This window comes from Callospermophilus lateralis, chromosome 3 (genome assembly GCF_048772815.1).
Source record: "Callospermophilus lateralis isolate mCalLat2 chromosome 3, mCalLat2.hap1, whole genome shotgun sequence".
Lineage (NCBI taxonomy): Eukaryota > Metazoa > Chordata > Mammalia > Rodentia > Sciuridae > Callospermophilus > Callospermophilus lateralis.
The window spans coordinates 47,444,732-47,516,820 of NC_135307.1; the positions used below are offsets into that span (position 1 = coordinate 47,444,732).

A 72,089-nucleotide genomic window follows, 5' to 3' on the forward strand; every position below is an offset into this window, starting at 1 on the left:
AATTTATAAATACACAAACGAATAAAAGAAGGGAATAAAGAAAATAACTTTTATACTTAAATGTAGGACTTAAAGTATACCTTAGAGTAAGTTGTTAAACGTCCTATCCACCATTGTAAAACCTGTAGCCTTTTAAACTAAGGTTTTAAAACTAGTAATATATACAAAGCTTAGCATCATTTACATTTCTGTAAAATTAAATAATGTTTCACTAAAGGAATGAGTCTAGTAATAGGTGTTTGTGAGAAGGGCATAAATATAGATTTATAATAAATTAGAGTAATATATACATTTCCATTTATTTTCAGTAAATAAATAGAAGTTAAAATAGCTTAAGTATTTTTTGTCTGAGTGGTATCATAGAAAGGAGGAAGTAATCAAAATATTTTGCATTTAAGTGTTTTATTTAAAAATACTTATGGAATGTCATGTGTTCCTCCAGACTGAGCTGTATCACCCTTGCCATCTGCATCAGTACTGTTCAAAGAACACCAATGTTCAGAATTTATTTATTATTGTACCTGTATTATTTATTATTATCCCTTAATTTTTTACACTCACTAATGGGTATATTATAATTAGGGATTCCAGTTTCCAAGGCATACTCTTTAAAAAATAGAATTTATAGAATTTATTGTGATGCACATAGCTTTTATTAGACTGGTCCAAACAATTTTTTCAAGAAATCCAAAGATTTCTGGCTTAGGTAGTTTTAGTCTTATCTAAACTTCTATTTCATTCTAAAAGTAGACCTGTTTTCCCATATAAATTTGGGTAAAATCTGGTAAGATGTCAGGGGAATTATGATTAGGCCAGGAAATGCCATCGATGCCTTGTACCACTTTGACCTATGTTCCATTGGCTAGAACTCAGTTCCCAGATTCCCACACTACAAAAAGGAATCTGGGAAGTATAGTCTTCCCCTGTGCCCAAAGAAAGAAAATAGTACTGATAAGCTCCTGACAGATCTCAACCAAAGCAATCTTTAGTGAATGATTGGTGGTCATTTGCTTTTCTTCTCAATTTCTTAGGCATAAGTAAGTGTCTTGACATCTCTGGTCTGCATCTGCATGGCAGACTGAATTGTTCATTAGCACTTGGGGAAAACAATTAAAATACCCTTCTAGATTTTAAAAACATTTTAACTGATCTGGATATTAGGGGAGCAGTTTTAATTAGCCTCTGGTGGCATAGAAAAGGCTGTGAATTGCTACTTACCTATGAACAATGGCCCTTAAACTTATTCCTATCTACCCAAGTGTCAAATCTAAACATATAACAAATATAAATTTGTATAGTAAATTCCCAGAAAATAAAACTGAAAGGTTCTATTCTAGATACTGTGGGATTTCAATGATGCTAATTATAATTCTAAGTAAGCTTATAAAGATGTGGAGTTCACCATAATTACTAAAGCAATAAAAATATCTGTTCATTGAAAAAAAATCTGAGAAAATGCTCTCAGTAAACTATTTGAGTAGAATATGATTCTCTGGGTTATTAAATGTGTATCTATCTATTTTAACAAAGCATTATATTTTTTATCCCCTAGTTCAAAAGTAGGAGGAGAAGTATGAGTCTTCAGTGTGAATTTTGACATCAAGTAGCATTGGAGATGACTATTCTTTTATTACACTCTTGGAGAGTTTGCATTATATTGTGGAACTAGAAAATGAAGCCATAGTTAATTTGGGTAGCTAGTCCAGCCACATGGATAGAAGCAATTCACCTGCACTTATGAAATGGATTGGTAGTGAGAATCTATTTGCTGCTGAGACCAAATAGATTTTTCATGATATTGTTATGCTAAGTTGAACATCACACCTTTTATGTTCTCTCCATTTGGCCTTGAATAAACATCAGCACAATAATAATCTAAATGGTTTGCAAGTGGTCATGAGCAGTTGCCCATCTGCTTTGGACAGAATTATACAAATCAATTACATGGACATAAAAGCCAAACAAATGTAGGCAAATCAACAGCAGAAATGAAATGGATGAACTTTTAAGTTTTTATTCATCATATATAACCCCTTCAGTGACCAAGATGGGTAAATTACACTCATTAACCTTAAAAAATTAGATGATTTGTACATAATAGGTTTGAAACAATACTTTTCTATCCTGGTTATAATGAGTATTTTTGTCAATGATACAACATAGTTTAATGAAGGTCTTCAAAGGGGGTTGTTTTCATATGGTTTGTTCCTTCCTAGGGAGATTATTCCATGAAATCAGCTTGTATTTGTTTTCCATTCTTTAACTCCAACTAAAAATTCTAATTTCTCAGTAATGTTTCCGTAAAAGTGAGCACTGCGACAGGAGTGAAATTAGAAAACATTTATTTTTTAAGAAATCAGTTTTGAACCTATAGACAGGGGGCTTCCTTGTGAGAAACTAAAGGAAATGCTAAGTTTTCCATGGGGCATTTGTCAAGAAAATCTTATTAAATTATATATTCCTGCCCTCAAAAACCTATGAATGAAGAAAACTTGCATGTTGGGATAAAAGTAAGCACATTCTGAAACGTTTAATTTTTCAGAGGGTGTTCCTATTCCATGAAGGTGATACTTAGTAAGATTACTGTTCTAACCGTGCAACTGGGAGATCATTGCTGGGAAGCCCTAAGGGATGGGTTTCTGATTTCAGTTCTCTGTTTCCATTAAGTTGAGACATTTCAATATCACTATGTGTTGGTTGTTTCCTCCCCTGTCAAAGAAACCTCCAATTTATAGAATCTAGGCTGAAAATCCCAGTGGCCATCCTCTCAGAATGGTTTGGAAGAAGGCATTTGCTACCAGTTCTCCAAACTGATAACAACCATGAAGAAATGGTCTTGTACTTCATAAACAGTCTTATATCAGCAGGGAAAGTGATTTGATTGCTTGATTGATTAAAATGAAATAGGCTGTGTACATTGTTTGGGAGCCGTGTATAAACTATGGATTTTGTTTGAACCATTAAGGCAGGGAAGCTGCTTTTCTGGGAATTCCTGGGTGAAATTCCCCAGTTTGAGAAAGCCCAGATCATGCTGGCACCCTGCCTTAGCTCACAGCCCCAGGTTCAAACAAAATCCACAGACACTGGTAACCACAGGTGGGGTATCACATCAGTTGTGACCAGCCCAGACAAAAGATTCTTTTGAGTCCCTTTCCTGTTCTGCAAATCTACTATATACAATGACCACAGAAAAGTGATTTCCTTTTCATACCTACCTTTTGTTACTGTTTTTCCTTTGCTTCATGCTTTTATTTGAGTACTCACTCTTAAGAGCTTTGTTCTTCCATATTTTCCTACTCTTCTCCTTATATTCTCATATTCTCTTGGGATATAAATCTATCATACTCTAAGCCTAACATTTTTAGCTTGTTCTGACACTGTGTTTGGGTAATCTTTCTAATTTCCATTTGCGCTAAGAGTGTGTGTGTGTGTGTGTGTGTGTGTGTGTGTGTGTTTCTCCCAGCACTTGCACACATCTTGATTTCTTAATCACTCAAGGTTGTTGCTTACCATTGTTGTGTTTTCAAAGCTCTTCATACATCAGGATTAATCCAAAGGACTTAAGCTTGGCACTGGGGGAGTTAAAACACTTGAGGAGTAGTGTAAGTTCTTAATTAATACAGAAAGAAGAATCATTTATAATTTATTTAAAAATATCCAATGCTGATCCAAATAATATTTTGGAGTAAATGGGTATGTAGTGAACAGTCTTCCATGGTTCCTCATTCACTGATTCTTCCTGCTGGTGTGAGGGCTGTTCAAAATAGCACTTCACTTTTTGGTTTATTTATTAAGATCCTGCACTCAACTATAAGAAATTAGCCTCCTAGAGGTGAATCACTTCCTACACTGCAAAGAAGAAATGTGTTCCTATAGCAAAGAGGAAAATTCTGCATACATTCCTGAAGCAGACAATAAAGAAAAGATCAAATAGGTTTATTGCATATCCCATTCCAAGTGTGAAATAGGGCAGCTGGATGTTTAAGTAATGTGCACTGAGTGTCTAAAAGGGTGATCTCCTTACTTCCCATTAGACAAGGGGTATGTCCGAGATGGGAGCATGATGGGGTTTTTGGTGAACTTTTAAACTCAAAGCTCTCAAATAATTGAAAAATGAAATAGCTCAAAGAAGAAAAGTGTTTTCCCCCCACGCAGGATATTCTAGACACTAATAGCATAACTGCACTGGAAGAGACAATGAGAGAGCTCTAGTCAAGCCCTGTGTCAGGTATGCTAAAATCACCCTGCTGCAAGTCAAAGTCTTTGCTTTCATTATCTGCAGAATGCACTAGCAGGAGGATTTTTTTTCCTTTCTCTGTTTTTACTTTGTGTACCAGCTGCTGGTTTGTTGAATTGGAGTTTTCAGTCTTCCCCCTTTCATTTCCAGGTAACTAATGCCAGTTAGATGCTAGGTCTCTCAGCAAAAAATGTATTCCTCAATAATGGCCACCTCAGGGACAAAGATGTTCTGGTTTACTGTTGAGCTGCCTGAGTGATGCTGCAAGCCTTAAATAGGCCAGACCAGAACTGAAAGAATTACTGAATTTTGCTTATGCTTTCCTCCCACTTCTTCAATCTTTTTATTTGCTACATTGTCAATAGTAACTAGAGAGACATAAAAATATCCATTCACACTAGGAAGAGAAAAGCTTACTCAGAGGGCTAGGGTTGTAGCTCAGTGGTAGAGTACTTGCCTCGTATGTGTGAGTTCCTGGGTTAAATCCCCTGTCCTTGGGGGAAAAGAAGACTCACACCATGCCCCATCGAAAGGGTATTTATAACTTTTACTTTTCTACCACTTTGCTCAACTAAGAAATTTTTTTTAACCAGTGAAAGATTTGTTAAATAAACATTATTTGAGGGATTGACTCCTAATCCCTATTTCTCGTAACACTTCAATGGTTATATAAGAAACAGATTGAGCACTGAGGTATGATGGATATGCAGCCCCTATCCTCTTGACTTGTTACCTGGCTGGCCTTCCTGTTGAGACAAGGTGCACTCTCCCCCACGCCCTCCCTATAAAATCTCATCAGTCCAGTGTTCCATCCCCTGGAGTTTGTGGTAGTTGATTGGCCAGTTAATGAGGTAAGTGGGAAAGTCAGTCAACCATGCATATTCATCCAAGATTTCTACCAGGTAAAAAGGAGGCTGGTTTCAGGAAGATGTTTCTCATGCTTATCAAATCTCAATCTGTGGGTGACCATTGGCTGCCCAACTACCTGTGTCTTTGAAAGGGTATGAGGGCAAAGTTATTGGCTCTCTCTTTGAAGCCTCTATATTCCAGATTTGGGGATGAAAGTTTCTTTTGGTTAGGGGAGACCTACTGTTTCCTATAGTAAGGAATGCTACCCTGCCAGGCAGCGAAACCTACTAAATGCAGCTGATTTTCAGAGGATTTGGATGCTGATGAAGCCTTGCCACCAACATCAGAGACCAGGGTAGGTAAGAAGGGTTGAGTTAAATAAGATAATAGGGTTAGGGTTAGGGTTAGGTGGACTTCTTTTCTGTCTATTAGTATCTCAGCAAGAAGGCCATCTTTGAATTTTGTGGTTCAATAGAAAATATTTGTAGTTGTATTTGATATGCTAAAAAAAAATCAGAGTTGACAATCTTTGTATTTCTTTATCCAAGAGGTCAATTGCTTTTGGGCTCTGATCAGAAGGGTAATTCTCCATAATTTTATTTTGCCAAGTCTCCCCTGTGTCTAGCTGGTCACTTTTCCTCCTTTAGTCTGCTTCTATTTAAGTTCACTTCAGCCTTTCTGCTACCCACTGCTGCCTAACTTAGCCCAATTATAAATATATTTTATGTTTATTATAGAGGCAGGAATATGGGCTTCTGAGAGGGTAAAGTCAGGCTAACCAACCCTCTCTCTTACAAAGGGTGAACTCCTCCCCTTCTGAGTCTCAAGTCCCTCATCTTCAGGTAGGGATAACAATACAATAACGTTTTGCTTATTGTAAGGATTAAATGAGATAATATATGAGAAATTCTTTATAATTTGATTTGAATAAGTACTCAGAATTATTAGTTCCAACCAGCTCTTTATTCCTTTTTCTCCATTTTTTTCCTGCTTACCCAGGAATTCATAAAATTGAAATTAACAAAATAGAAATTCACTTTAAAAACTACATTTAACTAGAATAGCTTTTTTGTAGGGGTAGGATGGTGCTGGGATCAAACTCATGGTAGGCAGGCAATCTACCACTTAGCTATATCTCCCACTCTAAGAAGTACATTTACACAGACTATAATAAAGTATTTTAAAATAAATACTTTGTAGCTTCTTCACAAGGACCATTTTCTGAAATTTTTGCTTTGCATCTCAAAGGTTAAGACCCTGTTTGTAATAACTTCTATTTAAAAATTTTATTTATTTTTAAATTTATTTATTTATTCTAATTTGTTATATATGACAGCAGAATGTATTTTAATTCATAGTACACATACAGAGCACAACTTTTTTATGTCTCTGGTTGTACACAAAGTAGAGTCACACCATTTGTTTCTTTGTACATTTACTTAGGGTAATGCTGTCCATCTCATTCCACCATCTTTCTTAGGCCCGTGCCCCTTCCCTTCCTCTCCCTCCCCTTTGCTTTATCTAAAGTTTCTTCATTCCTCCCGTGCCCCCCATCCCCATTATGGATCAGCATCCTCATATCAAAGAAAACTCTCTGCATTTGGTTTTGTGGGATTGGCTAACTTCACTTAGCATAATATTCTCCAACTCCATCCATTTACCTGCAAATGCCATAGTTTTATTTTCTTTTAATGCTGAGTAATATTCCATTGTGTGTGTATGTGCATATGTATATGTACATACACACACACACACACACACATATACATATATGTGTGTGTGTGTATATATATCACAGTTTCTTTATCCATTCATCTATTCAAGGGCATCTAGGTTGGTTCCACAATTTAGCTATTGCGAATTGTGCTGCTATAAACATTGATGTGGCTGTGTTTCTGTAGTATGCTGTTTTTAAGTCCTTTGGGTATAAATTGAGGAGTGAGATAGCTGGGTCAAATGGTTCTATTCCAAGTTTTCCAAGGAATCTTTATGCTGCTTTCCATATTGATTGTGCCAATTTGCAGTACCTCCAGCAATGTATGAGTGGGTCTTTACCCCCACATCCTCACCTACACTTGTTGTTTGTATTCTTATAGCTTCCATTCTGACTGGAGTATGATGAAATCTTAGAGTAGTTTTGATTTGCATTTCTTTAATTGCTAGAGATGTTGCACATTTTTCATATATTTGTTGATTGAGTGTATATCATCTTCTGAGAAGTGTCTGTTCCATTCCTTGGTCCATTTATTGATTGGGTTATTTGTGGGGGATTTTTGGTGTTAAAATTTTTGAGTTCTTTATATATCCTAGAGATTAGTGCTCTATCTGATGTGCATGTGGTAAAAATTTGCTACCATTCTGTAGGCTCACTATTTACCTCACTGATTGTTTCTTTTACTGAGAAGAAGCTTTTTAGATTGAATCCATTTAATTTGTTGATTCTTGATTTTATTTCTTACACTATAGGAATCTTATTAAGGAAGTTGAAACCTAATCTGACATGATGGAGGTTTGGGCCTACTTTTTTTTCTATTAGGCACAGGATCTCTGGTTTAATTCCTAGGTCCTTGATCCACTTTGAATTTTGTGCACAGTGAGAGAATAGGGATTTAATTTCATTTTGTTGCATATGGATTTCCAGTTTTCCCAGCACCATTTGTTGAAGAGGCTATCTTTTTTTTCTTTAATTTTTATTGTTGGTTTTTAAAACATTACATAGTTCTTGACATATCATATTTCACACTTTGATTCAAATGGGTTATGAACTCCCATTTTTACCCCATATACAGATTGCAGCATCACATCAGTTACACATCCACTGTTTTACATATTGCCATACTAGTGTCTGTTGTATTCTGCTGCCTTTCCTATCCTCTACTATCCCCCATCTCCTCCCCTCCCATCTTCTCTCTCTACCCCATCTACTGTAATTAATTCATTTATCCCCCTTTTTTTGTTTTTTTTTTTGTTTTTTCTTTTTTTCCCCTTTCCCCTCACTTCCTCTTGTATGTAATTTTGTATAACCATGAGGGTCCCCTTCCATTTCCATGCAATTTCCCTTCTCTTTCCTTTTCCCTCCCACCTCTCACCCCGAAGAGGCTATTTTTTCTCCATTATATGTTTTTGGAGCCTTTAATATGAGATAACTGTAATTATGTGAATTTGTCTCTGTGTCTTCTATTCTGTACCATTGGTCTACAGGTCTACTTTGGTGCTCATACTATGCTATTTTTGTTACTATTGCTCTATAGTATAGTTTAAGGTCTGATATTGTGATGCCCCCTGCTTCACTCTTCTTTGTAAGAACTGCTTTGGCTATTCTGGGTCTCTTATTTTTCCAGATGAATTTCATGATTGCCTTTTCTATTTCTATAAGGAATGTCATTGGGATTTTGATTGGGATTGCATTAACTCTGTATAGTGCTTTTGTAGTATGGTCATTTTGACAATATTAATTCTGCCTATCCAAGAACAAGGGAGATCTTTCCATCTTCTAAGGTCTTCTTTAATTTCTCTCTTTAGCATTCAGTAATTTTCATTGTAGAGGTCTTTCACCTCTTTTTAAGTTGATTCCCAAGTATTTTTTTTTAACGCTATTGTAAATGGGTGGTTTTTCTAGTTTCTCTTTCAGAGGATTTGTTGCTAATGTACAGAAATGCTTTGATTTATAGGTGTTGATTTTATATCCTGCTACTTTGCTTAATTTGTTTGTTAGTTCTAGAAGTTTCCTGGTGGAGTTTTTGGATTCTCTAGGTATAGAATCATGTTGTCAGCAAATAGTGATAGTTTGAGTTCTTCTTTTTCTATATGTATCCCTTTAATTTCTTTTGTCTATCTAATTGCTCTGGATAGTTTCAAGAACTATGTTAAACAGAAGTGGTGAAAGAGGGCATCACTGTCTTGTTCTAGTTTTTAGAGGGAATGCTTTCAATTTTTCTCCACTTAGAATAATGTAATCTCTTAATCAAAGTCATATACCAAAGCATAGTAATGTATCTTCTACACTGTAGATGGAAGCCAAAGTGGTTTTTCTAATGTGTAGTCTAATGGAGTCATCCCTCTGCTCCTCCCACTGACCCCTTAACCCCATCTGCCAAGCCTTTTGGACCTAGTCACTTCCTGCCTATCAAGGGTCTGCCTCATACTCTTCCCTCCTCAATGCCCAGCACAGTACTCCTCACATAGCTACTAAACAGTGACAATAAGTTGAATGAATAAAAGAAGAACAAAGGTTGGGTACATTTTCTATTGGTTTTATTGAACTGTAGAATTCAACCAGATGGACTTCTTGCTGCTGCTGCAGAGAAAAGCTCATTTATTAATTTTAAGTCTAATATATATCTGTATTTGGATGCTCTCAAACAAAGGACATAAAATTGAGAAATTCTATGTAGCAGAAAGATCAGTAGAGTAGACAGAAGGAAATAGGAGGATGAAAGGGGAAGGGGATGTACTGTGGACTAAACTAGAACAAATTATAGTCCATGATTTTATAATTATGTCAAAATGAATTGCATTGTCATGTATAACTAAAGGTCATTGTGTCCTGGATAACTAAAAAGAACCAATAACTATAAAGATAGATAAGTGAAAAAAATCAATCAACATGTTTAGATATTTTTAACATAGTTTTGCCCCCACCCCCATTGGAATTCTGTTTTGTGACCCATGTGTACATGGTGCTTTTTGGAAGACAAACTTCTATAGTTCATAGCAAATGTAAGCATTGAATGGAAATCAATTACAATAACTTGCATGTGTATTGGATGTGTAAAAACAGTGCAAGAGAAAAGTGCTTACATTTCTCCAAGTATTTTCACAAAAATACTTCCAATTTTTCAATATAAGAAATACATTGAAAAATAGAATTCTTTAACCCCACATGAAATCTTGCTTTTATGCTGAAACTACTCACAAAGAGGTGATTTTCCAGAGAAGAGAGACAAAAGATAAACAGAGTAAGTAACTTATGTAGTTTGTTGGAAGAAGCTGAGTAGTAGAAGGGAAAAAGGTAGAGCAGTTGAGAGGAATCTGAACCCTGGAAGCGGGAGGGGATGCAGGATATACCCTGGTCAGGGTAGAATTCACTAGAGAGCTGCCAGACTTAGAAAAACAAAGCAAACCCCAAATAACAGAGCACCTGGTTACAAGTGAATTTCAGATAAGCAGCAAATAGTCTTAATGTTTGTTGTTTATCTGAAATTCATATTTAACTGATGTTCATTCAGTATTTTATCTGGCAGCCCAACAAAGTGTGATTTGAGTCAAGTTATAAATGGATGTGAGACAGTAATCTAGGACAGTGGAGGCTGGTGCATTACAGGTGGTCAGGCCAGTATGGCTGGGGCCTTGGGGTGGAGAGAAGACTGTCAGAGAAGGAAGGGGGTCCCTGGGGGAAGAAGGATCATGTAGGGCTCTGTAGGCTTTGGAAGGACTTTTTTTTTCTTGAGTGAACTGAGAATCCATTGTAGGGGTTTCAGCAAAGAAGTGACGTGAACTGACTTTAAAGGATCACTCTGACTGCTGTGTTAAAAATTGAGAGTGAAATGGCAGCAGCAGAAGCAGGGGCTCCATGGGGTGGCCGGGTTGTGGCTATCCAAACCAGAGTGGAAGAAGGGAAGTCATGAGAAGGGGTTAGATTTCAAATATATTTTGAAATTAGAGATAATATTTTTTTTGACAGAATTGAATGTTGGATATGAAAGATAGAAGTTAAAGGTTGGTCCCAATGTTTTTTGGCTTTAGAGCCCAGAAAGAAGAGAGCTGCCTACCACTGAGATAAGAAAGGAGAAAGGAGCAGGTCAGATAAAAACATCAAGAGTTAAGTTTTGGAAATGCTGAGTTTGCATGACTCAAGACCTGTAAGGGGGCCTGGGGATGTAGCTCAAGCGGTGGCGCGCTTGCCTGGCATGCGTGCGGCCCAGGTTCGATCCTCAGCACCACATACAGACAAAGATGTTGTGTCCACCGAAAATTAAAAAATAAATATTAAAAAAAAATTCTCTCTCTCGCTCTTTCTCTCTCTCCCGCTCTGGCTCTCTCTCTAAAAAAAAAAAAAAGACCTGTAAGGGAAACTTTTCACTGGGTCAGGGGATGGAGGAGTGTGGTCTGAGCAGGAGACATAAATTTTGTGCTCACTGAAACCTCCATACCTCCATTTAAATCAGTGGAACTGATGAAAGGAAATAGTTTGTCATGATTCTCTTAAGAAAATGTTTGCTCCTCACTTCTAGTTTTAGTTAGAAAACATCACTTTCTTTGAACCTGTTTCTTTGTTTAGATCACCCATCCATCACTTTTGAAAAATAGGGATAGAGTCTAATGGATTTAAAGCATTTCTTTCTTTTTTTACTCCCCAGAAATCCAGGAATATGAAGAGTCATTTTTCCTACATAAGTTCCCTTCTAGTGAGTTTTTTTTTTCTCCTCAAATTTGCCTTTGAGGGTCCAACTCTAGGTAATTTTGTTCTTTTTTATATTTTACTTTTGGCTCTTTCAGAATATTTTCAGAACCCCCAAATGAGATTTAAATCACATGAGTACCCAGACCAAGGCTTTGTATACTGAGTTTAGATGGCATCCATAAGAATTTTTAATAGGGGAAAGTGATAGGAATATTAGGAAAAGAAACATTTGTACTTAATTTTAAAAAATTTTTTATTTTATTTTTCAGTTGTAGTTGGACACAATACCATTATTTTATTTATTTATTGTTACATGGTACTGAGGATTGAACCCAGGGCCTCGCATGTGCTAGGCAAGTGCTCTACCACTGAGCCACAACCCCAGCCCAACATTTGAATTTTAAAATCAAAGTCCCCTAAATTTCAGGGACCTAAAGGCTGGGGCTAGATTGGAGAAGGCCACATCTAAAAGAAGACATCATATTCGAATTTATCAAGGAGTGATATTCAGATTTAGTTTTAAAAAATAGCCTTTTACTATGATCTACATACTGTGGGGTCAGGCTCCAAATTCCTCAATAGGACACCCATAGCACAAGAGTTAATAACTAGAATCAACAAATGGGACTTACTCAAACTAAAAAGTTTTTTCTCAGCAAAAGAAACAATAAGAGAGGTAAATAGGGAGCCTACATCCTGGGAACAAATCTTTACTCCTCACACTTCAGATAGAGCCCTAATATCCAGAGTATACAAAGAACTCAAAAAATTAGACAACAAGATAACAAATAACCCAATCAACAAATGGGCCAAGGACCTGAACAGACACTTCTCAGAGGAGGACATACAATCAATCAACAAGTACATGAAAAAATGCTTACCATCTCTAGCAGTCAGAGAAATGCAAATCAAAACCACCCTAAGATACCATCTCACTCCAGTAAGATTGGCAGCCATTATGAAGTCAAACAACAAGAAGTTCTGGCGAGGATGTGGGGAAAAGGGTACACTTGTTCATTGTTGGTGGGACTGCAAATTGGTGCAGCCAATCTGGAAAGCAGTATGGAGATTTCTTGGAAAGCTGGGAATGGAACCACCATTTGACCCAGCTATTCCCCTTCTCGGTCTATTCCCTATAGACCTAAAAAGAGCATGCTACAGGGACACTGCTACATCGATGTTCATAGCAGCACAATTCACAATAGCAAGACCGTGGAACCAACCTAGATGCCCTTCAATAGGCGAATGGATAAAAAAAAAATGTGGCATTTATACACAATGGAGTATTACTCTGCATTAAAAAAATGACAAAATCATAGAATTTGGAGGGAAATGGATGGCATTAGAGCAGATTATGCTAAGTGAAGCCAGCCAATCCCTAAAAAACAAATGCCAAATGTCTTCTTTGATATAAGGAGAGTAACTAAGAACAGAGTAGGGTCGAAGAGCATGAGAAGAAGATTAACATTAAACAGGGATGTGAGGTGGGAGGGAAAGGGAGAGAGAAGGGAAATTGCATGTAAATGGAAGGAGACCCTCAGGGTTATACAAAATTACATACAAGAGGAAGTGAGGGGAAAGGGAAAAATAATACAAGGGGGAGATATGAACTGCAGTAGAGGGGGTAGAGAGAGAAGAGGGGAGGGGAGGGGAGGGGGGATAGTAAAGCATAGGAAAGGCAGCAGAATACAACAGACACTAGTATGGCAATATATAAATCAATGGAAGTGTAACTGATGTGATTCTGCAATCTGTATACGGGGTAAAAATGGGAGTTCATAACCCACTTGAATCAAAGTGTGAAATATGATATATCAAGAACTATGTAATGTTTTGAACAACCAACAATAAAAAAAAAATGCCAGACCCCCAGTTCTAAAAGCATCATTGAATACCTGCTGAAAATATAATGTTTACTTATCAAATAAAGAGAGTCAGTTTACCCACAATGCAAAAAAAAATAGCCTTTTACAGTGTAAAATAATTTTTAATTATGTGAAACTTTGTTAAGTTGCTCTAAAATCATTGGGTGAGAAATAAAGTAATTTTGTTTTAATCCTGATTTATTAACTACTTGGACATGAAGCCTTGGGCAAAATCTTTTAACTTTTGAAATATTCCAGTTCTCACATCTAAATATTGAGGATTCCATATAGCTTTATGCCCCTGGCCTCAGAGTAAGAATGAAATATAGTCCAGCTAATGTGAGAAAGCACTTTGAAAACATAAAGAACCCTACAAATTCAAGGGATTATTTCCCTATTGTAAGCAGTATCATTTAATCCAAGACTTACTTCTATTCTAGTCATTTATATAAAACACAGAATTTGACTCATTGGCAAAAATATAAAGCAGAGTAAGACCTATCTTTTTTTTTTTTTTCTTGAGAGAAAAAGGTATTATTTCAGTAATGTTTCCTTGATGAATAAGAGTTTAGTGAGGTCAGCTGAAGATGGTGGAAGGATGGAGTTCCCGACTGCTCCAGGGTGTGAAACCAAGAAAGCAGACAGGCATCTTCTCCACAAGGTGGGTGAAAAAAAATAAAGGGGAGCGGGGGACTTTAAAGGTGAACATTCAAAGCAGACCAGGGACAGAGGAGGTTGGATATAATAAAATAAGGGGAAAAAATCCCCAGTGGCAAAGCTGCTGCTGAAGCCAGGTCAAAAGCACCAGCCAGAGAGGTTCCTCCAGGAGCACAGTAGAGGGATAAGAGAATTAAGAGAACCTGAATTTTTGGGAGGCCCAAGGTGTGTCTGGGTATGGCGCATTTAGAGACCAAGGACATTGCCCAACAAACTGGAAAGATACACTGCACAATATCCATGTGCAGGGAAAGAAACTCCCATAGGCAGGAACAATTTTGCAGCCATGCCTCAGAGGCTGCCCTCTGAGGAATCCAATTTCATGCAAACCTGAGTTTGGCCCAAAATACAGGCTGAGTAAACACACACTGCACCACATAAAGTGTGCTTAAGTGACCAGAAGAAAATCAAATGTGGAATGAGGTTTATACAGGGGACAACTTGTCAGGGAAACCTACCAGCTCTACCCCTCCCCTTCCAATCAGACTGCTTGCAGGACTGGGTGGGAGACAGCATTTGGTCAGGAACTCAGAAGGGCAGGGGCAGGAGAAATTGTTTGGAGACTGAACCCAAGACCAGGAAATGTGGGATCTACAAGTGATATAGGGGATTAAGAATTGACTTCCCTACCACATGAGTGGAACCCAGGGGAGCTCCTTGGGGTAAGACCTTCCAAAGTGGACCAGCAAATACTGAGTGCTAGAAGTGTGCCGATTTTAAATCTCCAGACCTATTGGCATTCAGCAAAGAGCCTGGAGCCCACTTAAACCTAAACCTTGCCTCCAGGAATTCCGCATACAAAATAACCTTTCTCATTCCAACAATCCAGAGGGTGAAGCACCATACTCCAGATGACCCCACCTAAAACTGCTAAAAAGAGAAGCTGAGAATATTTTGAACACCAAAGGAAAGAATTCTTTAACATTTTATCAAGATTTTTTAAATTCGTTTTCTCTATTTAATTGTGACCTTGATGGTACATGGACATTTATATAGTTTCATTTTTTTCCCCTCATTTCTAGAATTTTTGAAGACAGTTATTTTATATGGATTAGGGTTTTTTGAACTAAGATATTTGATTAGTATATTTTAATTTTGTTTTGTATTCTTTTATTTTTATAATTAAAAATAATTTTTATTTTATATGTATTTTTTTCTTCTGTTTTCCTTTGATTCTCTCTTTTCTTCTGCTAATAGCCATTGTCTATTGTTATTTCTTTCACTCTTCCTTTAATCTTTTACCTGTCTTGTCTCCTCCTCCCTCAATACCATCACATCCTATATCACTTCTGTTCTCTCCCTGTCCACCATTTGAAATTGTAAAACCTTTTGCAAACTTGCTGTTATTATTATAGGCAGTAACTGATCATAACATTTCTGTTTATTGTGATAATTAACCTTGTAGATGTTATAGTAGGAACTATTTGGTTTAATGCTGTATTTTGCTTTCATTGGTTATTGATATTACTTGTCTTCCCCTAAGCAGTGAGGTACATGAAACCTTTAGGGACACTATGAGTCTACAGGGTTAAAAACTATACTGCCTTAGACTCATACTGTTAGATACAGAAACACAAACAACATGAAAAAGCAAGGGACAAATCGCTCCAAGCAAACTAAAATACTCTAATAATAGAACCCATCCACACCACAGTAGAAGAAATGTCAGAGAAGGAGTTTAGAATGTACATAGTTAAACTGATCTGTGAAGTAAAGGATGGTATAAGGAATGAAACCAAACAGAAAATACAGGAAGTGAAAGATCACTTCAAAAAAGAGGGAGTCTGAAACAACAACAACAACAAAAACAAAATCCAAGTAGAAATCCTCAAAATGAAGGAAACAGTAAACCAAATTAAAAATTCAATGGAAAACAACAGACTAGACACCAACAGACTAGACAACTTGGAAGGCAGAACCTCAGGCAATGAAGACAAAATATATATCTTGAAAATAGAGTTGATCACAGAGATAAGATGTAAAGAAACCATGAACAGAATTTCCAAGAAGTATGGGATAACATCAAATGAATAAACATGAGACTTATTGGGCTAGATGAAGGCATGGAGGTACAAACCAAAAAAAAAAAAAAAAAAAAATACACAATCTTTTCAATGAAATAATATCAGGAAATTTCCCAAATCTAAAGAATGAAATGGAAAAGCAAATACAAGAGGCTTCCAGGAATCCAAATGTACAAAATTCAAACAGACCTACATCAAGGCACATTATAATGCAAATGCCTAGTATGCAGAATAAAGATAGAATTTTAAAGGCTATGAGAGAAATATATCAGATTACACATGGGGGAAACCAATTTGGATCTCAGCTGATTTCTATTTTCAACCCAGACCCTCAAAGCTAGGAGGTTGTGAAATATCATATGCCAAACTCTGAAAGAAAATGGATGCCAACAAAGAATCCTATATCAAGGAAAACTAAGCTTCAGATTTGAAGATGAAATAAAAACTTTCCATGATAAACAAAAATTCAAAAAATTAGTAACTAGACAGCCTGCACTACAGAATATTCTCAACAAAATATTTCATGAAGATGAAATGAAAAAAAAAAGTGAAAACCAGTGAAAGGAGGAACTAAACTAAAGGAATAATTAATCAAAGGAGAAACTAATTCATATTAAAAACTGAAAATAAAAAAAATGACTGGGAATACAAATCATATCAATAATAATCTTGAACACCAATGGCCTTAAACTCATCAATCAAAAGATATAGACTAGCAGATTGAATTAAAAAATAAGAATCAACAATATGCTGTCTCTAAGAGACTCATATCATAGGCAAAGACATCCACAGACTGAAGGTGAAAGGTTGGGAAAAAACATATCACTCACATGGATCACATAAACAAGTAGGAGTTTCTATCCTTGTATCAGATAAAGTGGACTTTAAGCTGAAGTTAATCAGAAGAGACAAAGAAGGACATTTCATACTTCTTAAGGGAATTATACATCAACAAGATATAAAATCATAAATATTTATGTCCCAAACAATGAGGCATCTACATGCATCAAACAAATCCTTTTCAATTTCTTTCTTTTTGGGGGGCATATTAGGGATTGAATTCAGGGGCATTCAACCACTGAGCCACACCTGCAGCCCTTTTTTGTATTTTATTTGGAGACAGGGTGTGAGTTGCTTAGCATTTTGCTAAATTGCTAAGGCTGGTTTTGAACTTGAGATCCTCCTGTCTCAGCCTTCTGAACCGCTGGGATTACAGGTGTGCACCACTGTGCCCTACTACCCTTTCTCAATTTCATGAATCAAATAGACCACAATACAATAATGCCGCATGAATTTAACAGACCTCTCTCATTACTGGGTAGATCTCCAAACAAAAACTAAACAAAGAAACTATATAATTAAATAACATAATAATTTAGAATTAACAGACATATATAGAATATTTCATCTGTCAATGAGTGAATACACTTTCTTCTCTGCAGTACACACAGAGATCCATGTCTAAAATAGACCATTTCTTCTGCTACAAAGTAAATCTTAGCAAATACAAAAAAATAGATAATACCCTGCATTCTATCACATCATAATGGAATAAAATTAGAAATCAATGATAGAATAAAAAGTAGAAGCTACTCTAACACCTGGAGACTAAATAATATGCTGTGAATGACCATTTGCACAGCAGAAGAAATCAGGGATGAAATTAAAAAAATACTTAGAAGTAAAATGAGAATAGTGACACAACATATCAAAATGACAAATGACATTATGAAGGCAGTGCTCAGAGAAAAAAGTTCATTACATTGAGCTCATTTATGAAAAGAATAGAAAGTCAATGAATAAATGATCTAACATTACATCTCAAATCCCTAGAAAAAGAAGAAAAAATCAACACCAAAAGCAGAAGACAGGAAATAATTAAAATCAGAGCTGAAGTCAATCAAATTGAAACAAAAGAAACAATTCAAAAACTTGACAAAACAAAAATTGGTTCTTTGAAAAAAATGAAATTGATAAATCCTCAACCATGCTAATGAAGAGAAAGAGAAAACTCAAATTACTAAAATGTGGGATGAAAAAGGAAATATTATGATGGACACTACTGAAATAGAGAAGATAATTGGAAACTATTTTGAAAATTTATACTCCAATAAAATAAAAAATCCTGAAGACATTGACAAATTTCTAGAGACATATGCCATACCCACGCTGAATCAAGAAGATGTAGACAATTTACACAGATCAGTTTCAAACAATGAAAAGAAGATGCCATCAAGAGCCTACCAACTAAGAAAAGCCCAGGACCACATGGATTTTCAGCTGAGTTCTACAAGATCTTAAAAGAAGAATTAACACCAAAACTTCTCAAATTATTCCCTCCAAAGGAGGGAACTCTCCCAAATACATTCTATGAAGCTAATATCACTCTGTTACCAAAACCAAACAAAGACACATCAAGGAAAGAAAGTTTAAGACTGATATCCCTGATGAACATAGATGCAAAAATTCTCAATAAAATTCTGGCAAATTGCATACAAAAACATATTTAAAAGAGTGCACCACAATCAAGTGGGTTCATCCCAGAGATGTAAGGTTAGTTCAATATACAGAAATCAATAATGGTGATTCATCACATCAATAGACTTAAAGACAAGAATCATATGATTATCTCAATAGATGCAGAAGAAGCATTTGACAAAATATGGCACCTCTTCATGCTCAAAACACTAGAAAAACTAGGGATAGTAGGAACAAACCTCAACATTGGAAAAGCTATATATGCTAAACCCAAAGCCAAAATCATTCTAAATGGAGAAAAATTGAAAGCATTCCCTCTAAGAACTGGAATAAGACAAAGATGCCCTCTTTAACCAGTTTTATTCAACATCATCTTGGAAACTGTAGCCAGAGTAATTAGACATAAGAAAGAAATATAAGGGTTACAATACGAAAAGAAGAACTCAAAGCTATCACTATTTGGTGATGACATGATTCTATATTTGGAAGACCCAAAAGATTTTTTTTTAAGAGAGAATTTTTTTAATATTTTATTTTTAGTTTTTGGCAGACACAACATCTTTGTGGTGCTGAGGCTCGAACCTGGGCCGCATGCATGGCAGGCGAGCACGCTACCCCTTGAGCCACATCCCCAGCCGCAGACCCAAAAGATTTCACCACAAAATTTCTAGAACTCATAAGTGAATTAAGTAAAGTAGCAGGATATAAAATTAACACCCATAAATCAAATATGTTCCCTTGCATCAGTGATGAAGCCACTGAAAGAGAATTTAGGAAAACTTGGGAATACATCTAACAAAGAAGTGAAAAGACCTCTACAATGAAAACTACAGAATATTAAAGAAAGAAATTGAAGAAGACTTTACAAGATGGAAAGATCTCTCATGCTCTTAGATAAGCAGAATTAACATTGTCAAAATTTCCATACTCAAAAGCATTATACAAATTTTAATGCAATTCCTATTAAAATTCCAGTGACATTCTTCATAAGAAATAGAAAATGCTATAATGAAATTCATTTGGAAAAATAAGAGGCCTAGAATAACCAAAGCAATCCTTAGCAAGAAGAGTGAAGCAGGAGGCATCACAATGCCAGACCTTAAATTATACTACAGAGGTATAGTAACAAAAACAGCATGGTATTGGCACCAAAACAGATACATAGACCAATGCTACAGAATGGAAGACACAGAGACAAACCCACATAAATACAGTTATCTCATACTAGACAATGGTGCCAAAAACTTACATTGGAGAAAAGAAAGTCTCTTCAACATATAGTGCTGGGAAAACTGGAAATCCATATAGATAGGGGTCTAGTTTCATTTTGCTACATATGGATTTCCAGTATGTATATATTCTTCTTTATGTAATTTCATTCTTCTTTAAGAATGAAATGTGGTATATATACACAATGGAATAATTCTGAGCCTTAAAGAAGAATGAAATTTTCCCATATAATGGGATAGAACTGGAGAATATTTTGCTAAGTGAAATAAGCCAATCCCAAAGAACCAGAGGCCAAATATTTTCTCTGATATACAGATGCTAATTCACAATAAGAGGGGGGTGAGAATAGAGGTACTTTGGAATAGACAGAGGAGAGTTAAGGGAGAGGAGTGGTTATGGGGGTAGGAATGATAGTAGAATTAACCAGACATTATTACCCTATGTGCATATATGACTACATGACCTGTATAATTTTATATCATGTACAACCAGAAGAACAAAAAGTTATACTCCATTTATGTATAATGTGTCAAAATGAATTCTATTCTCATGCATAATTAATTAGAACAAATAAAGTATTAAAGAAGGAGTTTAGCTATTAAGTGATATCTAATTTCTTTTTCTTTTTTAAACATATAGAGCACATTTTCATATATCTGGTTGTACACAAAGTGTATTCATACCATTCATGTCCTCATATATGTACTTAGGGAAATGATGCCCATCTAATTCCACCATCTCTTTTACACCCCTTGCCTCCTCCCTTCCCCTCCCTCCCCTTTGCCCTATATAGAGTTGTCTAATCTAATTTCTAACTTGAAGTTTCAGGTTTGTAATTATTTTGCTGAAAGTAAGAACCTATCAGAAAGATTTGTGGTTTATGGGCGAATAGGCATACTAAACTTTTCTCCCTGTTACAGATAACTAGTATATTCAGATGGAAACATTAAAAACAAAATTAGTTGGTTAGTTTATTTAACACAAATATTTTAACTTCCTATTCATCAATGTATGTTTACCTGTGAGCTTTACACAATGCTTCTTCTTCATCAGTTTATTTGTACTTATTATTTGGCATGTGGAAGCTCAAAAATTTTAATTGAACTAAATTAGTCTATACTAACTAAACATGAACATTTAATTCCCCTTGCTATTGATATGTTTACAAAAGAGCATTTGATGCAATTTCTGGACAATAAAAGTCTAATAAAGAAAGAAACTTTGCTGCTTCTGTTGTCCTCCATTGTTTTATTTGGATATGATCACCACGAAGTAGACTAAAGAAGATAGAACAGAAACATGGCAAGAAAAGAACATAGATGCTCTCCTTGTTTAAGCCAGTTGAGTAGTTTTTCTATAATTTGTATACAAAAATTGTGTAATAGAAATACAAACCCTAGTAATGTTTAGCTTTTCTAGTTATTTTTATTTATGTGTTCTCTTGAACATGTTAGTTATACTTCTTAAGCATTTCCAGATCCCCCTAGATTTCTCAAAGTGAAGCAGCTGGAGCTATTGTCAGTGCTACAGAGGAGACATACACTAATTAAGACTTATGAGAAAAGAGATTTCATGCTGTATGCATCAATTTATATTAGTCCCCTTATCCTGTGTTTTGCTTTCTGTAGTTTCAATTACCAATAGTCAATTATAGTCCAAAAATATTTAGTGGAAAATTCCAGAAAAATCCATTCATGTTCTAAACTACATTCTACTTTGTGTGATGAAAACTCAGATTGTTCTGTTCAAATGGAATGTGAACCATCTCTTTGTCCAGAGTATCCACACTGTATGTGCTACCCATCTGATAGTCACTTAGTATAGGACTCTTGTTTTTCAAATTGTTGTCATATTGCAGTGATTATGTTCAATTAACTCTTATATAGCCTAACCCTAGGTCATCTCATTTCATCTCACGTAGGCATTGTATCATCTCACATCATTACAAGAAGGTTGAGTACAGTAAATTTTTTTAAATTATTAATGGATCTTTTGTTTTACTTATTTATATGTAACCCAGGGCCTAACACGTCAGACAAGCACTCTACCACTGAGCCACAACTCCAGCTCCCAGTACAATTTTTAAGAAAGAACCACATTCACATAACTTTTATTACACTATATTGTTATAATTATTCTATTATTGTTATTAATCTCTTCCTGTGCCTAGTTTATAAATTAAATTTTATTGTAGATATCTATGAATAGGGAGAAAAACCGTGTATACGGACTCTAATAATATCTAAGGTTTCAGGCATCCACCGGGGGTCTTGGAACTATACCTCTTGGATAAGGGGTTACTACTGTATACCCAGCCCTAGCATAGTACTTATTATTCACTATATATTGAGTAAATAAATTAATTTTCCATAATCTCTTTTTTTAAATCACAAAAGTACATTGGGCTGATGGCACTAGACAAGAGACTAAGGTTAACAGATGCATTTTAATGCTCCTTTTTCCAGATTTTACTTTAAAAAGGCAAGTAAAGGTCAGAGGCCATGACCTTTTAAGCATCGGTCATATAATTTTTTACTACAGAATTGCTTATTGGCATGAGAATTCATCTACTACTTGTCTTCTTGAGACAGAAAAATGAGATCAGGATTCTTAGAACAAGAGGGGAAAGGTTCCAAATAGCTGCTATTTAATTGGATGTCACATGAAGATTGGGGTTCTTGAGCAACATAGTGACTTTCCGGTATAATTCTCCAGCTATCAAGGTCTAAATGTTTAAGTCAACTGAGATGATAAGTCAAACTAATAGAATTGAAACTGTTAAGAAGTTAACATACATTTTATGCTTGGTTATAATTTTCTACCTACCACTTGGTAGATCTGGTTTTATCTGTAATAAGTAAATAACTTGTTAATCTACATCCCTTTTCAAAAATTACATTCTTGTAAATCTCTTAGGCAGCTCATTTTCCAAAGTTGGAAACTATGTGTTTGAAAAGCCACCCACTCAATAGTGCTTCCACAGGCAGGTCCAAAACATGGAGTAGAAAAATCTTTGGTATCTCTTATTTGGAAAATGAATGAATAAACTATGGTTTATCCATAAATTGAAATATTAAAGGCAGTTAAAATAGAGAAAGTAGATCTACATAAATCAATATAGTTAAAACAAAAACTGTTCAGTGAAAAGTAGCAACTTTCAAACATGACATAATTAATAGTACATGTTAAAAAACAGTAAGCCTATGAATCTCAGGAGTGATTGCTTCTGGAAGTGGAGAGTGAATGGGTAGAGAGAAGGTTTTATCTATGACTGTACTTGGCCTAGGTCTTAAAAATAAAAGCCTGAAACAAATAAGGCAAATATTGACATGTTAATTCTGTGTTGTGGGACATGGTTGTCTGATATATTATTTTCTGTTCTTATCTCTCTATTTGAAGTAGGTTTTGTTGCTATTATTTATGTTTGTTAGTTTTTGTAGGACTAGAGCTTGAACCCAGAGAAGCTCTACCTCTGAGCTACATCACCAGCTTTTTATTTTTTGAGACAGGGTCTTGCTAAGTTGCCCAGTCTGACCTTGAACTTGCAATGCTTTTGCTTTAGCCACCTGAGTTGCTGTGATTACAGGCAAGCAGCACTTTCAGGGCTTAGTTCATTTTTAAAATGGTTTCCCAATGTCATAGTTCTAGAAGATTAAAACCTATTAATTTAGCCCCCTCTGTTTGATACTCTAAAATTATATCAATATTTAATATTCTACTTTTAGGATAATTTTGAAAAAATTCCATAGTGATTTATAGATTAAAGACCATCATAGAAAGGCCATTTGATGCTGGGTGTGGTGGTGGTCGCCAGTAATCTCAAAAATTCAGGTAAATTGAGGAAGGAGGATCTCTAGTTCAAAGCCAGCCTCAACAGATTAGTGAGGCACTTAGCAACTCAGAGAGACCTTGTTTCTAAATAAATAAAACATAAAAAGGGCTGGGGATGCTGGAAATGCGACTCAATGGTTAAGCCCCCTTGGTCCAGTCCTTGGTACAAAAAAAAAAAAAAAAAGAAAGGAAGGCCGTTTGAAGACAAGAAAGTGGTACTTTCAATAAATTGAATTTCTCAGACAGTGCTGTGCTTATTAAAAGTTACAAGTTTTAAGAATTAGCAAGAACATTTTGAAGCACTTTTATCCTACAGGGATGGGTTGTTTTAGAAAGTGTCCCTTTTTAAAACAAACAACAACAACAAAAACCACTTTTTTTTAAAAGGCAGTTTTAGATTCATAGGAAAATTTAGAAGGTAAAGAGATTTTTCTGAAACATCCCCCTCATCCTATTAATGAGTTGCCTCCTCTACTACCAACACCCTCTACTTGGTAGTTGGTACTTAGCTGATGAATTTGTGGATATGTCATTATCACCCAGGGTGCATATTTTATATAAGAGTTTACTCTTGATGTACATTCTCTGGGTTTGGACAAATGTGTACTAATGTGTATAGTCTCTGTCATATCTGTAGTATCATAGAGAGTGTTTTCATTGCTCTAAAACTTCTCTATTCTTCCTATTCACCACAGCTTTTTCCACTCACCACCCAACCTGGCAACCACTGATCTTTTTACTGTCTCCACAATTTTGTCTTTTCCAGAATGTCACAATGTTGGAATTGTATGGTTCCCGATTGGCTTCTTTCACTTACTAATATGCACTTAAGTTTCCTCCATGTTTCTTCTTGGCTTAATAGTTGTTTTTTTTTTTTTTTTCCATACTGGGAAAGCAGTTTGCTAGCTTTTTAAGTGTTTCCTTTTTTTTTTTTAAGTAGAAGAATGTAAACATTTTGCAATCTGAGAATTTTATCACATTTTTATTCATTCCTCTCAATTAAGATTAGTCTGTGTGAGGAAGCAATCTCATATATGTTTAAATTTCTTGGAACCATATTTAAGAAAATAAATATTTAAAAATGATTTATCTGCTTTAAATACATAATGGATTTTTTAATCCTGATACTATTTAAAATTTTAAGTTTAGACATTTGAATTTTACAAAGATCTTCATTATATAATATAGAGAACATATGATCTTTATATTCTATGACAATATAAAATGTATATGCATATATTTAATGGATATTTGATGGATATTTATTTTATTTATTCATATGCGGTGCTGAGAATTGAACCCAGGACGTCATACATGCTAGGCAAGTGCTCTACCACTTAAGTACAACCCCAACTCTACATGTATATATTTTAACTATAAATATACTAGGAAAAATTATTATCACTCTTTACCATCAATAAATCTTAAAATTTATTAATTTTAAGCCATTTTTAGTAATTCATAGATGTTTAGAGATAGTTCTTAAAGTTTAGAAATTTTAGTAAGAATTTAAACAGTATAAACAATTTTTTATTTCATATTTTTTTGGTTTTCAAGGTATATATACTTGAAATGCTCAATGTTGGTTGAACATCTTTCTAACCACCCACTAAGAAAAACCCGGAACCTATCCTTTTTGTAGAAAGTGATTCCATATCTCAATTTATTTCTACTAGGGGCTAGTTAATCATTGGTTCCAGTTCTTCTTATATTTGCATTGCAAAAACAAAAACACTATAAATACTTAAAAAATTTTTTTGATGTAATGGTTTTGTTGAAGGTTGGTGAAAGTTACAATACATATTTTCACTTTTAGATATATAAGCACCAATTAAAAAGGTTCGTTCACTGTTTTCATTTCTATATAATTTATTTCCTTTTAGTCACCTTTGTGTACATAGCTGCTTTTAGCCTTTTTTAGCTTAGAACTATATCATTGGGGGATATACCATAAAAGGTGAAAAAACTTACACCATCCTATCTAGCAAAAAAACCTGGTACAGGTCCTTGTTATAGTATTAATATTGCATGAGTAAGCCCTTCCTGTTGATTACCTGGATGATAATGTCATATTTTCTTGTCCTTGGAAATATAATGGCTCATCCATTTTTGAATAAGAAAACTCATCTAGAATATGCATCTGAAGACTCATGGTCTGAGATTTTGCTTATATAATCAATTTCCAAGTTTCATCATTAGAGGCTAGAGCACTGCTCTCTGTCTTTTTGCATTCACCTTCTGATTCCTTTATAAATTATGGAAATTCCTATTTTCTTCTAGTATTTGCTATTATACGCAAGAAATGAAAAATTCTTAATTCTCAGCTGTATTCCTTAAGAGGGAACAAAAGGACTCTAAAGATGATGCTTCTCCAGACTTTTCATACCTTCTTGAAAGATGATGTAATACTTGGGCTGTATGAAAACTGAAGATAATGTAATAGTGTTCACTTATTCTGTTATTACATTGTCCTTTTAAGTAATTCTGTTGTTGTTCCATTTCCTTATTTAGTCTTTTTTAGCATAGTTGGGAGTAACTGATTAGCAATAATTAAATAATTTCTGGGAATGAGGTATTAAAATGTTTCAAGATACAGGAAAAGCAAAATTACTAAGATATCATGATGTATTTTAGATTAATGAGTTCAAATAACACATGAAAAGGACACAATGAGTTTTGTTCTAATTTTAAAAAGCAAATTTTCTCTTTTTTCTTTGGAGGATATCTAAGGAAGATTTAAAAGTTATGAAATATCAGTTGTTAAGAGTTAGAACTGCTCAAAAAAGCAACCCAAAGCCAAAATTTTGTCCAATGGACCTAAGTGCTGTCTCTAGGATCATAAAACATTTTCTGTTAATGGTACTGAATTAAAAAAAAAAAAAAAAAAGACAAAGTGAAAATTCTTTATGAAAAGGTTATCAGTGTTCATTAGTGTAGATCACAGGGTCAGGGTTCCCAGACCATGTTTGTGTTGGACATGACCTTCATTCCTTAAAGGGTTGGGTACATGTGGCATTTTTATTCTTGAAAATACTACCCAAGCCAGAGGTAATTTGTTATGGGGTGGATAGTTGACCCATTCTGAGATTATGAATTCCTTTTTCCCCAGATTTTAAGTCATAAGAAGAGCAAGGCACATTGGTTTGGGACAAGTAGCACCACAGAGCCCAAAACCTCAAATGAGCATGAACTACAAGGAAGCAGGAAAGGCAAGTTTCATAAAGGGACATCTGCTGAGATTGCTGAAGGCTGGGCCTAAATATTATTCATGAGTTTGGAAAGCTTAGGATCCTAAATAATTGAAGGGAAGAGTATCCAGCAGTAGCCAGAATAGCTAAGGAAGCTTAACCCTTTTCCCCAGAATAAAAACTTTTGACTCCCAACCCTACTTGCCTCAGAAACTCAGTCAGCTTTCAGATTGGAATGTAACCTGTGTGTGGAGGGGAGTGGTTTCATAGGGACAGACTAGGGAAAAGGCATTTTCCTGCCCCTGCAAGTGAACCTCTTTTCATTCATTTTCCTCTTTTTTTTTTTTTTTTTTGTTCTCTTGAGGACAATGCCATTAAGAAGAAACAATGGGAAAAAGAAAAGCTGAATGACAAAAATCCTAGAGTAATAATCATTAGGTAGCCTGGTGATTAAGGGAGCAAATTTACCCCATAGAAATTCCTGGCATTATCTTTTGATCAAAGATTCTTTCAAGAAAGACAATGATTGAAAGGCCATTAAGTTCTGGGATAGTTATCACCAGAAGAACACTATTCTTGATCAAATTTCCTATAACAATGCATACTAATGTGGTATTGAGTCCTGGTCTCTTCTGAAGGACCCAGACTCAAGTAGAAAAGAATTCTGGCACCAGACTCTTCTCTACTGTCCCTTAGAAGAGCAGGCCTGAAGAACAATGGAAAAAAGAAATCCTTTTAATGAGCAGGTCCTAGGAGTTTCAGACATGACTTAGGAATTTATTCTATTGTGAAGGGAGGCAAGAAACTGACTCTTGGCATTTAGTGGTTTGGACCATTGATCGGTATCAGTTCCTGTTTTCTAGGTTTCTTCCCTACTTCCAAGATAACTTTTAATGCTATTTTCCCTATTGTATGGCTGATATGCTAGTAGTAAAATGTATTACTAAACTTGGAGGACAGCAATCACATGGACCAGATGGAAAGTGGGGATTTGTAGCTGCACATGTAATACTGGATCATGTTAGGCAAGAATATTTTGAAGGATGCATTTTCTCTGCAGAGATGAAATATAGTGGTAAGACATTTGTACATCTGATCGAGCCTACACCTATTTCTTGGGAATGACTTCAAAACTCTTATTATTTTTTAACCAGGTGACCATATTTTCAAGGCTGCCACACTTGTAAAGGTTATATGTACAGTGCATATTGCTATGAAGAGGTCCTGACCCATCATCTTGGCCATTACTGGCTGATGTAATCTAAGAGATATGAGATACAAAGACTGAGGTAAGCAGTGGTCATTGGAGTTGTGAAATTCTACAGAACTGGGTTCAGAGTCTACACCAAAGAACAAGCTGAGGCTATGAGACAGGACTAACATAGCATCTCATGTAGGGAAGCAAAAATGGCCTCTCTATATACACCGTCAGAGAAATCAGTCCAGAAAGAGAGAGAGAACTGTATAGGCAGAGATAATGACATGATAAGGAAAAAAGAACAAGGAAAGGAGACAAGAGACATAGAGAGAGGACAACAGATAACAAGAATAGGAGACAGACACAGAACCAGAAAGAGACAAACAGCCAGGGGCAGTCAGACACAAAAAGAGATTCATTGCTGCTGACTTTCTAGACCCTAAGATGCTTAGCTATACTTGTTGCAATTAAGTTTCAGATTTCTGATTTTTTTTTTTTTTGTGGAAACAATTCCCATTTTACAAGCAATGTTAGGCAAAATTCTGATTCTTGCAATCAGATAATTCTTGTGACCTAAACAGCTACTCCTTGAAAGACTTTGGATATTATAATTAACTGCATCTTTTAAATGTTTAATTTCCAACTACAGCAATATAACTTCTTTGTAATATCATTACTACTCTCCACAAATAGATGAGGTTTCATTCAATGACAACAGTTAATAATTCCTTTGGAACTGACAGTTTCAAAATCTGTAATGCATTATCTCTCCTATTCTTAATAATCAATGAAATAAGGTTCCATTATTACCCTTTTATAAATCAGGAAATTAGGGCACAAAGTAAGAATATCTTGCTCAAGTTCACACAGTCAATAAAAGGATAAATTTGGATCAACTGTTTATTTACATTAACTGACATTTAAGAAATAAAAATATAAGTTTATACATGGATTTAAAATTCATTTCAGACTGGATTTTTTTGTTGAATGCCCATATGTGCACAAGTACTAATTTAAACTAGTAAACTGGTTAACCAATGTTACAAATATAAAGTTCCTTTTAAATCTCACTATCAAAATAATCTTCCTGTAGTTCACCAAAAAACAGAACAGAACAAAACAAAACAATACCTCAAGGTACTTCCAAATTAAGTTTTTCAACTTCCAAAATACCTTCTTTAAAACAGAAGGGAATAAATTCCAACAATGATATTTTTAGCACACTGATTATTTCAAACTTCATTGGAATAGATGAAGATTACCTGTTGCAAGATAGACTCATGTAAAAATACACCTTGACTTCACAGAAAAATTTACATTGATAAATACATATCCATTAATTAATTCAAGTGTAAGGTACACACTTATATAAAAAAAGTAAATTGACAAAGATGAGAGGAATTTTTCATGGAAGGTGGTGAGTTGCCATGGATTCTGCTTCTCTTGATTTTCTGAGTAGAGCTTGTTTGAGGGCACTAATTTTCTCATCAAGTTCAGCCAGTGAATAGTTCTGCTATAAACAATAAGAACACAAATTGCTGAATAAGACTCTGAAGTATCTTAATGCAGATAAAGTACTAAATGAACTATAAATATTTAAAATATTCAATAGCATGATAAAATGTTATCAGTTTCCTCATGAGAATAATTTTGAAGCTTAACAACTATACCTAATGACTATATCATAAGTATAAAGGCATAAAATAACAAGACTTGAATATTTCTTTACTTTTTCTTTCCCAATGATAAAGTTCTCCTGACTTATTTTTGCACTTGGAAGGACAGAAAAAAACTTAAAACAACAACAACAACAAAAAACACAACAAAACTGAATATTCTCATAATCAACAGTAAAATTTAGGATCAGTTTAACTTTAAACTTAAAATACCTACAAATTCAGTTTGAGGAATCAATTGTAATCCAGTATTTCTCCTGGAAAAAAAATAGCTGGTATCTAAAATTTTACTCAAAGTTTTACAATAAATAAGTAATATTAAAAAATAAGACACCGGGCACAGTGGCACATGCCAGTAATCCTAGCAGCTTAAGAAACTGAGGCAGGAGGAGTGCGGGTTCAAAGCCAGCCTCAAGAGCGAGGAGCTAAGCAACTCAATGAGACCTTATCTCTAAATAAAATGCAAAAAATAGGGCTGGGGATGTGGCTCAATGGTTTAATGTCCCTGAATTCAGTCCTCCCTGTCCCCGAAAAAAAGCCAAGCATATACAAAGCCCTAGGTTTGATCCCTTGCATCATAAAGGGCAGGGAAGCCAAAATAAAAATTTTTTAAAGATTTTCCCTACTTTAAATTTACATTAGCATCATTTAGACCAGCAAAATCTTATTACTTAAGATTCAACAAATTAATAAGTATTACTATGGGCAGAGGTGGGCTGAAATTATCCTCTGACAATCATCCCCTTTTTGATTTAGATCCTTCTAGTTAAGTAGTGTCCATAAAAGGTGACGTGGGAAGAGAAATAAGATACTTGAACACTTATTATTTTTAGGCATTTTGGAACTGATACATTCTTCTACTATTAAAAATAGGATAAACATTTTTATATTTATTTAACCCATCTGAGTCATTCTATACCCTTGAAATATATATATTTCTTTAATTCACATATATTAGTTTATATTGCCCTTTCTTAGTTCTAAATCTTACCAGGATATAACCTAAAGTCAATCACAGTAGAAATTCTTATTAATAAGATATGAAATGAATCAATCTATTGCAGAAGTCAAAATGAAGATGCATAACTTACTTGAGGTGGTTGAACTTTTCTTCTTTTTCCAGAAAGGTTCTAGTTTAAAAGTAAAAAAAATAAAATAAAATAAAAGGTAAATAATCAATGTTTAGAAAATGAAAGTATCATTTCCTTTAGAGAATACTATATAAAATATGAACAGGCGCTGGGGATATAGCTCAGTTGGAAGAGTGCTTGCCTCGAATGCACAAGGCCCTGGGTTCAAGAAGAATAAACAGAGCCTAGGAGAGGACAAGCAATTCTTAAAACAAGAACCCAGAACAAGAAACACTTGGGTGGCCAGGCACAGGTCAACATGCCATGCTAGCTAGCCACGGGCCTCCTGAGCACATGGCATGTTTCATAGATGGATATTCCTAACAATGGCTCTGTTTTTTTTTTAAACATGGACAGGCTCTGAAAATTCCAACAAGAAAAAAGCCCACAAACCTACCAAGCATTCTGAAGTTACCCTCTGAAAGTGATGATATTTAAGGTACACAGCTATACTGCAGAAACAAGATTGTCCCTGGCAATACATACTTTCCCATTATTACCAGCTTCTAATGAGCCTGAGTGACTGTGGAAAGAGGTACTGTTGGGATTTTCTATTAAATTTCCATTTTTTAATCTTTCCATCCCGGGATATTGAACAGATGAAGCAGTAATAGACAAGGAAAATGGAATTTGGTATACTAGGCCAAGGGGTGAGAAAACACACATACACACACACACACCCCTTGGCTATAAATGGCATTGTGGTTGTCCATGCAAACGATTCTTTATCCACTGCTTATCTGTGTGACTAAAGGGAATGCTAACCATGCCCCACTGGTCTTGCCAGTGACTGAAGTGGGCATGGACCCAGTTCTGGTCAATAAGAGGTCTACAGAGGATTAAGAGACCTTCTGGAAAAAACTTCCCCATTTTTGAGAGAAAGTACTCAAAAGAGCCTGTTCCTGTGTATATTCATATGGATAAGACACCTGAATGTGCTGTAGCTGTATTGTCATCTGCCTGGGGAAGAAGCCAACACCAAGCAGAGCTGAGAGGAGAAAGAATTCATTCTCCAACAATTATGCTTTAGTCACTGAATCCATTAACCCTAAAGATTGTTATTATACTTCCTGTTTTATTATAAGATAATTTCCACACTGCTGAAGCTAGTCTGAGTTCAAATTTCTTGTATTTGAAGCTAACAATCTTTACATTGACACAGTACTGAACCTTTTAAACCTTAATCTATGTTCTTAGTTTTACAACACCACAAGCTTTTCGATGGCAAATTAGTAAATTAGTGTATCTTACAAAGAAATTCTGACTGTAAGTGGCAGAATTTTCTCATGAGCATTTTGACCATTGAGATTTATAAGAGGTTAAAAGTCACATTTTCTCTTGTATCAAAGGCTGACATAAACTGGGATGGTAGCACACACCTGTAATTCTAGCTACTACAGGAAACTGAGGCAGGAGGATTGCAAATTCAAGGCCAGCCTGGGCAACTTAGTGAAATCCTGTCTCAAAATAAAAAGAGCTGGGGATATAGCTCAGTGACAGAGCACCCTTAGGTTCAACCTCCAGTACCACAAAAAATAAATGACTAAAAATAAAATAAAAATGCAGACTCTTAAGACCATCTAGGTATGCCTTTTATTAGTTGCTATAAAAACAAGAAATCATTAAGTGCCGGAATTATTAAATATAGAAAAATAGGGCTCAGAAAAACATGCTCCTTCTTTCACCAAACTGAACTAGATACTTGTGGTGGGTTCTATGAGCAAGGAGGGACTTAACATTTCATTTGTTCTTTGCTCAGTTTCCTACCTTCCCAAAGGGTGGTTTTTTTGGTACTTGATGAAAATATACTTCCCCTTAATATCCTTAAATATACTTCCCCTTAAATATACTTAAATCTTAACAGTTTAACTTGTAGAATATTATTATTTTCTATGTCATGAAGGATTCAGATTTTTATTGTATACTGAAACCAAAGTTAAAAATATCAGAATCAGAATAAGGACATCAGTGGATCAATGACTTGAAAACAAAATAAAACGAGTCTCTGGGGCTTATTTTAGGTCTGAGCAGAATATGTTCATAAGTGTAACACTTAGAAACACCATATCTACTATGAGTACTATAGACCAGCTTAGATATAAAGATATCTCTATAAAAGGTGAAAATATTAATAAGTTTTGATACACGAGAAGAAATATTTGGGAGAACAGCACACTAAAGAAACAACTGTATAGAGTGAATGCAAAACTGTCTCTTTTCTCCCACTGTTTTATTATAGGAGATAATTGATCGCTACACTTGTAATACCGGAGTCCTAATGAAAAGATGATATTATACACACACATCCAGGGAACTCATGCATAGGAAACTCAAGGGTAAGGAGCTCTTCTATAACCAACCATCTTCTTTCTTTTTATTTTTATTCATTTTTTTTCCAGTATTGGAGATTGAAACTAAGGATGCTATATCACTGAGCTGCATCCCCAGCCCTTCCTTTTTTTTTTTTTTTGGAGACAGGGTATCTCTAAATTGCTGAGACTGGCCTTAAACTTGTGATCCTCCTGCCTCAGCTTTGCAAGTAGCTGGGATAATAGGCATGCACCACTACATCCAGTTTTTTCCTTTTAATCATATGTAAAGGGCAATTGATTCTATATGTGCATTGTCTTAAAAGTTTCTTCCCTTTTACTTCCATTTCCCTGATTCAAACTTTCATTTCTCTCCAGCTTGGACAAAGACAGGCTTTCTAAATTAGTTTCCTTGACTCCAATTTCTTTCCAACTCAAACTTCAAAATGCTATCAGACAGCATCTAAATTACATTTCTCCTTTCTCAAAAATTAAATTAGCAGAGCAAGGTAGTACAAGCCTGTAATCCCAGCTATTCAGGAGGATGAGGCAGGAGGATTCCAAATTCAAGGCCAGCCTGACACCTTGTCTCAAAACTTAAGAACTCAAAAATAAAAAAGGTTGAGGATATAACTCAGTAATAGAGTGCCCTGGGTTCAATCCCCAGTACCTCCTTAGGAGGGGGGTGGGGGCAAAACACAACAACAACAACAAAAAAAAAACAAAAAAAACCAAAAAAAACAACCAAACAAAAAAAACCCTTAGTTTTGCTCGGATAACATGGGAAGTGCAAACTCTAATGTGACCTTCAAGCCCCTCCAAAATATGCTTACAATCTAATTTTCCAGCTAGGTAATTGTTCACTCATACTTTACATACCCACACACTTAAAACACACACATGGTCTGTATATATTGACTTGTCCTTTAGCACTCCCCTTCCCCATATTCCCCTTGAGAACCAGAAGTTACCATTACTGACTAAAAACTATGCCTAGTTAGTGCTTTGGAGCAAATTAACACACCTTTGAAAGTCAAATAATTAACTAGCAGCTGCGTCCTATCCATTCACTTGCATATTTACTCAGTATCTACTATGTTCTGTATAGTCAGAGATAAACATGACATAGTTCCTGCCCTTGAGAGGTTCAATATAGTGTGAAAAACAGATGCATAAGCATATAAGTTATATGCTCTATAAAGTAAACAGAGGTTTGTGGAAACATAAAGCAGTTATTGTTTTCAAGTGTCACAATTTAAAATCAGTAAAGAATTCTTTGGAAATAATGATAAAGACCACATCTCCTAAACAGTCTATTAAGCCATACTCTTAAAAATATTACCACATTAAACCCTTTCCACATAATGTGAAGGATAAAGATCTTTGGGATCATAGTTCCCATTTTATGTACATTATAACTTATATTGGAGTTTTATGTGTTTCATTAAATGAAAAAATTATATACATAAAACCTGTTTTATGAGCTGAATACAATTTGCATCTCTTTTTCTGCAAATGTTCACCTTTTTATATGGTATGCTCCAGTGCTACCTTGATAATCTCAATCTCATTTTGAGAAGCATTCCTATGTTTAGGATTCATCTACCTGTGAATTTAAGATAAACACATTTCAAATAAAATCTTCAGAGTTCAAAAATTCAATTTCCAACAAAAATTCAATCTTTACCAAATTTAATGGGCTCCCATGTTTCCCATGATTTCCAAATTTAGAAGCTAGAGTACTGTGCTCCGTGTAAAGTTTCTTCAGTACACTTATTAGAAATAAGTATGTAAAATTGTGCTTTTACCAACATGTAGTCTTAGCATGAGGATGGTGAGGGTGATGAGTCATGTGCTCCATCCTCTATGGGGCACACAGCATGCTCAATTCCTCTCACGCACAAGGAAAATCCTTGAGTTGGTTCTGTTCAAGCAAGGAGTGTGATTCCCTGCAAGGACTCACTCATTATATTATATAAGGGTGAGCATGAAATCATTTTCTCCCTGTGCTGGTGCCATATCAGTTCACAGGCCTGGAGAACAGAATCAGTCTGAATGTTTAACTCTTTCCACCTCTTTGCCTGCTTGTGGCTCAATATTAATATGGATATGTCACTTACAACATTGAGAAATGTCCTAATCAAACATATGTTATTATTATTTTTGTACCGAGGATTGAACCCGGAGGTGCTTAACAACTGAGCCACATCCCAGGCCTTTTTTTATATTTTATTTAGAGACAAGGTCTCGCTGAGTTGTTTAGGGCCTTGCTGTCGCTGAGGCTGGCTTTGAAACTCATGATCCTCCTGACTCAGCTTCCTTCTACCACCCTGCCTAACTATTATTTTTAACATGTTTGGAAATACTTTAGAAAAGCACTACTTTTATCACAGGTTGCCATCATCTATTCTTTTTGAATTGTTAATTCATTCAGGCCAATCTTTTGTCTATATATCTAATGCTTCCTGCCCCTGAAGAGAGGTAGTCACCAAACTTCAAGCCTTTTGACAGCTGCAGTGTTTTTACCCATCAGTGTTTTAATTAATACCTCTAAACAGACTCTCTCAATTGTCTCAAGTAAAGCCCTGAAACTCAAAAACTTGCCTGACATTTCTATCATATCCTCCTATGACTTCAAATTCATAGTTCATCAAAACAAACAAAACAAAACAAAACACAACTCCCCTATAGATCTGCTTATTTCTATCAGTTATGGTATCATTTTTCCAACCAGAAACTAGATATATCCTTGTTATTTCTTTCCACATCCAATCATCAGTATTTGTCAACTTTTCTTTCCTACTTGATTTAATCTTCTCACTCAAGTCTCTATTTTAAGATCTCATTTCACACATTAGCTAATACATTGCTGTCTCTTTGGCTTTAGTTTCTCCCTTTTCATTGGTCTCCTCTCACTGTTATAGAAATCTTTCTAAATATTGTTTTCACAGGTCCCTTCCTTATTCAAATGTTAAAACAGAACTCCCACTCTCTGCCTGGGAAAGACTACTTCTACCTCTTAAATTAAACACTCTCTCTCATGTACAACAGATCCAAAATAAAAAAAATTTTAAGAATTTAAAAAAATTTTAAAAACTACAAAATTGTGATGTGGAGGGCTTGTTCATTTGTTAACTAAGTTTATATATAAAGTTTTTTATAAATTAGAATCAGAAGAGATAAATTATGAAGAAAGGCCTCAATGGAGTCATCTGATACTACCATACTCCCTTGTAAGATCAGTTCTATTGTTAACAAAAATTATATTAACAAGGTATGAAACTGAACTAGAAAAATAACCTTTTAGGGACTACTTAATAAAAGCAGTTTGAGAAAAACTTACAGTAGATTGTTGTAGGAAAAGAATCATAAAATTTTAATAAAGTTTTCTAGGGAAAAACATCTTTAGAATAATTCTAAAAGTGGAAAGAACTTTGTAATATGTAATACAATTATCACATTTTCTAAAATTAGACATCTGAAGGCCATAGAAACTGACTGCCTTATCCATGTTTATACAACTACTTTATAGATGTTTCTGAAATTAAATAAATATTAATATTTACAGAGCTTTTTACCATGTACTAGGCAGTATACTAAGTGTTTGACTGGTATCTTCCTGCTTCAGCCTTCCTCATTTTACATTTGAGAGCAGTAAATGAGATAAATATCTTCCTCTGAATTTTTATCATTTAAGTCTTGCAGCCTTTTTTTGTTATGTGACCTGCAGCCTTTCTCTGGAAATACTTCTTTTTGGTACCTCACTCTAATAGACAATCTGTAACTTATGAAAGATGTTGCTATACCTAAAATGAATGTTAAATATATTTCACCAGTGATTGATATGATACATACTAATGTGAGTTATTTTGTGTAATTTTCAGAAACAGGAGTTTTAGTATAATCTCACTTTTACATTACTTTAATTCTAATATGGAATGTCTTAAAAAATAAACTTCCAGAAAAGATATGTATTTTATATGTGTGATATATAAAATGATATATATGTATATATATGATGAAAATATATGCATGATGAAAAATACATATATATATGATCACCTCAGAAAACTCAGGAAAATATAATGAGCTCAGGACTGCTTGAAAAATGCTGATGTGCCAAAGAAAATACTTGTCAGCACAACATAATTTCTTAATGTCCTTGGAAAGAAAAATAAGAATGGATGGATGGATGGATGAATAAATGAATGAATGGACAGATGGACGGATGCCAGAGTTGAGGAATTAGATAAATTGAAATCTGGTCTTTCCAAAAGTCTAGTGGTTAAGGTAATGAAAAGGTGGCAGCTTAAGATGTATGCTTGTTTAGCATGGAGAAATGTAACTGTCTATGCCCTGAGTGAAATAATCTAGAGATAGAGGAATTAAACAAAACAGAAGAGATAACTGACAGAGGTAGGCCTTAGCAGAAACATTTGCTTTACAAGTAAGATAGCAAGGTCAGAGTCACAGGACTGACTACTACCTGGCTGATGTATTATGCTATGAAAAGAGCATAAGAGAATTTGGATAATTTATAATAAAGGTATCCCTTTTAAAATTTCTAAATCTGGGGGCTGGGAGTGCATCTCAGTGACAAAGCACTTGTCAAGCATGCATAATGTCCTGATTTGATCCTCTGTAGCACACACACACACACACACACACACACAAAACAAAACAAACCACAACACTAAAATATTTTCAATATTTCTAATCAGAATTTTTTGGGGGGAGTGGAGGAGGGTTTATGGGGACTGAACCCAAGGGTACTTAACCACTGAGTCACATCCCCAGACATTTTTATTTTGAGACAGAGTCTTGCTAAGTTGCTTAGGATCTCTATGATGCTGAGGCTGGCCTTGAACTTGCAATCCCCTGTCTCAGCCTCCCAAATCCCTGAGATTACAGGTGTATGCCATACATAACACCTGGCTCAGAATCAGAATTTTTAAAAAACCATTAACTCCCTCCTACACAATGCTGTGTTCATTTATTTTTTAATTATTAAAAGAGTACTTTATACACAGACCAATGAGTGAATTGATACACAATGAAAAACTCTAATTATAATAAATTAGGGTTTTAAATTTTAATTTTAAATTTAATAAATGATAAGAAATTCTTTACTTTTAAAAGACACTTATACTTACTACAGACTGAAAATATTCAGGAGAGATGCCTTCCAGTTCAAGGATTTTGTCTTCAAGCTTTTTAATTCTCTGATAAATGTCTCTTGGCACTGGACCACCTATGTATATTTTAAAAAGAGAGATTCTGAAACACTACTGAATAATTCCTTCTTAACATCATACAAAGACAGTTATGCAAAGGAATAAGAAATATTTAAACTTAAAAAAATAAACAACAGAAAAACAGAATGAAATCCATTCTTAGCTTTTATTTTCATATTATAAACCATGGGACAAATTTATACTCTATCTCCTCTTTCCAAACCCCACTTAAATTGCTTGATATAATCAATATATTTCCTATATTGCTAGGACTTTTATGTTACATTCATTTTATAAGATATTAATAATTTCTGTGTAGAACAATTTGTATTTCTGACAGGCTTTGATGGTTACTTGAGAGGAGAAAAATACTTAGTGACCAATGATGGTTCAATTTAGTTGTTGCAATGTCATATTATTTTCTTCAATTTATATCTCTCCCTACATGCCATATTATCTTTTTTGGCCTAGGGGAAAAAAAAAACTGTTAAAAGGGGATTTTACCATAATTCTCAACAATAAACTTTTGGGGAGGAGGTAGTAAATTAAGGTCACTTGATTTCAAGTTCATGATTGTATCTGGAAGCATTCCATTTATCATCTCCACTGTAACCAATCTCCAGATCACCACCATCTCTCCCTGTATTATCACAACCTCCAAATAGGCCTCCATTTTTGCCTTGCTTCCAAAGATTGTATTTTCAGCAGCCAGTGATCCTTTTAAAAGGTAAGCTGAGTCCTATAACTTCTCAGCTCAAACCCTTCAAATACTTACCTGCCCTACAATGGCCTATAAGGTCCTACATTCTCCCCATATACCTAGGGTTCCAGCCACCTGATTTCTTTTTTCTGGTACTCAAATATGGATACTACTATCTCCCCCTACCCAGCATTCTGTATCCTCCTTTCTTTAATTTTACACACAACATTCTGTTATTTGTCTCCCCATTTTAATGTAAGCTCCAAGAGGGCAGAAGAGTTTTATCTGTTCTGTTCACTGGCAGCTTGTGCACTGCACAAAGCTAAGAAGCATCAATGCATAGACTACAATACTTGGCATGGAGCAAGTGCTCAATATTTATTGACTGAATGAATATATAATTAGACAATCACTATGCAATTAAAGAATATGGTGGTGAATTACCATATCAAAAGTATCAACCTGTTAAATACAAAAACTCTAGGTTTTTTTTTTTTTTTGAGAATATGTTTTTTATCTTAGGACCTTGGTTGTTCTTACTCTTGAGTAAGGTGAAATGAATAATTTGTTCTTTTGACTTTGCTCTTGCTCCATTTATCTACAATGTTCCCTGTATCTTTCAAGAGCCAGTTCACTGGGTCGTAAGTCATTCCCTTAACTGCTTCACATGGAGGTTCATTGTGCCCCCATAATACCCTTTTTCACTGCCCTTTAAAATTCAATTTTGTTATTAATCTGTCTGCTACCTAGATTATAAAGTCCTTGAAGCTGGGGCCTATCATCACATCATATCAGTGTTCCTTGTATCTAAAATACTGCTTGTCACACAGAGAGCATTCAACAGATATTTTTCAAAAGAATTAACTATTTGAGATTTAACCAGTCAATTCTTTTTATACAGTTGCATTTTAAACCCATTTTCTTCTGGGGGAGGGGGTAATTTTTCATTTTCTTTTCTTTTTTTTTTTTTTTTTTGGTACTGCGGATTGAACCAAGGGTGCTTTACCAATGAGCTACATCTCTAGTCCTTTTTTAAAATATTTTACTTTGAGACAGAATCTCATTAAGTTGTTGAGGGTCTCACTAAGTTGCTGAGGCTGGCCTCGAACTTGTGACCCTCCTGCTTTAGCCTCTCGAGTCACTGGGATTACAGGCATGGGCCACCACACCCAGCTTGGTATTAATTCTTAATGCTAATCTTGTTACACTTAAAGACTTATTCATTCTCTTATCTTCTTCTACCTTCTCCATCCAGCAAATACTCCAGCTAGATTGGATTCAGAAATTTCCTGAACCATATGGTGTCCCTGTCCTTTTTTGCAGACACTATTCCTCTTTATGAAATGCTCTGTTCCTGGAAAATTCTTACTAATCCTTTGAGGGCTGAAATGTCACTTCATTAAGGATGCCATCCTTTGACATCCCTTACAAAAGCTGTTTTGTGTCCCACTCTACCATGCACATATCTGAAAAGGTGAAATGGACAACTGTTCCTTCAGTAAACATTTGAGCACCTGTTCCATGCCAGACTTACACTAGACACAAAGTATAATGAACATGACAGACACAGTTCCATTCTCATAGACCTTACTATCTAGCAGGGGATATGTACATTAAGCAAACAGAGCTGCAATAACTGCTTGAAAGAAGGGAAGGGAGTACCAGAGGCTATGAGACTATATAAAAGAGAAATCCACACTGGTCTGGAATAAGGAAGGAAAGCATAAGTTCAAAGGCTTAAGGGTAATAAAATGAGTGGGAGATGGGAAGTCCAGAGATATGGCCAGTATAGGGATGGACAATCATATTTAAAATTACAACTTCCTCCAGTCTCAATCTCCTTTTCCTTCTCTTGGTTGACTTCCTGTCTCTTCCAAATAGAACTTTTGATCAGATGCAGTTACTGGAATCTAAAACAGCACCTGGCTTATAGCTGGAGCTAAATACCATTTGTTGAATGAATGGACAAATAAGAAGTTTGGTATGCATGTATGGAAGCTGGGTAGAAATAAGATCAGATTTGAGCTTTAAAAAGTACAATTTGGCCACAGGGTAAAGACTGACCTAGGGAGGAAGTTTAGTGGCAAACAGACTACTTAATATCCTCAGTCAGTCCAAGGAAGAGATCATAGTGGCTTCACCTACTGATATTTAGGAGGCAGTATCAATAGAACATGGTGACTACACAGGGAGGGAAACTCAGGCTTTACAGTCATTTAAGATTTGGGCTTGATTTCCAGTTGTCACTATGTTAGGCAAGGTACTGAGCTCTCTGAACTTCAGTTTTTCTATCCAATGATAATATTACCAATCCCTCAAAAGAGTACTATTAAGTACTAGGATGATATACTTTCAGAGTGACTGGCAGTATTGTCCAATTAATGTTAACTGACTTTCCCTATAGCATTTATTTATTTATATGCTTATTCTCATTGAGAGATTCTTGAGGACTAAAACCCCATTTGTCATCATTTTGTACCTAGCACAGTGGGTGATAAGAGGTAGACATGGTAAGTTCTGAAACCAGTTATAGGAAAAAACTACATTAGTTTTCAGCTATAACTTTAATAAACTGAGGCTACCAGGATCTATTTTGGAAACTGTTCCTAACTTACTAGCCCTTTCTCAATTTTAGAAAATGGCAAGAAGTGTGAGAGAAAGAAAAGCATATATGATAAAAACTGTAAATTCATTAAGAGTACTGACCCGACAGTGCCTTATTCATTTTTGTATCAATCAGAACAATGTTTCACACATAATGCGTGCTCAATGAAAATTTGGTGAGTAAATGAATTGGTATTTCTTTAACTACTTGCAACGCTACATTTTGGGGCATCACCTAACACTTTGCTTACCTGTCTGCAATCGCAAGTGAGCCTCAATATTTTGTAGTCGTTCTTCTACAGCCTGATTACCACAGTCTCGGAGCATACTGTTGGATTTATGACCTGACCCTTGAATTCCTTCAGGTCTAGTCTGTGGTCCATATGTATTCACAACTCTAGAAACTGAAGTTAAGAAACTTTAAAGCCTATGTCCATTTACATTTCAAAAACAGAAACAGAAATTTGCTAACATATTCTTTTCACCTAACTACAAACCCAGAAATGAAGAATAGCAATATTTTTGTTTTGTTTTATAATAAACAAACTTAGATGGGAAATTTATTTCTATTCCATTCTGTTAATAAGCTAGAATAAGCTTCTGTTAGTGACAAAGATATTATGTCATAGTTACTTACCCTTTACATGACTTTTAAATCCAGGATAAGGGGTAAAAATGGCATCAGTTCTTGCACAACTATTTTCTAAGGAGAATTTAGATGAATATAAAGTTAAATATATTTGGATTTATAAACCTAATAATTCATACTAACATATTACTCATAATAAAAGAATATGATTTTAAATAATGACAATAACTAAAATTACCATTACATACAGAATAGACCAAATCCATCCTCTAAAATGAATCATAACATCTAATATTTTTATTTAATGGTCAGATTTATACACAAAAAAGCCATTAAGAAACATAACAATACAATTTTTAATGTAAACCAATGTCCCTAAAAACCATTTGGACCTCTAGAAAAAATAATTTATACATTATAGAATACTGTATTTTAATACTACTTCATTAGAGAAATAGAACTCATTTTTATTGAAATATCTTTTGTTAAAAATATTTTTTATTTTGTTGCTATTATTCAATTATTGAATACCAAACAAAAAGGGTTGATTATATATTTAACATCTTTTAACTTCAGAACTCCACATAAAAAAGTCCTTAATCTCAAAAATAACAAATACTTTCCCACTTTACCTAGATTTCTGATGTTCATTTAAAAACCCCTATCACAAGTCATCTACTCTTCCCATTCTATCACTTAGAAAAAAATGCAACTTCAGGTAAGTGAAAATTTATTCCAATTTTTTTTCCAAGCTGAAAAGTACAGTTTCTTTTAAGTTAGATATGAACAAATAAGTTATAAAGTAAGAAAACTGGAAAGATATTAACATAACATATAATACTATTAATATACTCACATGCACATTATAATCTATAATACTACATAGTAATAATATATACTATTGCTTAAAATAACATTAGTAAAAGCATGTATTGGCAGTTAATTTCCTTCAAAATTCCCTTATTTTGAAAAAAAAATCAACGATAAATGAGATACTGAAAGAAAATTACTTTTTTTCCTCTATGAAATTATGGAATTTCATTTTTTTAAAAAACCACTCTTTACATTTAGATCAAAATGAGAGGCCTTAAAAGGAACACACTAACACATTAAAATGCATTTTTTCAGTTAAAGTTTCTATAGTAGTTCTGATAAGTCAAATTGTGTGAACAAAATTCCAAATCCATTCATCTTTTATATCTAGAGACTAGACAGTTATTCCCCGCCCCCTCTCTTTGGTGGTACTTGGGAAGGGGTGCTTCAACACTGAGCTACAAACATCCCCAGATCTTTTTATTTTTATTTTCAGACAGGGTGTCTCTAGGTTTGCAGAGGTTGGCCTTGAACTTGTGATCCTCCTGCCTCAGCTTCAGAAGTAACTGTGGTTATAGGCATGTGCTACCTCATTCATATTCTTTTATTTTTCTTGAGACACCTGAAAATATGCATAAAGGGTCACCACTTCCCAATTCTCTTTCTACTATTTCATGGGATTTAACTCTTAGTTAAAAAAGATGCTATTATCCATTCCAAAGCTATATTCCAAATATACAGATTAACTGATCCATCAGTGAGAAATTCAGCATGGTGTGAAGATCGTGAATATGTGTGCTAGTCACTCTCCACAGCAATTCTTACTAGCACTGTTTTGAGCCAGCAAGGGATTGAATGGGCCAAGGAATCCTGCTGAGCATTTCAATTCTTGTCAATTTCTATCCCCTGGTGGTTTATAATAATAGAGTTAGCAGGGAGAACAGAGGAATAACATTAGTGACACTTGTGCTTGCTCCCTCAACAGACCCTTTCTCATGGGTTGCTTGCAGTTAGAATGTAGTACCTGAGATTTTGCCACTGTTGCACCTGTTCTAAAAAGCTAAGAGGAAATTATAACAAATTTAGACATACATATGTAAAATTAATAGTAGAAAAGTTAAATTTAGGTCCCAAACTGAACCTATATTATTTCACTAAGAGAATCAGTTTTCATATCATATTGAAAACTTCTAGGTTCATCTGACAATTCTGTGTTCATAATTAGCCAAGAGATATTAGAGATAATAGGAAAAATGCTCATTCCAATTATGAATGTTCTGTTCATAATTTTTCTAAGAAATACTTCTTCTGATTATTACTAGGATGACTGAGTATGATCTATGGCAGCGCTATGCAATATTTTGTATTCTGCAGCATACCTGCAGATCTGTAAACGTATTATAGCATCAAGTGAAGAGGGAAAGAAGAATCTGTTGGAAAACAGCAAATGTATGCACTGTGAGAGAAAGGAAAAAAGCATAAGACACCAAGGTCTTCATGACAAATTGGTTGTATTGTGACTTAAAACACTGCACACAATTTAGGAGTAGTGAGAAAACTGCTCCCTCTTGAGGAATACTATTAACTTACTAAGTTCACTTTCTGTATTGACATCATAATTTTACAAGTACATTCACAGGCTTAAAATTCATTAGTGAGACTGGATAATCTTGTCACCCAACATTTCACCTTCATTTCCCAAAGGTACTTTAAAATTATCTTCAAACCTGTGGTGGTCGTTAGTATTTTTGTGTTAGCATTTATTTGATTTTTGTGTAAGCAAAACAAAAAAACAATTTTGCAATTTACTATTATTAAACAGAAGGAAATTCCACTGCCTTGTTACTAAAAACCTGTAAAATAAATTGTTCTTAATATTATTCCTTTTTAAAAACAAAACAAAAGTTACAATAACTGTAAAAATTGTACTTAAAATCCTATGAAAATTAATTTCTAGGTAGTTACCTTGATTACAATCAATAACATTGCAAAATTCCCTGACGTTGTTTTCATTGATTTCAGCTTGTTTTCTTTCAATAAATGCAGATATTCGTCTGTCAATCTACAAATAACAAATATGTTTTAACAATGTAAACAACAGTAAGACTTTTAAATGTACTGCCCCCTTCTTTTGCCCCACTCCCAAACTTCTTACTTCTGCTTTTCCAGCCTTTATTTGAACTACTTCTGGATCAAAATGGATTTGTATCTTTTTCATATCTCCTAAATCGCAATCTTTGTGCTTTTCTTCCTCTTGTAGGTCACCAGTGGGAAATTTGGCATTTAGTTCATTCTTGTTCCCCGTTTCTGTTTTTCCTATCTCTTCAATAGCAGTTGAATTCTCCTCTTTAATGAGAGGCTGAAGTTTTGCTAAAAAAGGCTGAGAAGAACACAATTCCATCTGCTGGGATTCAAACTAACCAAAATTAATTATACATTTAACATGTTTATATAAATTTCTTCTAAGTAAATAAAATAATATTATTAAATATAAAAAGTTGGTACATAAGGATATATAGGTCTGACCACATACAAGTATTTGCAGTTTCTTGCTATTGAGACTTAACGATTTGCTATAAATTTGTTTAAAAAAAAAATGAAAAAGAGAGAAAAAGAAAGAAAAGCTGAGGAAATTTAAAATTTTCTTTGAGGAAATCATTCTGTCACTCATCTTTTATTTTGTGCCAAATCAAAGGCTTCAGCCTCTGGCACCAATGCCACTTAATTAACATGTCATTCAAATGCCTCCTCAGAACACTAAGGCTTAGTATTTTTCCTCCTTAACACGAGAGCCAGTGCTCTCACTCAGCAAAGCCCTGCATTATCACCATATCACTGGAGATTCTCCACTTGAAACTGCAGTTGGCCAAAGTGAATGAGAGAGCATAGACAAGAAATATATAGGTGTTATGCTGAGTGAACACTCAGGCTTTTCCTGACATGGCAAGATATCATCTTTGGTCATGAAATTAAATTTTACAAAAGAATATGAACATGGGAGTGGGGGCTGAAAAGCTCATCTACCAAGGCCCATAGCTGAAAACAGATATATGCCTATCACTATACTACAGGAGTAAAAAAGCTCAGTAAATGTAAATTACATTACCCATCTACCTCCACCCCCACCTCTCCCAATTAGGCCTTATTTAAGTTCTATAGCTCACTGCTCTGCTCTTAAAAAACAAGGTCAACTATTAATTTTAACATGTAGCAGTGAGTTAAATTTTCTCAGTCATTGAATGAAGGACTGAAAATTAATGCCTATTCCATTAGTCAAAACACACCAACACTTAACTAATATTCAAATTATTTTTTTCATACCTACAATTTTGTCTCCATTGTTTGCTATATCAAATACTCTTCTGAAATCTTGTTAACACCTTAATCACAGTAAAGTGACCAATCCAAACAATTCTACTCATCTTCTTGACACTTCATATTTTATACTTTGATAGAGGTAAACTGCAACTTACACAATTATAATTATAGAAATGTTCAATTAGAAACCAGTAAAGCCATAATACTGTTCAGTTATTGACCTGAAATATTAAAAAATAAAACAATACTATTATAAATAACAATTCAATATTGACTTCCTTGATATTAAGGATGAATTATTTCAAAACTGTAAAGAAAAGATAAAATAGCAACTGGCTACTTACTAAGATGAGACATTAATGTCATAGAAATTACTTTCTTTTAAAAACTATGCTGAAACTGTTTAATTGCAATAGACACTCCAGGATGTGTCATGCTGGGATAATGCCACTTCTTGAACCACTGAAAGCACTCCATGAGCCTCCAAACTCACCCAAGGCATGGAATCATTATCATAGCATGACACACACCTGCCGTGTCTTATTGCTTAATTATAACCCACCATAGATGGAACTGTATTGAATTTTCAGTGCAAGTCTAGAATTGAATAGAATTGCATACATAGGCCATAACTGTCCTGATCAGTACTGAAATGAACAGTTAGATTCAATCTGGATATAAGTAACCTTTTATTAATAACATTATTAATATATTATTAAGATAAAACTGACAAATACTCCAGCTAATTTAACCACAACTAATTTTTATTTTCAATATCAAGTTAAGATTCCAAACATGAAATTTACCTGTAAATATAAAATGTGTTGCTCAAGTGCATTAAAGAGCAATGCAGGCTGGAATGCTGACAGGCTGTGGAGCTTGTTCCAATCGATTGTAATTTTCACCACATCATCTTTGAGGTTAAGCTTCAAAGGAGCAAACCAGCAACATCACAAAAATTACACGATTAAGCTGTATAACTGGGATTGTCAAAAAATAAGATTTTTGTGGAGTAACACATGCCTTTTTTGTTCAAAGTTATCAAGTATTTAGTGATATATTAAAATGCTCTACTTGATTACCATTTAAAAAAGCTAAAAAGGTACAGACTTTCATAAAAAACCCAAACAAGATGACACCTCATTCTAATGTTCTCCTTAGGTCTGTGTAATGGGACCATCTTAGAGGTGAAACCAGCCCTGAAAGATTAAAAAGAAAAGATGAAGCTTCTTTAGACACTTCAATATTTGAAAACCTTTGGATGGGGTCCAAAATAGGATTGCCCTATTCAGAACTGTATCACTTCCAGCTCAGAGCATTAAACAGAGGTAGCACAACTATTTTATGAAAAGTTCTACTATGTGGATTTCTCTTTGTTAAATATGTACACAAATACACACCTGATATACATCATAATTCTGACGTCTTCCGAATCACATTTTTATTGTTTTCAACTTTAATCAATTTTTAAAATAATTTAAAAATCAAGATTATTCATTCACATAAAGACTAGAGATAAATAGCAACATAATTATCTACTTCAAATAAAAATTAAACTATTACTTAGCTATGGAAGTCTAAAACTGAAAACCAAATACTCATCCATAGTAGTGAAATAAATTACCAGAAAGTAAATGGAAAGCCCATGCTTTTTGCTAAATAGTATTTTCTAGTAAGATGTGAGATGTCATGGTCTCATTACATGAAAATTTCTTTTTCACTGATGATCTATAAAAATAAAATCATATCCAAAAAACTACCAAAAGCATAAATATAAAATTCATACCAAAATCAGTGAAAATTGTAGAGTCTCCATCTGCAGTCATTTGAATAAAAGTGATCCCCCATAAACTTTCTAGGAATATGTGTTTATACCATAGTATAAAGATAAACTCTATAGTAGAATCAAGTTAATAATGTATTATTTTTCAGAAATAATTTATTAAAAATTAGTCATTTTATCTACAAAATAAAAATATGGGTTACATAAGTTTGAGTATAGATCTTATTAGTTGTAATAACAACAACAACAAAAAGAATCATAGTACATGGAATCAAAGAGATCCCAGAGTACCAATGGGCACTATTTTGAATAACATGTGACAGAAACTTACCACCCTTTGAACAAGACTAGAAGCATTTACAGTTCATATGAGAGAGGTGCAAAGAAATATGAAATTTTATGTAAGCTGCACTGGCAAAAATGTATTAAGATTTTACATTGTTTAGTGCATTATCTTAATAGATATTATTTCATGCCTACACAGATTATGTTTATGTATGGAAATAACCCATTATCATACTTTTACAGTCTACCAAAAGGTCTATAGTCTATTATGGTAAATTTATAAATATGGTTTGAGGAAAAGACAGACAAATCCTCAACCCAAGTAGAACACCACATTTTCTAGACAAAAGAAGTTTTAATGTTTGGATCATGTACTCATTTCAATTCATCAGAATTTATGTAAGACTTAAGTGCAATTAAGGATCTTGGTCTTTTAAGAAAACCACATAATTTCACAACTTAACTTTAAAATAATTCCAATATATCCAATTATTCTTTCAACAAATTCCTTATTAATAATATGAATTCTATGCACTTTTGCTATATAGATTCACTCAAAAATTGGTTAGTATGCTATTAATACAGACTATTTAAATATGCATTTTTAATAGAAATCTTATTAAATTAACATGAAAATCCAAACTAACCATTTTTAGCTTGGTAAAGTGGACCATCCAGAGACAAGCAAAAAGGTTAAAATTACTAAATTTTAAATCTGGAGTAGAAAATACTTTTAAAAATTCAACTATTTTTCCTACTCTGAGGAGAGCTAATAATACAAATCATACTTAGAATGAATTTAGACATATCAAACATACACTTTGTAAATCTTTGAAACTTTCTGCAAAAGGAAATACTGTCTCCCTGGGTGGGGGAATAGGGGCAATTTTATACCTATGGCATTCTAGCTTTCATTTTTAAAAACAATACAATTCAAAACTTAAAGTATTACCCAAATGGTTAGCATTTAATTTAGGAAACAATCTTATTTTTCATACTTGTCCAGAAAGTCCCTTCACTGTGTCAGGGAAAACTCACAAATGTTTACTCTAAAAATTTTTGACAGGTGACATAAGTAAAATTTATTTTCTCCATCAGTACCTTTAGGATACCAAAATATTTAAACATTTGAAGTGATTTTGAAAAATTCAACATGCAAAATATTTCAAAAGAAATGTTCATATTGTTTCTCAATGTTAACTTCAAAAATTTCTGTTAAGTAATAGGTGAGCATAAATTTTTTTCACCTTGACATTAGAATATGAATCAGCTTTAAAGTTCCAATGTCCATGCCACAAAAAGTTCTTTAACTTTTAAATCACTTAAATGTCCTGGGTCTTAAGACTGAAATGTTAATATCAATCAAAAGATCCCAACTCTTAGGGGGAAAAAAAAATCAAGGGGTGTGTGTGTAAGTTTAACAGTTCTATCTTTTAGGAGATTCCATTAAGAATTGCTTCATTACACAAAACTGAGTATATAACTTAATGTTTGCAAATCACAACAAACATATTAAGGTTTTTAAAAACATTGAAATAACTTTTTAAAGGATTAATTCTAATTCTCACAAGTCGGGCAAGCGCTTTATTTCCATAGGAATTTACCATTTTCTTTGGCACAAATGCTTGCTGTGTCCACTACATGCGATAGTAACAGCCCAGAACAAATTAGTCCATTTAAGATGGAAGATATTTTTAAAAGCAGGCAAAAACCTTTGTTTCTCGTTTAAAATTTGATTTATTGTATCATAACGAAATAATGTATTTATCGAATAGAATGTGAAAATCCTAGTTTTTTAATTTTATTATATTTCTGCAAAAACGATTTACCAGTCAAAACTAGTTAATAGTTAAATGACAGTTCTAATGCAATCGATATCGGTCATGGATAAGTCATCCAGCTTTACACTAGAAATATTTAAGATTAATTAATTCCTTTACTTTCCTCACAGTTTGACAGAATAATAAATGCACAAAGGCCAGAAGGAAAAAAAAAAAACAAAAAACAAAAACAACAACCAAGTGACTCAGAAGAACAAATCATCCTAAAAAGGCGGAGGAGGCCCTTTTCCAAAAATCTCAGACCGTACTGACCAATTTCTATAAAGAATAAATTTGGGTAAAAGGACCCTGAGCGCCAGGAACCTCCAAGACACTCAGAAAATGTTTGCGAAAAAAAATTCATACACTCTCGCCAAGCCAGGTTTTCACCTGGATCGTCCCACTCACTCTCCGGGAGGACTACTGCAAGGTAATCTAGTCTGACACCCGTACTGACCCAAGTAAACCCAGTACAGTCATCCTCTTCACTCAGATCCGAGTGGCCGGGCCTGGTTTCCACTCCCGGCCTCAGCTACCCAGCCTTCCCACACCCAGGCAGTCCTCTGATGCCTCCCTCCCGAACACCGCCCCCCACCACACACTGGAGGGATAAAGGGCGGGAGCGGGGGTGGGGGGGAGCCGAATGCCCTATGCACAGTCCCCCCACTCACTTGTCCAGCCAGTGTGTGCAGGGAATGAAAGACTTCGCAGAGCACCTCGCGGGAAAGATTGGGGCTGCAGCTTCCCTCCAGACTGCTGTCACTGCTGCTCGGGTGACTAAGCTCCGTAGCAGCAGCCATGATACCTTCGCAGGCTGCCCCCCACCACCACCGAGGTACGCTCACAACCCCACCCCCTCCCTTTCCAGCTTTGGTCGCTCTGCGATGACGCAAAATCGCGGCGTCTGGTTTAGATCTGAGTTTTTGAGGCCCCACCCACTATAGGTGACTGACAAGCCCAAGCACCAACCAGGTACTAAGATAGCAATGTTCAACTGAGCAGTTAATTACTGACTAGCGTGAGGCGGGACGTTGTATTTGGGGCACTGGTCGGAGTCGTGTCCTGTTAAGGGCTAGTATCGTGAAACCTACGGTGACTCTTAGATGTTCCTTGTGAGTGTTGGTAAGAGAGGATTCATAGATCAATATTTGAATTTGAATCCTAAAGTTAAAAGTTGAAATTTGGACATATTCGCGTGGAGTGGCCTGAAAAATACTGCTGGTGAAGAGCGTAGCAGTACCCACACATTTCTGAATACTGAAAAACTCACTGAATTTATATAATTGGACAGAACATTTTCATTTGTACGAGGTTGAAACACAAAATTTAATGGCACTAAATTTCCTTGTAGGAGAGGGGAGAATATAAGAAAAGTAAAATTTCTCTATTATGCCTTATTTTACTATCAAGGGAATAAATAACATTAATGACTTTGAATTTGCAAAATAGTTAATCACAAGTTTTAGAAGGTGCATCAGTTTATAGTCTCAGGGTGATAATTGTAGAGGTTCAGCCCTAAAATTGTTTCAAAGAGGTGAAACACAGTCAATATGAATCCAACAGGAATTTAATCCAAGTAATTTCATGTAAACACAAACTTTGAAATTAGGAGAACATGAAGCTGAATTGAAATTTGACAAAGTATTATTTATCAGCTTTGGTATAAAGAATTTTAAAGGATTTTGTAAACTTTTAATCAGATTTTAACATTTAAAGTTACCCACTGAGCGTGGTCCTGACGTCCCATAATCCAGCGGCTCAGGAGGCTGAGGCAGGGGGATGGAAAAATCCAAGTCAACCTCAATAATTGAGTAAGGCCCTAAGTAATTTAACGGGACCCTGTCTCAAAAAAAAAAAAAAAAAGTCTAGGTATGTGGTTCATTGGTTAAGCGCCCCTAGTTTCAATCCTCAGTACCTAAGCAAATAAATAAATAATAAAGTTACCCAATTTAAAATAGTTTTAGAAAGTTGTTTTTTTTGTTTTTTTTTTTTTTTTTTTTTAGTGTCCAGAGCTCTACTTAAAAGGAATACTTTTAAAATAAGCAAGTTTAGAGATGAAGGTCAAGGGATTTAAAATTCTTCATTCTACTAGCCCAATGCATTTACAGTAAAGGAAGCGAGAGTAGAAACTTGCACAATGTGTATTCTTTGGTTTTAGAGTAGACTGAATGAAAGAGGAGGAGTAAGACATCAAGGAACTGGGATAAGGGCAGTAAGGACAAAAGAACTCTTTTGACCTGTCCCTAGGGGGCCTCTTAATTAGCTTTTCATTTCCATAGACATGTGGGATCACCAGGTTTGGCAGGATCTTGAAAATTTTGTCTGTTTCTCTGTTAGCAGCAAGTCCAGCCTAGGTAGAGAGAGAGAGAAAAAAAAAAAATTCCCACTGTATCCAATCCCAAATAGAGCAACCCTCTCATTCAAGCCCCTCATCCTCATAACTAATGTAAATTCACAATTCTTTGCAATGTTAGCATTTTTTTCTTTGCCTCTGATTCTCTTATTAATGGAGAATAATTGTAATGTGGTAACCAGAAGTTTTTGTTCTGTACCAAATTAGCAATCAGCTTCAGATTATTTGTTTTCATCAAGGTGTGAAAGATTTTTTTCAAGTATGTAGAACACTGGTATGTAACACATTCTTTGTACATTAAAAGTATATCTAATATATGAAAAAAATGTTCAACATCCTTAGCAATCAGGGAAATGCAAATCAAAACTACACTGAGATTTCATCTCACTCCCGTTAGAATGGCAATCAAGAATACAAATAATGAATGCTCGTGAAGATGTGTGTGTGTGGAGTGGTACACTTAAAACATTTTTGGTGGGACTGAAAATTAGTACAACCACTTTGGGGAGCAGTTTGGAGATTTCTCAAAAGACTAGGAATGGAACCACCTTATGACCTAGCTATCCCACTCCTTGATATTTATTCAAAAGAACTATTATAGTGATATTAAGAGTAATATCCTTATACTATAGTGATACAGTATACCAGTGTTTATAGCAGCACAATTCATAATAGCCAAGTTATGGAACCAGGCTAGGTGCCTGTCAACAGATTAATGAATAAAGAAAATGTGGTATAACTACAATGCAGTTTTATTCCGTCATAAAGAATAAAATTGTGTCATTTGCTGATAAATGGATAGAAATGGAGAACATCATGCTAAGTGAAATAAACCAGACTCTAGAAGTTAAAGATTAAATATTTTCTCCCATATGTGAAAGCTAAAGAGAGAAATACTTAAAAAACAGGGAGGGATCTTATGAAAAAAGAGACTTATAGAATAGAGGAGGAAGGAAAGGCATGGGCAAGTAGTGGAGAATAAAGTCTACCAAATTATGCTATGACCAGGTATAAATGTAACACAATGAATCCCACTTTTATACATATTGCATTAATTAAAATAATAATAACAATAGCAGGGAGATCAATAGAGTAAGTAGATGGGGGAAGGAGAGGGGAGGAAAAGGGAAGGTACTGGGGAAGAAGATTTAACCAATTGTGTGCATGTATGAATATAGCATAATGAATCCCACTATTATGTATAATATGTATAATTATAATACACCAATAAAAATATATAAATTTGTATGTGTAATCTTTAGTATGTGTAAATGTAGTAAATAACTAAATTGTTGCTCATTCCTTTTTTTGCAACCATTGATTTTGAAATTTCAAGTTTTGCTTGATCCCTTGAATCCCTAATATAGAATTAACAAATGGTCATTTGAAACATGTATTAGTTCTTTGTGATTGAATATCAAGATAAGCAATTATATTTTAGTTTTGCTTACTTAGATAATACTGAAAATTTGTTAACTCTTTCATGTATTATTTCTTATAATGATCTTTTTTATTCCTTCCTGATGGGCCTATTAAGTTCCTTTGGAATTTTTTCTTATTTTCCTTTTTTATAATAGAAAATTCTGTTTTAAACAGAAGAGTTGATAGGCTGAAAAGATGTGGATTCCTTTGGGCTAAGTCCAAATAGAAATTTTTAGATATTAATGCATAACAAAAAATATAATAAAGACTGAAACTTGGAAAGGAAATAATTTGCCCTTTATAGAAAACTAATTACAGTTTATGAAATGGCTTGCTAAAAAATCTGCTGCCTGGCAGATTTTGATTCAAAGTGTTTTGATTCAAAATGTTGATGTTGGCACTAGCAACAAAGTTAGAAATACTGTCCTATAAGTTTATGCCAAGAATCAATTGGGAAGATAGAAACCATAAATGAAATCTAGGCTATCTACCTTATAAACAAAACTGTCCTTTATGATGGGCTTTAAAGGCATAGCTCTATTAAATAATCCAGTGCCAGCAAAATGACTGAGGTATTCTATATGCCCAACTGATGCTTGTTCACTATATGATAATACAAAATTTTCCTAATGCAGAAAAGAAAAAACAAAGGTATTTGTCATCTCTTCCTATCAATCTGTTGGTTAAGTCCAAGTTCCTGCTTGGGAAACTCCTTTTCCATCTTCAAACTTCAATTAGGAAATCTCATCTGGGAAGTCTCTCCTCATAATGATCTCATTTTCTACTCTGCTAAACCACTCTTAAAACCTGTATATGCTTTGATGTTGGTCAAACTTTATTTGAATGTGTTATGACTCCCTAGTAAACTATGAGCATTTATGTTATTTGTATCATATTGGTGTCCTTAAGGCTTAGCATAATTCCTGGTACAGAATAATTGGTCAGTAGAGTATTCTGACCTTATTTAAGGTAGTTATTCCAAGACCCCCAGAGGATGCTTGGAAATGTGAATAATGACCAAACCCTACTTATACTATGTGTCACTCTTCATGTAGATTTTAGCAAATCCAGCATATTACTTTTTTTCTTTCCTTATTGAGAATTTTCAACTTTTCACTTAAAGGAAGTGCTTTACAGCTTTTCTTTGGCATATCCAAATTGCCAGTATCACTACTCTTGCAATTTGGGGACCATTGTTAAGTAAAATAAAGGTTATTTGCACATGAACACTGTAATATCATGAAAATTCTGGAAACTGAGACAGATAATAAGCAACTAAAAATGGGAAGGGTGGATATATATTATGGATACTCTGGACAAAGGGATGCTTCACCTTTCCAGACAGGATGAAGAAGGGTGGTGCAAGAATTATGAGACTATTCAAAACTTTGTTTAATTTAAAATTTATGAAGTGTTTGTTTCTGTAATTTTCCATTTAAATTTCTGACCTGTTGTTAACTATAGGTAACTGAAACTGTAGACAGACGAACCATGGACAGGAGAGAACTACTGTATATGTATATTGAACTTAATTTATTTGTGTAAAGTGAACAGATCTGTAAAATAAACAAAAAAAGGTAACAAGTTACTCTTCTTACACATAGTAAGGATGCTATAAACAATTCCTTTCAAATAATGAAACATGTCTATTTACTCTGTTTGGGGGCAACAAATTCAAATTTTACTCAAGTGAAAAAATATACCTAGCCTACATTACCATTCTCAAGAAAGATACCCACAAAAATCAATTTTACCTTGTATAAGTCAAGTTCTCTGATTAACATTGGAGGTATAAAGATGAATCAGACAAGGGCACTCACTCAAATAAGCTCATTTCTTGTGGGACTAGGCAGACATGTAAATAAACAACTATTCATATAATGTGCCCATGATGTATAAAGTAATAAAACCAATTAGTTCTTTTGGGGATGGGTTTGGGTTCAGTGTCAGCAAAAGCTATAAACAAAGTAATATGAATTAAGCTTCAAATTATAAGTGAATTTATCAATTTTACAAATAGTATTTAACATTTTTCATGCATTTACCGACAATGCATTGAATAGAGAAGAATGGCTAAGCTAGCATTTCCTTTTTTTTTTTTTTTTTGGTGGGGCTGGTACCAGGAATTTAACTCAGGGGCCCTCAACCACTGAGCCACATCTCCAGCTCTATTTTGTATTTTATTTAGAGACTGAACCTCACTGAGTTGTTTAGCTTCTCACTGAATTACGGAGGCTGGCTTTGAACTCACAATCCTCCTGCCTCAGCTTCCCAAGCTGCTGGAATTACAGGTGTGCGCCACCTTGCCCCACTAAGGTAGAAGAAACTTCATTTCTTGAAGTTTGTTCTGCTGAATACTAGTCCTATTATAAGATGCTCCTTTAGGAGCTGGGGCTGGGGCTCAATGGTAGAGCGCTTGCCTAGCACGTGCGAGGCGTTGGGTTCAATCCTCAGCGCCACATAAAAAGAAACATATAAAATAAAGATATTGTGTTCAACTACAACTAAAAAATATTTTTTAAAAGATGCTCCTTTAAAGAATAAGTTGGGGATGTAACTGAGTGGTAGAACATCCCTGGATTCAATCCCCAATGCCATAAAAATGACTTGCTCTATCACCACAGGCCTAAAAATTATGGGGCCAGTCAGTCATGGATTGGAACCTCCAAAACCGTGAGCCAAAATAATCTTTTTCTCAAGTATTTCTTTAGAGTGATGGAAAGCTGACTAACACATATGCAGATATTCACTTTGTTACAAATACTTACCTATTCTGTAATATGCTGTATAAGTTTGTAGCCTTAGAACAATAGGCTATACCATATAACACAGGTATGTTGTAGGCTACTCCATCTAGGTTTATATAAATACTCTATTGTGTTTACACAGTGATAAAATCATTTAACATTTCTCAGAATGTATCTCTGTCATTAAGGTAAAGATGACTGTACATGGAATTGAATCCTAAAAGGGGACTAGAGAAAGAATGGGGCAAGGAATTATTTCAGGAGAAGATGTCAAGAATTTCCAAAAACAATGAAGGATATCAAATCACAGATCCAAGAAGGTTTGAGAACCTTAATATTAGTTAAGTATTGCTGTCTAACAAATTGTCCCCAAATTTAGTGGCTTAAAAAACATTTATTATCTCAGTTTCTAGGTGTCAGAAATTCAAGAATAGCTTTTCTTGGTGATCTTATTACCTACTCTGGGGAAACTCAGGGATATATAAGATACAATACCTTTTAGAACCCAGTCTTTCAAGTCACTATTGCTTTCTTCTGACTGTATTTGTTAGAGGCAAGATACTCTATATGACTCACACTCAAGGAAAAAGAAATTAGGCTCAATATCTTCTTTTAAATAATGAAGGAGAAATAAATATTTTTAAAGAAAACAAAACTGACCTAATTCATTACATGTATATGCAACTCTATAAAGGTAATACATCATACCAACAGAATGAATAATAAAAATCATTAATAATCTCAATAGCTGCAGAAGAAGCATCTGATAAAATTCAGCATTCTTTCATGATAAAAAATTGAACAAATTAGCTATGGAAGGATTGTACTTCAACATTAGAAAAAAAGCTATATATGACAAACATACAGACAATATCATACTGAATGGGGAAAGGATGAAAATGTTTCCTCTAAGATCTGGAACAAAACAAGTGTGTTTGCCCTCGCCACTCTTATTCAATAATTCAATATAGTAATGGAAGTTTTAGAGCAACTAGGAAAGGGAAAGAAAAGGCATTCCAAGAGGAAGGGAGAAAGTCAAATTATCCCTCTTCACAGCTGACATGATTCTCTTTATAGAAAAATGTAAAGACTCCACCAAAATTCTATTAAAACTGATAAAGGAATTCAGTAAAGTTGCCGCATACCAAAACCAGTAGCATTTGTATATACCAATACTGAACATGCTGAGAAAGAAATAAAAGCAATTCCATCAAGAATACATAAACAAAAAAATAAACTATTCTGGAAATTAATTTAACCAAGGAAGTGAAGGATCACTACAACAAAAATTATGTAACACTGATAAATTGAAGAAGATATTCATAAAAATGGAAAGATCTCCCATAAATGGAAAGAGCAAGTATTGTTGAAATGGCCATATTACCCAAGATAACTTTATAGATTTAATGTAATCTCCATCAAAATACCAATAACATAAAGTTCATTTAGAAATACAAAAGACAAAGCAATATTAAACAACAACTACAACAACAAAACTGTAGGTATCATAATACCTGATTTAAGGATGATATTATTGCACCACAGTAACCAAAAAGAGCACGGTACTGTAGTAAAATCAAACAGACCAGTAGAACAGAATTGAAATCCCAGAAATGACACATCTACAAGAAACTAATTCTTGACCAATGTGCCAAAATATACATCAGAGAAAAGACAATCTCTTCAATAAACGGAGCTGGGGAAAATGGATATGCATATGCAGAAATTTGACCCCTATGTCTGTACAAAAGTCAAATCAAAATGGATCAAGGACCTAAATGTAAGGACTGCAACTATAAAGCTACTCAAAGAATACATGGAAACACTTCAAGATACTGGTATAAGAATGAGTTTTTTGATATGAACCCCCAAAGCACAAGAAACAATTTAAAATAGACAAATGGGATTACATAAAACTAAAAAGCTGCTATACAACAAAGAAAAGAGACAACACAGAATGGTAGAAAATATTTGCTACTGTTCATCTGACAAAGGATTAATATCCAGAATAAACAAGGAACTAAAAATTTTTAGCAAAAAACAAGTAATCTAATCAAAACATGGGCAAATGATCAGAGTAAACAACTCTCAATGGAAGAAACCTATATGGTCAACAAATATAAGAAAAACACTCAATTTCATAGCCATCAAGAAAATGTTGGGCTGGGGATGTGACTCAAGCGGTAGTGCGCTCGCCTGGCATGCATGCGGCCTGAGTTCGATCCTCAGCACCACATACAAACAAAGATGTTGTGTCCGCGGAAAACTAAAAAAAAATAAATATTAAAAAAAAAGAGAAAATGTAAATTAAAACTACAGTGACATCTCACTCCAGTAGAATGGTTATTATAAAACAAAAAAAAAAAACACGGAAAAGCAAAGCCCTGCTGACAAAGATTCATAGAGAAAGGAATTCTTGTACACTGATAGTAGAAATGTAAATTAGTAAAAGCCATTAAGAGAACTGTATGAAAGTTCCTTAGAAAACTCGAAATAGGTCACCATATATATGACCCAACTATCCCACTTCTGGCTATGTATCCAAAAGAAACAAAACCAGCAGACCAAAGAGATACTTGCATATTTGTATCTATCTTAGTCTGTAATTGGTAGAAAATGTAGAAAAACAATATGTGAACTGCTAAGTTAAAGTTAATATGGAAAAAATATGAAAAATAAGGCAAAACATTATTATTTTAGGTTTATATAGTCAATTATCTTTTATTAAAGAAACCCAGAAAAACAAAAAATTATATTTTATATTACCAACACATTCATCTTTTCTGATACTCTTTATTCCTTTGTGTAGATCCCATTTTCCATCTGATGCCATTTTACATGTGCTGGAACAGATTCCTTTAATTTTTCTTGCAGTGCTGATCTGCTGACTTCTTTTAGATGTTGCTGTTTTTGAAAAGTTATATTGCCTTTAATGTTTTATATACTTAATGAGCAAAGAAATCTTTGTGGAGTCTTTTTCTTTCAGTGCTTCAATGATGTGTCTCCTTTGTCTTTTGGGCTTTCATATTTATTGAAGAAGTCTGCTGTAATCCTATGTTTGTCTGTAGACATATGTATTTTCTCCCCTCTGGCTGCTTTTAGCATTTTTTTCTTTCTTCCTGGTCTTCCTCAATTTTATTGTGTGGTGCCTTGATATGTGCCATGGTTTGAATGTGTCCTCTTATTTTAGTCAACTTTTTCATTGCTATGATTAAAAGACTCGACCAGAACAATTATAGACGTCCAACTAGGCCTCGCCTTTTAAAGGTTCCACTGCTTCCCAATGGTACCACTCTGAAGAACAAGCCTTTGGGGGACATTTAAGATCCAAACTATTGAACCCTAACTGTGCATTATCTCTTTTAACATATATAAGTAACCATATGGAGGATAAGTCTTGCCATCATGTAGCAAAAATGTTCTCGCTTCCCGGTTGTTCCTTCTTCTGAGTACTTAGCCATCACATAGAATACACAGGAGGCATTTGAATGGTAAGAATAGGTTTATATGAGAACCCTACAAAGCCAACATCATACATTACCTTTGTCCAGATGTGTGTGCATAGAAATTACCCCTTTATCTACATTTAAGAGACCAGGTCAATTTCAGGTCTGGTGCTCCCCTTTCCTCAGATCGATAGCCAGCATTTTTTGGGGGGAAGGGGGATATAGGCAAATATTTTCTTAAAATGGTACCCATTTGCTGTATATCTTACTATAGCACGATATAGTGCATAGTAGGTAGCTTCACTTCTTTTGGTTGTATTTTCATGCCCTTCTTAAATGTAGTCTAGAAACTCAGCATATTTTATCTCTCATCCACTAGATCCCTGATTGTTTTTCTCATTCCAGCAACTCCTAATGGAGTATATCAGTTAGGGAAGAGAACTGGCACTGAGGATCTAACTAGCAATTCAATTAAGAGAGTGTAGGTTGATTTTTCTCTAAAAGTGTAGGTTATCTTTGATTTACTTTTGCATATGTGAATCTGCAGGATTATTTAAATATGTACATTTTAATCATCACATTTTAATGCACATCCTTTTTGTGGCATGAAAATAAATGCAAGTTTTAAAAGAGGAATTTGAAAACATTATATGATGGAATGACACTCAAATAAAAAATATTTTAAGGACACTGGCTAAAACACTCTGATTTTCTTGGTCTTAAATCATCTTTTGTGAGTAAAATATACAAGCTTCTAAAGACTGCTAATGCCAATAATGAACCACAGATGTTATAAATTTGATTTCTCAGCTTAGCCTAGACTAGTGTAGTTTGTGGTATTTTTAATGTCTTAAAATTGTCATTTCATCTTGATCTTTGCACACTCTCCTGTTCATTCCTTACCTCAAACATATTTGCAAGTCTGGCTTGACTGAATTTCTTTTGGCTTCTTCATTTATTGCTGTCTTTGATACTTTTTTTCTTTTTGTGCCTGAAGTCTCAAATGTTCTTCTACTTTCTCCAACCATTCAAGACCAACCTTGCAATCCCTTTAATGGTTATCCCAAGGTCCATATAAAAAAAATCATTCTTACAGGTCTTCCCAATATTCCAAACACCTTATTATTTATATTGTTTGTCATGTCAGATTGCATGAGGAACAAGACAGAATACAAATAAATACAATGCATTTATTGTTCTATTTTGTGTTTAATTTGCTTCATTTCTATGTATTTATGTTTAAAAGTCTTTGAAAAGCCAGTTAGTGTTGTTTAACTAGAATGAGAATCCTAGCGTTTGTATTAACTTCCCATGTGACTTTGGGAAGTTTACTTAGCCTATTTAAATTATACTGTGTTCCATTAGTTGGGCTGGAGTGAATGAGATTTGCCTCTTAGGGATGTTTTAAGGATTCAACAAGATGTATGTATAGTGCTCTGCACAATGGCTGGCTATTATTATTTCTCTAAAAGATTGTACATTTACAATGAAGGGTCATTTCCCCTGTATTATAACTACTCAAATTTTAGATTTTTTAAAAAATAGTTGTTTAATAAACAGGTATTGGATAAAAGTCAAACAATCTTCATGGATTTAATATATTTTGTTCAGTTTTTAAAGAAAGATAGTTATTTCTGATTGTTTGTGGGTGGGGGGTCGTGTGCACAGGAGCACATATGTGCATGCTCTCCTATCTTCCTTTGTTGTTTCTATACTGGGGATTGAACCTGAGACACACTATGTCCAAGCTACACCCCCAGTTTTTATTTTATTTTGAGACAGTCTCACTAAGTTACCTGGGATGGCTTGGAGCTTGTTATCTTCCTGCCTCAGCCTCCTAAGTAGCTAAGATTATAAGCAGATGCCACCTCACCCAGTTCTATGTATCTGTTTTGGTGCCAATATCATGCCATTTTTGTTACCATAGCTTTGTAGTATAGTTTGAGATCTGGTTTTGTGATACCTCCTGCTTCACTCTTCTTGCTAAGGATTGCTTTGGCTATTCTGGGCCTCTTATTTTTCTTTCCGAATGAATTTCATGATTGCTTTTTCTATTTCTATAAGGAAAGATGCTGGGATTTTAATTGGCATTGCATTTATCTGTATAACATTTTGGGTAGCATGGCCATTTTGACAATATTAATTTTGCCTATCCAAGAGTATGGGAGATCTTTCCATCTTGTAAGGTCTTTTTCAATTTCTTTCTTTAGTGTTCTGTAGTTTTTATTGTAGAGATCTTTTCACATCTTTTGTTGATTCCCAAGTGTTTTATTTTTTTGAGGCTATTGTGAATGGGGTAGTTTTCCTAATTTCTCTTTCAGAGGATTCACCACTGATGTATAGAAATTCATTTGATTTATGGGTATTGATTTTATATCCTGCTACTTTGCTGAATTCATTTATTAATTCTAAGAGTTTTCTGGTGGAATTTTTTTAGATCCTCCAACTATAGAATCATGTCATCAGCAAATAATGATAGTTTGAGTTCTTCTCTTCCTATTTGTATCCCTTTAACTTCTTTCATCTAATTGCTCTGGCCTCATCTTCAAGGACTATGTGGAATAGAAGTGGTAAAAGAGGGCATCCTTGTCTTGTTCCAGTTTTTAGAGATAATGCTTCCAAATTTTCTCCATGTAGGATGATGTTGGCCTTAGGTTTAGCATAGATTGCTTTTACAATTTTGAGGTATGTTCCTACTATCCCTAGTTTTTCTAGTGTTTTGAACATGAAAGGGTGCTGTATTTTGTCAAATGCTTTCTCTGCATCAATTGATTTAATGATATGGTTCCTATCTTTTAAGTCTATTGATGTGATGAATTATATTTATTGATTTCCTTATGTTGTGCCATCTTTGCATCCCTGGAATGAACCCCACTTGATCATGGTGCACTATTTTTTAAAATATGTTTTTGTATGCAATTTGCCAGAATTTTATTGAGAATTTTTGCATCAATGTTCATCAGGGATATTGGTATAAAATTTTCTTTCCTTAATGTGTCTATGCCTGGTTTTGGTTATTAGGATGATACTAGCTTTATAGAATGAATTTGGAAGGTTCCTTCCTTTTCTATTTCATAGAATAATTTGAGGAATATTGATATTAATTCTTCTTTGTAGGTCTTGTAGAACTCAGCTATGAATCTGTCAGATTTTTCTTGGTTGCGAGGCTTTTGATGGTGTCTTATATTTCCTTGCTTGAAATTGATCTGTTTAAATTGTGTATGTCCTCTTGATTCAGTTTGGGTTGATCATATGCCTCTAGAAATTTGTCAGTGTCTTCAAGGTTTTCTATTTTACTCAAGTATAAATTTTCTTCTGTATTTCAATAGTGTCTGTTGTGATATGTCCTCTTTCATCATGAATTTTAGTAATTTGAGTTTTCTCTCTCCTTCTATTCATTAGGGTAGGTAAAGGTTTTTCAATTTTATTTATTTTTTCAAAGAATACTTTTTGTTTTGTCGGTTTTTTTGTTTCAGTTTCATTGATTTCTGCTTGATTTTAGTTATTTCCTGTCTTCTACTACTTTTGGTGTTGGTTTGTTCCTCTTTTTCTAGGACTTTCAGCTGTAATGTCAGGCCATTTATTTATTGACTTTTTCTTCTTTTAATAAATGAACTCTATGCAATGAACTTTCCTCTTAGCACTGCCTTCATAGTGTCCCAGAGATTTTGGTAAGTTGTATTGGAGTTCTCATTTACCTCTAAGAATTTTTTTATCTCCTCTCTGATGTCTTTTGTAATCTATGTATCATTCAGTAGCATATTGTTTAGTCTCCAGGTGTTGGAGTAGCATCTATTTTTTATTGTATCATTGATTCTAATTTTATTCCATTATGGTCAGATACAATGCAGGATAGTTTGTATTTGCCAAGACTTGCTTTGTGGCATAACATATGGTCTAATTTGGAAAAGGATTCATGTGCTGCTGAAAATGTATATCTGCTCATTGATGGATGGAATACTGTATATATGTCTGTTAACTCTAACTTATTGATTGTATTATTGAGTTCTATAGTTTCTTTGTTTAGTTTTTGTTTGGAAGATATATCCAGTTGTGAAAGAGGTATATTAAAGGCATTCAGGATTATTGTGTTGTGGTCTGTTTGGTTCTCATAGTTGAGAAGGGTTTGTTTGATATACATAGATGCTCCATTGTTGATGGCATACATATTTATGATTGGTATGTCTTGTTGATGTATGAATCCCTTCAACAGTATGAAATGTCCTTCTTTATCCCTTTTCACTAGCTTTGGTTTGAAGTGCACTTTATCTGACATGAGGATGGAAACTCCTGCTTGTTTACATGGTCCATGTGAGTGGTATACTTTGTCCCACGCTTTCACCTTCAGTCTATGGATTTCTTTTCCTGTGAAAAGAGTCTCTTGAAGGCAGCATATTGTTGGGTCTTTTTTTAAAATCCAATTTGTCAATCTATGTCTTTTAATTGATGTTATTATTGTTATTATTGAAATATTATTTGTATACCCAGTAATTTTGGTTTATTTTTAGTTTTTAACTTGACTTGGCTTCTCCTTTGATAGGCCTTTCCTTTAGTGTAGTTCCTCCCTTTGCTAATTTTCATTGTTGATTTTCATTCCCTCTTCCTGGAATACTTTATTTAGAATTCTCTGTAGTGCAGGCTTTTTAGCTATTCTTTTAATCTTTGTTTATCTTGAAAGGTTTTTATTTTGTCATCAAATCTAAAGCTTAATTTTGTTGGATATAAGATTCTTGGTTGGCATCCATTTTCTTTTAGATCTTGGTATATGTTGTTCCAGGATCTCTTGGCTTTGAGGGTCTGGGTTGAAATATCTGCTGAGATACGAATTGGTCTTCCCCTGTATATGATCTGATTCCTTTCTCTTGTGGCATTTAAGGTTCTGTTCTTATTCTGTATGCTAGGCATTTCATTATAATGTTCCATAGTGTAGATCTGTTGCAATTTTGTACATTTGGTGTCCTCTTGTATTTGATTTTCAATTCATTTTTTATATTTGGGAAATTTTCTAATATTATTTCATTGAAGAGATTGTGCATTCCTTTGGTTTGAATCTCTGTGTCTTCCTCTATCACAGTAAATCTTATATTTGGTCTTTTGATGTTATCCCATAATTCTTGGATGTTCTGTTCATGGTTTCTTACCATTTTCACTGTGTGGTCAACTTTCTTTTCTAGATTGTATATTTTATATTCATTATCTGATGTTCAGTCTTCCAAGTGATCTAGTCTGTGGTGATACTTTCTATTGAGTTTTTTAAATTTTGTTTATTCTTTCCTTCATTTCAAAGATTTCTGATTTTTTTCATAATCTCTATCTCTTTCTTTTTTTTTTAATTTTTATTGTTGGTTGTTCAAAACATTACATAGTTCTTGATATATCATATTTCACACTTTGATTCAAGTGGGTTATGAACTCCCATTTTTACCCCGTATACAGATTGCAGACTCACATCAGTTACACATCCATTGATTTACATATTGCCATACAAGTGTTTGTTGTATTCTGCTGCCTTTCCTATCCTCTACTATCCCCCCTCCCCTCTTCTCTCTCTACCCACTCTACTGTAATTCATTTCTCCCCCTTGTATTATTTTTCCCTTTCCCCTTACTTCCTCTTGTATGTAATTTTGTATAACCCTGAGGGTCTCCTTCCATTTCCATGCAATTTCCCTTCTCTCTCCCTTTCCCTCCCACCTCTCATCCCTGTTTAATGTTAATCTGCTTCTCATGCTCTTCGTCCCTACTCTGTTCTTAGTTACTCTCTTTAAATCAAAGAAGAAATTTGGCATTTGTTTTTTAGGGATTGGCTAGCTTCACTTAGCCATTTCCCTGCAAATTCTATGATTTTGTCATTTTTTAATGCAGAGTAATACTCCATTGTGTATAAATGCCACATTTTTTATCCATTCATCTATTGAAGGGCATCTAGTTTGGTTCCACAGTCTAGCTATTGTGAATTGCGCTGCTATGAACATCGATGTAGCAGTGTCCCTGTAGTATGCTCTTTTTAGGTCTTTAGGGAATAGACCGAGAAGGGGAATAGCTGGGTCAAATGGTGGTTCCATTCCCAGCTTTCCAAGAAATCTCCATACTGCTTTCCAAATTGGCCGCACCAATTTGCAGTCCCACCAGCAATGTACAAGTGTACCCTTTTCCCCACATCCTCGCCAGCACTTGTTGTTGTTTGACTTCCTAATGGCTGCCAATCTTACTGGAGTGAGATGGTATCTTAGGGTGGTTTTGATTTGCATTTCTCTGACTGCTAGAGATGGTGAGCATTTTTTCATGTACTTGTTGATTGATTGTATGTCCTCCTCTGAGAAGTGTCTGTTCAGGTCCTTGGCCCATTTGTTGATTGGCTTATTTGTTATCTTATTGTCTAATTTTTTGAGTTCTTTGTATACTCTGGATATTAGGGCTCTATCTGAAGTGTGAGGAGTAAAGATTTGTTCCCAGGATGTAGGCTCCCTATTTACCTCTCTTATTGTTTCTTTTGCTGAGAAAAAACTTTTTAGTTTGAGTAAGTCCCATTTGTTGATTCTAGTTATTAACTCTTGTGCTATGGGTGTCCTATTGAGGAATTTGGAGCCTGACCCCACAGTATGTAGATCATAGCCAACTTTTTCTTCTATCAGACGCCGTGTCTCTGCTGATATCAAGCTCCTTGATCCATTTTGAGTTAACTTTTGTGCATGGTGAGAGAAAGGGATTCAGTTTCATTTTGTTGCATATGGATTTCCAGTTTTCCCAGCACCATTTGTTGAAGATGCTATCCTTCCTCCATTGCATGCTGTTAGCCCCTTTATCACATATAAGATAGTGGTAGTTTTGTGGATTGGTTTCTGTGTCTTCTATTCTGTACCATTGGTCCACCTGCCTGTTTTGGTACCAGTACCATGCTGTTTTTGTTACTATTGCTCTGTAGTATAGTTTGAAGTCTGGTATCGCTATACCACCTGATTCACACTTCCTGCTTAGCATTGTTTTTGCTATTCTGGGTCTTTTATTTTTCCATATGAATTTCATGATTGCTTTCTCTATTTCTACAAGAAATGCCATTGGGATTTTGATTGGCATTGCATTAAACCTATAGAGAATTTTTGGTAATATCGCCATTTTGATGATGTTAGTTCTGCTTATCCATTAACAGGGTATATTTTTCCATCTTCTAAGATCTTCTTCTATTTCTCTCTTTAGGGTTCTGTAGTTTTCACTGTATAAGTCTTTCACCTCTTTTGTTAGGTTGATTCCCAAGTATTTTATTTTTTTTTTTGAGGATATTGCGAATGGAGTGGTTGTCCTCATTTCCATTTCAGAGGATTTGTCGCTGATATACAGGAATGCCTTTGATTTATGCGTGCTGGTTTTATATCCTGCCACTTTGCTGAATTCATTTATTAGCTCTAATAGTTTCTTTGTAGACCCTTTTGGGTCTGCTAGGTATAGAATCATGTCATCTGCAAATAGTGATAATTTAAGTTCTTCTTTTCCTATTTTTATGCCTTTAATTTCTTTCATCTGTCTAATTGCTCTGGCCAGTGTTTCGAGAACTATGTTGAACAGAAGTGGTGAGAGAGGGCATCCCTGTCTTGTTGCAGATTTTAGAGGGAATGCCTTCAATTTTTCTCCATTCAGAATGATGCTAGCCTGAGGCTTAGCATAGATTGCTTTTACAATATTGAGGTATGTTCCTGTTATCCCTAGTTTTTCTAGAGTTTTGAACATAAAGGGATGCTGTACTTTGTCAAATGCTTTTTCCGCATCTATCGAGATGATCATATGGTTCTTATTTTTAAGTCTATTGATGTGGTGAATAACATTTATTGGCTTCCGTATATTGAATCAGCCTTGCACGCCAGGGATGAATCCTACTTGATCATGGTGCACAATTTTTTTGATATGTTTTTGTATCCGATTTGCCAGAATTTTATTGAGGATTTTTGCATCTAGGTTCATTAGAGATATTGGTCTGTAGTTTTCTTTCTTTGAAGTGTCTTTGTCTGGTTTTGGGATCAGGGTTATGTTGGCCTCATAGAATGAATTTGGAAGAGTTCCTTCTTTTTCTATTTCTTGAAATAGCTTGAAAAGTATTGGTATTAATTCTTCTTTGAAGGTTTTGTAAAACTCTGCTGTATACCCATCCGGTCCAGGGCTTTTCTTAGTTGGTAGTCTTTTGATGGCCTCTTCAATTTCTTCTTTTGGTATTGGTCTGTTTAAATTGTGTGTGTCTTCCTGACTCAATCTGGGCAGATCATATGACTTAAGAAATTTATCGATATCTTCACTATCTTCTATTTTATTGGAATATAGGGTTTCAAAATACTTTTTAATTATCTTCTGTATTTCTGTAGTGTCTGTTGTGATATTGCCTTTTTCATCCTGTATGTTAGTAATTTGAGTTCTCTCTCTTCTTCTCTTTGTTAGCATGGCTAAGGGTCTGTCGATTTTATTTATTTTTTCAAAGAACCAACTTTTAGTTTTGTCAATTTTTTCTTTTGTTTCGATTTCATTAATTTCAGCTCTGATTTTAATTATTTCTTGCCTTCTACTTCTTTTGCTGTTGTTTTGCTCTTCTTTTTCTAGGATTTTGAGATGAAGTATGGGATCATTTATTTGTTGGTTTTTTCTTTTTTTAAGGAATGAACTCTAAGCAATGAATTTTCCTCTTAAAACTGCTTTCAATGTGTCCCATAGGTTCCAATATGTTGTGTCTGTGTTTTCATTTATCTCTAAGAATTGTTTAATTTCCTCCTTGATGTCTTCTATAACCCATTGATCATTCAGTAACCTATTGTTCATTCTCCAAGTGATGCATGATTTTTTCTTCCTTCTTTTATCGTTGATTTTCAGTTTCATTCCATTATGATCAGATAAGATGCATGGTATTATCTCTACTCCTTTATATTGTCTAAGAGTTGCCCTGTGACATAATATATGATCTATTTTTGAGAAGGATCCATGTGCTGCTGAGAAAAAAGTGTAACTGCTTGATGTTGGGTGGTATATTCTATATATGTCAATTAGGTCTGGGTTATTAATTGTGTTATTGAGTTCAATAGTTTCCTTATTCAACTTTTGTTTGGAAGATCTGTCCAGTGATGAGAGAGGTGTGTTGAAGTCTCCCATGATTATTGTATGATGGTCTATTAGACTCTTGAACTTGAGAAGAGTTTGTTTGATGAATATAGCTGCACCATTGTTTGGGGCATATATATTTATGATTGTTATGTCTTGTTGGTGTATGGTTCCCTTGAGCAGTATGTAGTGTCCCTCTTTATCCCTTTTGATTAACTGTGGCTTGAAATCTATTTTATTTGATATGAGTATGGACACTCCTGCTTGTTTCCGAAGTCCATTTGAGTGATCTATGTATGTCTTTTCCTATCAAATGCGTCTCCTGTAGGCAGCATATTGTTGGGTCTTCTTTTATGATCCATTCTACTAGCCTATGTCTCTTAATTGGTGAGTTTAAGCCATTAACATTGAGATATGGGTTGTTCTTCCAGCCATATTTGTTTATTTATGTTACTAAACATGGTTTGTTTTCCTCTTTGATTATTTTTCCCCCCTTTACTGTCCTACCTCCCACTGTTGGTTTTCATTGTTATTTTCCATTTCCTCTTCCTGTAATATTTTGCCGAGGATGTTTTGAAGAGATGCAAATTCTTTTAACTTTTGTTTATCGTGGAAGGTTTTAATTTCATCTTCCATCCTGAAGCTTAATTCGCTGGATACACAATTCTTGGTTGGGACCCATTTTCTTTCAGTGTTTGAAATATGTTATTCCAGGATCTTCTGGCTTTCAGAGTCTGTGTTGAAAGATCAGCTGTTATCCTGATTGGTTTACCCCTGAATGTAATCTGCTTCCTTTCTCTTGTGGCTTTTAAAATTCTCTCCTTATTCTGTATGTTGGGCATCTTCATTATAATGTGTCTAGGTGTGGATCTCTTATGATTTTGCACATTCGGCGTCCTGTAGGCTTCTAGGATTTGGGATTCTGTCTCATTCTTCAAGTCTGGGAAGTTTTCTCGTATTATTTCATTGAATTGATTGCTCATTCCTTTGGTTTGGACCTCTATACCTTCCTGTATCCCAATGACTCTTAAGTTTGGTCTCTTTATGTTATCCCATATTTCTTGGATGTTCTGCTCATGGTTTCTTAACAGTCTTGCTGAGATGTCTATGTTCTTTTCAAGTTGAAATACTTTGTCTTCATTGTCTGATGTTCTATCTTCTAAGTATTCTACTCTGCTGGTAGTATTCTCAATTGAGTTTTTAAGTTGGTTTATTGCTTCCTGCATTTCTAGGATTTCTGTTTGTTTTTTATAACCTCTATCTCCCTGTATAATTGATCTTTTGCTTCTTGGATTTGTTTATGTAATTCATTGTCGAAGTGATCTTTCATTGTCTGATTTTGCTATCTAATGTCTTCCTTGAGACTCCAGATCATCTGAAGCATGTATATCCTGAATTCTTTATCTGACATTCCATCTGCTGCAGCTATTACCTCTTCTAAAGTTGAGTTGACCTGCATTGCTTGTGGTCCTTTCTTTCCTTGTCTTTTCATACTGCTCGCGTTTCTTTCTACTTGGTGAAACTCTTGTGTTTTTGAAATTTTCCCCCTATATATTTATATTGCTCTTGTATAGTTGCAAAGTCTCCCTTGCAGGGGCGGGCGGCGGCTGTGCTCCTCCTCCAGTTGGGGTGATCTGTCTACCACGCTAATGGGCCGCTGGGCCTGTTCTGCCGGTAGGTCGCAGGTCTGCCTACCTTGCAGGTGCGGGCGGCGGCACTACTCTGCCCCTCCTCCAATTGGTGTGACTTGTCTACCACGCCCGCGGACCCCTGGGCCTGTTCTGCCGGTCAGTCGCAGGTCTGCCTACCTTGCAGGCGCGGGTGGCGGTTCTGCTCTGCCCTTACTCCAATTGGGGTGACATGTCTACCACGCCGGCGGGTCGCTGGTCCTGTTCCGGGCATGGGAGGCGGCTCTGCTCTGCCCCTACTCCAATTGGGGTGACATGACCATGCTGGCCGGTCGCTGGGCCTGTTCTGGGCACGGGCGGCGGCTCTGCTCTGCTCCTACTCCAACTGGGGTGACGTGACTACCATGCCGGCAGGCCGCTGGGCCTGTTCCGCCGGTCGGTCGCAGGTCTGCCTACCTTGTGGGTGCGGGTGGCAGCTCTGCTCGGCCCCTACTCCAAATGGGGTGACGTGTCTGCCGCGCAGGCAGGCCGCTGGGCCTGTCCCGCTGGTCGGTCGCAGGTCTGCCTACCTTGTGGGCGCAGGTGGCAGCTCTGCCCTGCCCCTACTCCAATTAGGGTGACGTGACTACCACGCCTGCGGGTCTCTGGGCCTTTTCTTGGCGCGGGCAGCGGCTCTGCTCTGCCCCTCTGGCTTGATGACAAAGTGAGAGAGACTCGGGTATTTGTGACTCACTTTCTTTACCAGGAAACCAACTGTTTCTGTCGCCGCTGGTATCGATGAAGTTATCTCCTCCGCCACTTTCTGATGACATCAGATCTCTGCCATGTTGGTATCCCATACGAATGGCATCATTTTGTCCCTTTGCCAGGTGACCAAAGCAACGTGTGAGTCCTGACCGGCCCTCACAAGCCCCGTCTCAATCCTGTTGCCACTGCCTATGAAGGCTCGGTTGGCATTTACCTCCACAGTATTCAGCAGGACCCGGACCGAGAAGCAGTTTCCACGGGTTCTTTAGCCCTGGGTCAGACCAGTTCCGGGAGCTGGAATTCGGCCGCTCCGGGCTCAGTGTATGTTCTGATAGGAGCAGGCTCCAAGAAGCAGTTTCCACGGGTTCTTTAGCACTGAGCCTGAGTAATT

At 35.0% G+C, this 72,089-nt stretch overlaps 1 protein-coding gene across 5 annotated transcripts; it reads right to left on the minus strand.

The window, feature by feature from the left end:
- Nucleotides 1-28,918: 28,918 nt before the first annotated feature.
- Mbip (MAP3K12 binding inhibitory protein 1) lies at nt 28,919-51,148 on the minus strand. Of its 5 annotated transcripts, none has more exons than XM_076848227.2 (9): nt 50,953-51,148; nt 47,200-47,319; nt 45,231-45,455; nt 45,041-45,137; nt 42,311-42,376; nt 41,925-42,077; nt 38,289-38,386; nt 30,788-30,826; nt 28,919-29,530 (listed from the first exon to the last, which is right to left on the minus strand). In XM_076848227.2, the coding sequence occupies exons 1-9, from the start codon at nt 51,079-51,081 to the stop codon at nt 29,426-29,428; spliced, it is 1,032 nt and encodes a 343-aa protein (XP_076704342.2). In that variant the 5' UTR covers nt 51,082-51,148; the 3' UTR covers nt 28,919-29,425. The 5 variants fall into 5 exon arrangements, with proteins under 5 accessions (XP_076704342.2, XP_076704341.2, XP_076704340.2 ...); XM_076848226.2 differs by having other exon boundaries at nt 28,919-29,533; XM_076848225.2 differs by having other exon boundaries at nt 28,919-29,533; nt 45,231-45,479.
- Nucleotides 51,149-72,089: the final 20,941 nt, after the last annotated feature.

What these genes read in the sequence shown, in the direction of transcription:
- Mbip (XM_076848223.2), bottom strand. Translation starts at nt 51,081, where the DNA reads ATGGCTGCTGCTACGGAGCTTAGTCACCCGAGCAGCAGTGACAGCAGT. An exon ending in TAAAGGCTGGAAAAGCAGAA is followed by an intron (nt 45,138 to 45,230) that starts GTAAGAAGTTTG and finishes TGTTATTTGTAG; the next exon opens with ATTGACAGACGAATATCTGC. An exon ending in ATTTAAAAGTCATGTAAAGG is followed by an intron (nt 42,078 to 42,310) that starts GTAAGTAACTAT and finishes TCTTAACTTCAG; the next exon opens with TTTCTAGAGTTGTGAATACA.